At 50.4% G+C, this 71,509-nt stretch overlaps 1 protein-coding gene across 1 annotated transcript; it reads left to right on the forward strand.

The window, feature by feature from the left end:
• Positions 1 to 23,387: 23,387 nt before the first annotated feature.
• On the forward strand, positions 23,388 to 50,077 carry VSTM2B (V-set and transmembrane domain containing 2B). Its single transcript, XM_033844597.2, has 5 exons — positions 23,388 to 24,160; positions 24,713 to 24,897; positions 25,906 to 25,935; positions 27,207 to 27,678; positions 49,376 to 50,077. Exons 1-5 carry the CDS (start codon positions 24,079 to 24,081, stop codon positions 49,462 to 49,464), a joined length of 858 nt encoding a protein of 285 aa, XP_033700488.1. The 5' UTR covers positions 23,388 to 24,078; the 3' UTR covers positions 49,465 to 50,077.
• Positions 50,078 to 71,509: the final 21,432 nt, after the last annotated feature.

Below are 71,509 nucleotides of genomic sequence, written 5' to 3' on the forward strand. Positions count from 1 at the left end.
AATTCTCTTGTCTGCATCATAATTTGCTTTCTTCAGAGGAGCACATTATGGCAAAATGTTGGGGAATTTTTTTAAAGAGAAGCCATTTTTCTCCCTAGTTTTATTTTTAATGAGCTAAGTGGTGCTAGTTTTTAAATTGTAAGAGAGAAAATACACACACACAGAGTAGATGACAATTTTAATTTTCAACAATTGTGATTGTGAATAATGCTACTAATGGCTTCCACAGTGGTTCATATTCATTTGCCTAAAAGCCAAACCCCAAACTTCCATATTGAAGAATAAAAAGATGACTTGGGCCATTTAGTGACGGTCTTGTGCATCTCGCCAGCCCTTCTCTGGAAAATCATTCTGTGATATACCCATTTTTCAGAATCATGAGATGTACTGGGGACCTTTACTGGGAAGTGGAACAGTTTGGGGGAAGAGGTTAAATTTAGACCTTCTGGCTCATGACCTGAATCAAGCATAAAGTGGGGCTCGGCCACTCCCTGCAAATGATACTTCACTGCCAAGAATATGAAATGCTCCAACACAAAATAATCAGATGAAGGGCAAGCGGCAACCAGCATGCTGTGGGCTCCTTTAAAAACAAGCCCCATGTTCCCCAACTATCTATTAATAGCTTTAAAGAATCTGCTCCTAATTTGGTCTTCTCAAATCAAGAAATCTTCCCTTCGGTTCCCTCCAGGGCCCGGAGGAAATCAATCAGTCAAGCAACGAAATTTATCAAGCAACAGGCACACTGTGGCCCAGAGCTCAGAGCTGTCTGCAGTCTGACCCAAGCCATCCAAAAGCCCAGGTCTGCAGGGAGCATGCACCCTTTCTCCAGCCCAACATCCTTCATCCTGCACACTCAAGCAGTGCAGAGACCACTAAGGGAGACCCCAGTGTTGGCAAGTCCCACCCCCTTCAGTACCCAAGAGCCCTCTGCTCCATCTCCAAGGGTCGGCTGGTGCACCAGATCCTGACTCCGAGCATAGCCCCCATTGGACTCTGCCAGTAACAGGCAGCTCATTGCTTCTCGGGGTGATTCTTCTCATCCCTGAATATCTACGACTATTAAACACACCTAAAACCCATCTCCACCAGCAGGTCTAATTCTGCTCTCAGGGGCCACGTATAGCAGATCAATTCTTCCTATGATAGTCCTTCAGCTATTTGAGGAGAGATGTCTGCCTGTCACTACAACTCCTCTCCAGCTTTGATACCTGGGTAGCAGGGGGCTGTTATGGACCCAATGCCAAGACAGGACAACTGAGTCTAGTGACATAAAGAAACAGGGTGGCTTTGCTTCATTTCTGGGCAGCACCCCCGAGTATTCATGTATCCCCCCTCCACACCCCTCCTGCAGTCCCACACCTGCAGCTCACCTTCCCTGCACGCCATGCTCACTCCCACCCAGGGACGTCGCCAGCCCTTCTCTCCACACAGCATGATTTCTCTAGTTTCTACATTGCCATGTAGAAATAGTTTCCCATCTTTCAGGTCCCAGGTCCACAAGCAGCCTTCCCCAAGCTCCCTGCTAAAAGGTACCCCCCATCATGCCCAGGCACATCCCTCTGTTTTTAATTCTCTATAGCAGTGAACACTATCTGCTTTATTTTTCTTCCTTTTTATTCACGTGTTTATTATCTATCTCCCCCTCTAGGATGTAAGACCATGAATAAGCACGGGGTAAGAACTCAATAAATCGTTGTCATTTGAATAAAGAAAACAGCTTTCCAGGCAGAACAAACAGCAGCTGGAGCCAAAGCGCCCAGAGAAGCGGTAGAGCCTTTTGATTCTGAGCACAGGCTTTGAAATGAGAAAGATTCAGGTTAGCCAGCTGTGTGGCCTTGGGCAAGTTACTTGACCATCCTGAGTCTCAGCTTCTGCACCTGCAAAGCGAGGACAATAACAGCACATGCCTCCCATTGCTATGAGTGACGTGGTGTCTGGGGAGCATTTGGCAAAATGACAGTTCAGAACAAACTCTCCACCTATGGGGCTATGGTGAGTAGTGGGGGTGCCCAAGGAGCCCTGCCCTGTGGAGGGAGATGAGGCTGGGCTGGGCAGTGCAGAGGGGACAGCACGGTGGGAGGAGCTACCCAGCCCGTGGAGCTGAGGGTAGAAGAGCCAGAAATAAATGCCACGACTGAAGCCCAGACTAGGAACCCAGCCCCGACCCTGTCAGCTGTTTCCCACACTTCTCCTTTTCACCCCTTGGAAGAGCCTCAAGCCCACTGGTGGCATCAAAGTCAGGGAACGTGGCTAAAGGGGAGCAAATCCACAGCCATCTCATCTGCTGCTCACATCCCCCAGGAGTGCAGAGGCCAGTGAGAAAGGAGCCAGGCCCGGCACTTCAGACACAGCCTTCAGCACCCCTTTCAGGAGGCTCAACGCCCTCCCCCTTGGCCAGTGTTGGCTCCCCATGGGCAGGGCTGTGAGAGAAAGTGGAGGCCCTGGAGAAACAGACTCCCTGAGGGCCCCGCCTCCAACCTCCCAGGCCCAAGGCCCCCCACAGGTCCTAGGCCAGAGCCAACGCACTTCCGTTGATCCCTGCTTCCCCAGGACACAGCCAGGATTGTCTGGCCTGCTGCAGGCGCCAAGCCACAGCTGAGGGGACAAGGCCCAGCTGTTCCTGGAGACAAGCAGGCAGCTTTCTTTCCACAAGAAAAAAGAACCTGTGTCCCCTGGGGGAAGGAGAGGAGCAGAAGGGAAGGGGCCAGGGCAGACCCAGGCGGGGCTGTAAACATCTCCTCGGGGTCCCCACTGTGCCCTGGAGCAGGGCCAGGAAGGGGAAGGCAGCAGGGGTCCTGAGCAAGCTTCCCAGCCTCCTCACAGCCGTGGGCTCAGCCCTGCCAGGGGCCAGACAGCATGCCAACAGGGTTGAAAGATGAAACTGTGAGCACACAAGCAAGGGCTTCTAGAAGGGGGGGCTCATTTATGCTGGGCCTTATTAAAAACAGCAGTAGCTTCTATTTAATGAGTAATTTTTAACTGGGGATAAAGACCTGGACAGATACTGCCGGAACTCTTCCAGTAGGAGCTGACAGAAAACTGCACTCCAACTGGAGTGTACAAAGGAGGGTAATGGCCATGGAATTGAGGAGTCTGGGGGTGCACCTCCTTCCAAGTGTGGCTGCACCAGGGACTCGAGCAACTTCGTAGGATCAGCTGGGTGTCTGCTCTGCCTTCCCCCCAGAGGGAGGTGGCTCTGGCCATCTTCACAGCCCACCATTCTGGAGAACAAGGAGTGCTGCCCTCCCAGTAACTCTGGCCAGACTCCTTGTCATGACATGGACATTACCTCCAGCCAGGGTCCTGGGCATCCCTGGACCTAATCTTGTGGTCAGGAGCCAGAGTGTTCTGATTGGCAAGATCTGAGTCACATTTCTACCTCTGAAGCTGGGGAATGAGGTTAACTCCACTCATCCAATAAGGATAGGCCGTGCAAGAAAAGGCCATGTGGAAAAGCTGCAGGTTTTTTCCTTTAAAAAATCAGCCATTGGCTATAAACGTGAACAGCACGCCAATATCACCCTTCCCCACATGGAGGGAGAGGGGTTGGGGGGTGCAACCTGCAAGAGTAGAGGGAATGAGGCTAACATGCAGAGAAAGAGCCTACAGAAAACAGACAAGAGTCCTGATAAATCCATTTGTGTCCCTCAGTCAAGCTCTGCCTGAAAGCCATTCCAGTTATGTGAGTCAACAGATTTCGTTTCGTTTGCTTGTTTTAAATAGTGTGAATTGTTTTTCTGTCACTTGCAACCAAAATGAAAGTACGTTTAAATGCCTGCCCCTCCCACCTAGATGGTGAGCTCCGAGATGAGACAAGACACCATATCTTCTCCATCTCTGTACACCCACCACCTAGCACAGGGTTTGACATTGAGTAGATGCTTAAAGAGTGCTTGTTGGACTGGCCCCAGCAGGCTGTTGGGCGAGGCCAGGTTGTGTCGCTAAGGAGCTGGAGGCCGGCATCAGCCTCCCTCAGTGGAAGGAGCTCCCAAATATGGCTGCTGCCAGGATAAGCCCCAGTCTCCCCGCCTCAACCGGAGACCTTGCAAGACCAGCAGGTGCAGCACGTGGGATCTTCATTGCTGCCTGCGGGATCTTCAGTTGAGGCATGTGGGCTCTTCGTTGCACTATGTGGGATCTAGCTCCCTGACCAGGGATCAAACCTGGGGACCCCTGTACTGAAAGTGTGCAATCTTAACCACTGGACTGCCAGGGAAGTCCCTGTTTGTTTCATTTTTAAAAATAGCTATTGGCTTCCCGCTTCGCCGCCCCACCTGCTCTCCCGCGGGCTCCACCGGCCTTCGGACTTCTCCGCGCAGCACAGCCTAGTTTGGACACCTCCCTCTAATGGCAGGAAAAGCATTGGGGACCCGACTCCGGATAGTAGCCGTGTGGAGGACAGGCTCGTGGTGCTCCAGCCAGGCATCAGGCCTGTGCCTCTGAGGTGGGAGAGCCAAGTTCAGGACACTGGTCCACAAGAGACCTCCCAGCTCCACGTAATATCAAACGGTGAAAATCTCCCAGAGATCTCCATCTCAATGCCAAGACCCAGCTCCACTCAATGACCAGCAAACTACAGTGCTGGACACCCTGTGCCAAACAACTAGAAAGACAGGAACACAACCCCTCCCATTAGCACAGAGGCTGCCTAAAATCATAACAAGGCCACAGACACCACAAAACACACCACCAGATGTGAACCTGCCCACCAGAAAGACAAGATCCAGCCTCATCTACCAGAACACAGGCAATAGTCCCCTCCACCAGGAAGCCTACACAACCCACTGAACCAACCTTAGCCATTGGGGACAGACACCAAAAACAACAGAAACTACGAACCTGCAGCCTGTGAAAAGGAGATCCCAAACAGTAAGTTAAGCAAAAGGAGAAGACAGAGAAACACACAGCAGATGAAGGAACAAGGAAAAAAAACCCACCAGACTTAACAAATGAAAAGGAAATAGGCAGTCTACCTGAAAAAGAATTCAGAATAATGATAGTAAAGATGATCCAAAATCTTGGAAATAGAATGGAGAAAATACAAGCAACATTTAACAAGGACCTAGAAGAACTAAAGAGGAAACAAGCAATGATGAACAACACAATAAATGAAATTAAAAATACTCTAGAAGGGATCAATAGCAGAATAACTGAGGCAGAAGAACGGATAAGTGACCTGGAAGATAAAATAGTGGAAATAACTACTGCAGAGCAGAATAAAGAAAAGAATGAAGAGAGTTAAGGACAGTCTCAGAGACCTCTGGGGCAACACTAAATGCACCAACATTCGAATTATAGGTGTCCCAGAAGAAGAAGAGAAATAGAAAGGGACTGAGAAAATATTTGAAGACATTATAGCTGAAAACTTCCCTAATATGGGAAAGGAAACAGTCAAACTTCCCTAATATGGGAAAGGAAACAGTCAAACAGGAAGTGCAGAGTCCCATACAGGATAAATCCAAGGAAAAACACACTAAGACACATATTAATCAAACTATCAAAAATTAAATACAAAGAACAAATATTAAAAGCAGCAAGGGAAAAACAACAAATAACACATAAGGGAATCCCCATAAGGTTAACAGCTGATCTTTCAGCAGAAACTCTGCAAGCCAGAAGGGAGTGGCAGGACATATTTAAAGTGATGAAGGAGAAAAACCTACAACCAAGATTACACTACCTAGCAAGGATCTCATTCAGACTTGATGGAAAACTTAAAACCTTTACAGACAAGCAACAGCTAAGAGAATTCAGCACCACCAAACCAGCTTTACAACAAATGCTAAAATAACTTCTCCAGGCAGGAAACACAAGAGAAGGAAAAGACCTACAATAATAAACCCAAAACAATTAAGAAAATGGGAATAGGAACATACATATTGATAATTACCTTAAATGTAAATGGATTAAATGCTCTAACCAAAAGATATAGATTGGCTGAATGGATACAAAAACAAGACCCATATATATGCTGTCTACAAGAGACCCACTTCAGACCTAGGGACACATACAGACTGAAAGTGAGGTGATGGAAAAAGATATTCCATGCAAATGGAAATCAAAAGAAAGCTGGAGTAGCAATTCTCATATCAGACAAAATAGACTTTAAAGCAAAGACTATTAGAAGAGACAAAGAAGGACACTACGTAATGATGAAGGGATCAATCCAAGAAGAACATATAACAATTGTAAATATTTATGCACCCAACATAGGAGCACCTCAGTACATAAGGCAAATACTAACAGCCATAAAAGGGGAAATCGACAGTAACACAAACATAGTAGGGGACTTTAACACCCCACTTTCACCAATGGACAGATCATCCCAAATGAAAATAAATAAAGAAACACAAGCTTTAAATGATACATTAAACAAGATGGACTTAACTGATATTTATAGGACATTACATCCAAAAACAACAGAATACACATTTTTCTCAAGTGCTCATGGAACATTCTCCAGGATAGATCATAGGTCACAAATCAAGCCTTGGTATATTTAAGAAAGTTGAAATCATATCAAGTATCTTTTCCAACCACAACGCTATGAGATTAGATATCAGTTACAGGAAAAAATCTGTAAGAAATACAAACACATGGAGGTTAAACAACACACTACTTAATAACTAAAATATCACTGAAAAAATCAAAGAGGAAATCAAAAAATACATAGAAACAAATGACAATGAAAACACAACGACCCAAAACCTATGGGATGCAGCAAAAGCAGTTCTAAGAGGGTAGTTTATAGCAATACGATCCTACCTTAAGAAAAAAGAAACATCTCAAATAAACAACCTGACCTCACACCTAAAGCAATTAGAGAAAGAAGAACAAAAAAAACCCAAAGTTAGCAAAAAGAAAGAAATCATAAAGATCAGATCAAAAATAAATGAAAAAGAAATGAAGGAAACGATAGCAAAGATCAATAAACCTAAAAGCTGGTTCTTTGAGAAGATAAACAAAATTGATAAACCATTAGCCAGACTCATCAAGAAAAAAACGGAGAAGACTCAAATCAATAGAATTAGAAATGAAAAAGGAGAAGTAACAACTGACACTGCGGAAATACAAAAGATCATGAGAGATTACTACAAGCAACTATACGCCAATAAAATGGACAACCTGGAAGAAATGGACAAACTCTTACAAAAGCACAACTTTCCGAGACTGAAGCAGGAAGAAATAGAAAATATAAACAGACCAATCACAAGCACTGAATTTGAGACAGTGCTTAAAAATCTTCCAACAAACAACAGCCCAGGACCAGATGGCTTCACAGGTGAATTCTATCAAAGCTTTAGAGAAGAGCTAACACCTATCCTTCTCAAACTCTTCCAAAATATAGCAGAAGGAGGAACACTTCCAAATTCATTCTATGAGGCCACCATCACTCTGATACCAAAACCAGACAAAGATATCACAAAGAAAGAAAACTACAGGCCAATATCACTGATGAACATAGATGCAAAAATCCTCAACAAAATACTAGCAAACGGAATCCAACAGCACATTAAAAGAATCACACACTATGATCAAGTGGAGTTTATCCCAGGAATGCAAGGATTCTTCAATATATGCAAATCAATCAACGTGACACATCATATTAACAAATTGAAGGAGAAAAACCATATGATCATCTCAATAGATGCAGAGAAAGCTTTCAAGAAAATTCAACACCCATTTATGATAAAAACCCTCCAGAAAAGAAAGAGGGAACTTTCCTCAACATAATAAAGGCCATATATGACAAACCCACAGCCAACATCATCCTCAATGTGAAAAACTGAAACCATTTCCACTAAGACCAGGAACAAGACAAGGTTGCCCACTCTCACCACTATTATTCAATACAGTTTTGGAAGTTTTAGCCACAGCAATCAGAGAAGAAAAAGAAATAAAGGGAATCCAAATTGGAAAAGAAGAAGTAAAGCTGTCCCTGTTTGCAGATAACATGATACTATACATAGAGGATCCTAAAGATGCTACCAGAAAACTACTAGAGCTAATCAATGAATTTGGTAAAGTAGCAGGATACAAAATTAATGCACAGAAATCTCTTGCATTCCTATACACTAATGATGAAAAATCTGAAAGGGAAATTAAGAAAATACTCTCATTTACCATTGCAACAAAAAGAATAAAATATCTAGGAATAATCCTACCTAAGGAGACAAAAGACCTGTATGCAGAAAATTATAAGACACTGATGAAAGAAATTAAAAATGATACAAATAGATGGAGAGATATACCATGTTTCTGGTTTGGAAGAATCAACATTGTGAAAATGACTCTACCACCCAAAGCAATCTACAGATTCAATGCAATCCCTATCAAACTACCACTGGCATTTTTCACCAAACTAGAACAAAAAATTTCACAATTTGTATGGAAACACAAAAGACCCCGAATAGCCAAAGCAATCTTGAGAAAGAAAAATGGAGCTGGAGGAATCAGGCTCCCTGACTTTAGACAATACTACAAAGCTACAGTAATCAAGACAGTATTGTACTGGCAAAAAAACAGAAATATAGATCAATGGAACAGGATAGAAAGCCCAGAGATAAACCCACGCACATATAGTCACCTTATCTTTGATAAAGGAGGCAAGAATATACAATAGGGAAAAGACAGCCTCTTCAATAAGTCGTGCTGGGAAAACTGGAGAGCTACATGTAAAAGAATGAGATTAGATCACTCCCTAACACCACACACAAAAATAAACTCAAAATGGATTAAAGGCCTAAATGTAAGGCCAGACACTATACAACTCTTAGAGGAAAACATAGGCAGAATACTCTATGACATAAATCACAGCAAGTTCCTTTTTTACCCACCTCCTAGAGAAATGGAAATAAAAACAAAAAATAAACAAATGGGACCTAATAAAACTTAAAAGCTTTTGCACAGCAAAGGAAACCATAAAAAAGACCAAAAGACAACCCTCAGAATGGGAGAAAATATTTGCAAATGAAGCAACTGACAAAGGATTAATCTCCAAAATTTACAAGCAGCTCATGCAGCTCAATAACAAAAAAAACAAACAATCCAATCCAAAAATGGGCAGAAGACCTAAATAGACATTTCTCCAAAGAAGAAATACAGAATGCCAACAGATACATGAAGGAATGCTCAACATCATTAATCAGTAGAGAAATGCAAATCAAAACTACAATGAGATATCATCTCACACCAGTCAGAATGGCCATCATCAAAAAAATCTAGAAACAATAAATGCTGGAGAGGGTGTGGAGAAAGGGGAATCCTCTTGCACTGTTGGTGGGAATGTAAATTGATACAGCCACTATGGAGAACAGTATGGAGGTTCCTTGAAAAATTACAAATAGTACTACCATACGACCCAGCAATCCCACTACTGGGCATATACCATGAAGAATCCATAACTCAGAAAGAGTCATGTACAAAAATGTTCTTTGCAGCTCTCTTTACAATAGTCAGGACATGGAAGCAACCTAAGTGTCCATCAACAGATGAATAGATAAAGAAGATGTGGCACATATATACAATGAAATATTACTCAGCCATAAAAAGGAACAAAACTGAGTGATTTGTAGTGAGGTGGATGGACCCAGAGACTGTCATACAGAGTGAAGTATGTCAGAAAGAGAAAAACAAATCCCGTATGCTAACACATATATATGGAATCTAAATTTAAAAAAATGGTCATGAAGAACCTAGGGGCAAGACGAGAATAAAGATGCAGACCTACTAGAGAATGGACATGAGGACACGGGGAGGGGGAAGGGTAAGCTGGGACAAAGTGAGAGAGTGGCATGGACATATATACACTACCAAATGTAAAATAGATAGCTAATGGGAAGTAGCCGCATAGCACAGGGAGATCAGCTCGGTGCTTTGTGACCACCTAGAGGGCTGAGATAGGGATGGTGGGAGGGAGGGAGATGCAAGAAGGAAGAGATATGGGGACATATGTATATGTATAGCTGATTCAGTTTGTTATAAAGCAGAAACTAACACACCATTGTAAAGCAATTATACTCCAAGGGAGATGTTAAATGAATGAGTAAATATTATTAATGATGATGAAGTTTTTGTCACTGTCCTCTGCAAACTCCTAGAATTTGTAGAACATGTTCATCTATTTCATTGCACCTGAACATACAGCATCTTCCCCAGCCCCCACAATGTCTCTGGGACTCAGGTGGGGCAGCTGGCCTGGCGCCCTTTCTACAAGAATGAGGGCTGAGGAAATTACCCAGCCTTCTTTCCTCAGGGACTGTCATTTTTTGTGTGCTGATTAAGATGTCTTGGAGAGGCCCGTTCACGTTACTAGAGAGCCACCTTTTGGACAGGTGGTGTCCGTGCCTCCTCAGAGGGTATCCCCTCTCCAGGGTCTCCCTGCAGAGCTAGTGAGGCACACAGGCACCCATTGATGTGGGGCTCCTGCAAAGCAAGGCAGGCAAAGCATCGGACATGTTTTAAGAGTGAGACGGAAGTTGTTAGCTCCCATTTTAATTTAACAAGCCCAATTTTATAAATAAGAGTAAAATTTCCCAGGCTATTATTTCTAATTATGCATTTACATCAATTCACATTATGCGGTTGATGAAATGTTAATACCAAAGGCAATTTTCTGCTGACGGGTGGCATGGAGAAGAGCTTTCTTCCCATTACAAGTCAATATTTTTGGAAATAATTACCGAGTTGCCCACCAACGTCTGCACTGACTAACCCACAGCCCCCAACTGGAGATACTAAGAGGGGAAATCCCCCAACGGAGAAAGGAGGAGGAGACCAAGTACAGGAGGAGCTGAGCCAGGGACCCTGGACAGCTCCAATTGCTGGCCTCTGCTGGCAGAACAGGCTTCCCTCAGCTCTACCCAGTACCAGAGCTGTGCACTTGGCTTATGTTACTAAATCGCTCCAGAACTCAGACTTTTCATCTGCATAATGGGAATGATAATAGTAACTCTCCCATACGGTGTTAACGCATTCATGCCTTCATTCATTTATTTGTTCAGGAAGAATTTATTGCAGATCTACTCTCTGTTGGTACTCAATAAATGGTAAGAATGATTATGAGGAAAAGAAGGAAACACACTGGACTTCCTGACAGACCAGGCTGGTGGGTGCCTCTCAGTCCTACGTGACAAGACATCTCAGGACTGACGGAGCCTTGCAGGAAAGAGCCAGAGGCCCACCCTTCAGCACAAAGACCCAGCAACTTCACAGAGCTTCTTTCACAATAGAGGCAAATGCTAGGTGCGGGAGACCTCAGCATGGTCCAGGGATGGCCAGGCCAGTTACTGAGACAGAGATGACCACCACGTTCGCAGCAGACCAGGCTTGTGGAGGGAAGTCATGAGCCTCAGGTGGACATCATGAGGATCCTTTGTGACATCTACATGGAAGCCCACAAAGACAAAGGACCACCTCCATCTGAGCCAGAGAAGAGGGCCTGGGACCAAGTTGGGCGGACTCCAACTCAGCAGCTTGGCAAAGATGAGCAGCCAACAAGGAGACTGAGGGGGTGTGGCCAGAGCAGTGGGACGGAAGCCAAGAGACAGTGTCGCAGAAGCCCAGGGAGCAGGTGCTTCAGGGAGAAGAACATGCCCAGCCATGTTGAATGTGCTAGAAGGTCCAGATTAGGACTAAACAGTGTCCCTCACATTGGAGAATCTTGAGGCACTGAGGTATCTTTTTGGGAGCCATTGTAATGAAGGGGTGAGGCCACGCTGAGAAGGACTGGGCAGCAAGGACACAGACACAGAGCTGCCCCAAGGAAGGGAAGAGAGAGGTGGATGGTGGCCTCTGTGGGCCTCTGCAGGAAGGCCTAGGAACAAGACATACCAGCTGCCCTCCCTAGCCTGAGACCTTCCATCCCAGGAGCGGGGGGACAAAGCGGGCAGCACAGGACCTATAGGCCAAGTTCTTCCTTTCTGTGTGTGAACCCAGCTTCCTCATCTGTAAAAGGGACAGGAATTCTAGACACAGGGTTGCTGGGAGGGTGAAACAAGGGAACAGAGCCTGACTGGCACCAGCTGCACTTCCCACCCCTCCAAGGCCACTGCTTCCCTGCAGCCAGCACCTCCCCAGACAGTCTTTGGGCTCAAACACTCTGGCGCCAGCACAGGTAAGAGACCTAAGCAACTGCAAAAAGATAAAAGCCCGATTCAAGAATAACATTCTCACCTGAACTTGAAATGGAGAGAAAATTCAGGTGAGTCTGAAAAATCCACGAGTGCCGTACCTCATAGATACCTCCGGTCTCACAAGTGTCCCCACAGCTGGCACAAGGGTGTCAGTGTCAGTCCTGCGTCAGTGTCTCCACAGTTCCAGTGGGAGGGTGAGGGCCACATCAAAAGTGTCTTGCCTCTGGGGCCTCGGCTGGGACTGCTAATGAGGCATACTGGACCCCGGGGTCACATTTAGCCTGAAGACCCCGTAGGGTTTATTTTTGTTGTGAAATCAACTTTTAAACATTAGATTTTTCATAAAAACCTGGATTTCTAGCTTCATCTAAAACACTAGAACATCAGGCCTCTCAGGGTCTGCACTGAGCAGTGCCCCCCACCAAGGTGGGGTGTGACAGCGAGGGCTGCCCTGTCCTGGGTACTCCCCAGCACCTCTGGGACCAGCTGCCTCACCCCTTCCTCCTCTGCCTGGCCCCGCAGGCCGGAGAATCCACATGCTGAGCTTCAGGCCTCCAAGAGAGGCCTGGGACTCAGCATGAGGGATGAGGGAGTATCCATGCTCTGCAGGCAGGTGGGCCCTCTTCTGGCCACCCCAAGCCTGTCCAGAGTCCCCATCCACTCCCCCAACCAGAGCCGCCAGGCACAAGATGGAATGGCCCAGAGGAAGGAGGAGGAAGGGAAGCTGGCTCAGACTTGCAGTCCTTGGAGAGAGGAGAACCATTAAAAGGAGAAGAGGAAGGAAGAAAGGAGTGAGCTAGAGTCAAGGGAGGGAGAGAAAGAGGAGGAAGTGAGGGAGGGGGAGGGGAGGCAGGACAAGGAGAGCAGAGTCTCCTGCTTCCTGTTCGCCAGCCCCCTGGCCACAACTTGCCTCCCTGCCTATGTGTGTACCACACACATGCTCCACTTGCACACACACTGTGCACACACTGTCTGGGCATAGGCACACCATTTACACACACCCATGCTGTCTGCTCACACCAGCAGTCACTCATCCAGGCAAACACTGCCCGTGCGCACAGAGGGCAGTCTGTCTGTGCACAAGTGCCCCATCCACACACACAGACACACACACATCCTCCCTGCACATAAACACACCCAGCACGTGCCTACCACCCCTGTCCTGAGGGCGCAACCTGGGACTCCAGTCCGTGGAAGAAGGGTTGGGGTAGGAGGTCGGGCCCATCGGAGACTTGTGGAGACAGAGGCTGCAGGATGTAAGAGGACGCGCACAAGCGATAGGGCCTGGCCATGCTGAAGGCGGAGGTGGGGTGGGCTGCCGCCCCAGTCTGAAGGCCAGGCCCAGGACTGCAGGCAGGTGTGGGGAGAGCCATGTTCCTTCGTCACCCCAGCCCGGGTTACTCCAGGTGCACGCGGCCATTCTTTCTTACCACGGAGCACTGCCAGCTCCTCAACCAGAGCGCCAGACCTTTCACAGCTATACCAGCCCCTCAACCTGGCCACCCTGGTCTCCCTCCACCACCCTCAGCCGGGTGGGCTCTGGAAGCCCTCCTACCTCAGAGAAGGCCCACAGTGGATGCTGCTGCACTCCCGTGGAGCCAGACCTCCCCGTCCCCGCACCAGGGAGCTCCACACGTACTCAGAGCCCCTGCGCCTGCTCCTCTGTGTCTAGGCTTGATTTTCCCCCACTGGGCCATGCACACAGCAGGTGCTCACTAAACACTTGCCAGGCTGAGCTGAGTCTCTGAATACCACCTCTCTAAATGCCACGGCACAAGATCAAAACCTGACAAAAATTCTTGCACCCACACTCCACCCTGGAATGAGTAGGACTGGAGAGGGCAGGGCCAAGCCAGAGAGAGGAGGAGAGGGGCACAGGCTAGTGAGGGTCGGGGCCTGGGGTCTCCCCAACTCAGACCTCTTCCCAAACCAAGAATCTCATTCAACAGTTTTGTTTTGGTTTTTTTGGAAAGAGAAAAATGACATTTTGAAACATGACTGTGAAAAATTAATTTAGGTCTGAAGCATCAAAGACATTTTGTAAACAAAACCAGGGCATTTTGTGGCTGGCCACTGCCTGAGTTTAAACCCCCAGGCGCCTTGGCCCAGCCATGAGTCCCCACAGGGAGAAGCAGCCGCACCCATCCGAAACTGCTCTCCTGGGGAAAGTGTGGCCTGACTCCAGAGCCCAGGGGGACAGAAGAGTAATCACACACGTTCGAAGCCTTGGCAGCCCCTGGCTCCCCAGGCAGGGTGTCCTTTTGTCAACTTCGGACAGGAACACAAATCTACCTACCACCACTCTGGATTGGCCTTGATTGGATCAAAATCCCATTGGAAAACAGGGGTGGGGAGACAATAAAACCTCCAGAATTGATATTAAACCACTGACATTTCACAAACCGAGCAGCACACCGGCAGCTGCCAGTCTAACGGCAGGAGGAACTCTAAAGGGGCAAGTCAGGCATGAAGGTCACCGCTGTGCTGTGGAGCCTCTCCCAGGCCCAGGCGTTAGCACCGAGGGGGCAAAGGGCTTAGATGGCCAGGGTGGGAGCTCCTGCGTGACAGATCTGTCCCTTCTGCACCCTGTCTGTGCGCTTCCCCAGGTGCACCCAGGCAGGGGACGTGAGCTGACCTCCAGAGTCTCCCAGACCAGACGCTCTGAGGCTCTGAAACCAAAGATGATGTTGAACTCAGAACTTGTGCCCATTCCCTACTGTACCTACTGTAGCCCCAAAGCGGGGAGGGGCCACCATCTAGTATGAAACCGGGAAAGGTCCTTCAAAAACAGCCTGGCTCTGAAATTCTCCGCGAGCCGTGTAACTGCCCGAGCTTCCTGCCACATGCCAGGCAAAGTGTCCAGGCAGGTACAGACAAGCGTTCTTTTTCTGCAGATAACTCCACTTGGGCAGGAGCAGGGAGGCAGGCTGAAATATGGTGCCACCAGGACCCTGGCACCGGTCCCTGCCGCTACAGTGAGCCCTCCGGTTCACTCCCAGGCTCTGCCAATCCCAGGCACAGACCTTCGTGTGCTGGCCTTGAGGGGAAGCAAGAAGAGGAAGCTCTGTCCAGAGATCAGGGAGCCCAGGAATTCACTCCAGAGATGGCATATCCCCTGCTCCCTCTCAGCGCCCCCATGCTGTTGGCAGACGTCACCAATCCATGACAGCACGCTTCCCTGCAGAACCCGGCTGTGCACCCCTGCTCTCCTCAACCAGAGCCCCAGCAGGCACCACCACCTCACAGGAGTCAGCCTGTGAGATGAGAGCAGGTCTAGGCCTTCCTGAGAAGAGAGCTTAACCCAGGCACGATGGACAAAACGCAAGGGCAGCCAAGGGGAAGGAAGAGACCATGAAGAAGGCTTACTGGAGGAAGAGGGTCTGGCTGGCTGGAATCAGCCAGAAGAGTGGGGTGGACAGGCAGGTGAGCAAGCCTGAACTGCTTTGGCAGGACCACAGGGGGCTGTGAAACGACTCGAGTCAGCATCCTGAGCTCAGCCTTGGGGCTTCTAGGTGGGGCCAGAAGTGAGCCTTCCCCCAGACCTGCAGGGGCTGCCTCAGCCCAGGATGGTCTCAGTGATGGAGAGCCCTGCTGCTTCCCCTCACCCTTCAGAGCCACTCACGACACCAAGTCCAGCACCACTTCAGCCCACCCTGCAGGGAGGGAGAGGGAGCCGCCAAGCACCCGGGAGCCTCCTGTGGGCCACAGTGCCTCTCACTGGCCTCAAGGCCCCCATAGGGATGCTCTGGGCTGAAACTTCTAGGTGGTGGCTCAGAAGGATGTGGAAGGAAAGATGCCAAAACCTTAGGGACCTGGAAATGAAGCCATCTGTAAGCCCAACTGGCATTTCCTGAGTGGCTCCTGAGACCCAGAAATGCAGAGGATACTGGACCATAGTCATCAGCATAAATCCCCCACCATGACAATTCACAAAGCTGCTTCCCAGACTTCAGCTCATCACTTCCCACAGCAGCCCCGGGAGGTGGGGATCCTGGTGACCTCTGACAGGGGGAGCTGAGGCTCAGCTCAGCATGGCAGAGAAACAGCCAAGATTCCCAGCTTTGACCATCCCATCACTGCCTCCATAGCACTGTGCCCCAGGCCTCTGGGCTCTGTGCCTGTCTTGGTGCCCTGACTACATGATGCCGAGTCTTCAGAAGGCTGACTGGTCAAAGGTACTGGGAGGTCACCAGAGGGGTCACCTCTGGCCCCCAACAGCATCTCCAGTGGAACCATCAAACAACATCTCGCCAAGGGGGAGATTCTCATGGGTCTAGAGAAAGCATTGGAGCCAGACACCTGTTTTCTAATCACCATCCTCACCATTAAGGTGAAGAACACTCATGGGGAAATGAGAGTTTTACCTCAAGCAGATCGATCCACTCAGATCCATCTGCCCCAGCCTCTTAATTCTCCATAATGTCAAAGCAACTTTTGGTTAAGTATACAGTCTGTCCTGTACTAAATTAAACTAATAGATCCAGTGGGAAATAAAACCCCAAGTGTATTGCGAATATTAAAAACACACAACTCTCCGTGGGTCTGTAAGATTTACTCTGGCAAATAATTGTGTACATAACACACACAAAGGCTATAATAAAATCCATCAGAGGACACTCAGCTCTACTTATCACCTCCCCCAATAACACCATCCCTCCCAAGTGCCCAGGCTCAAGGAGAGCCAGTCAAGACCCTGAAAAGCCCCATCCAACATTGTCACAACACCAAAGTCAGATAGGCATGCACTTTAAAATGTGAACTGTTGCTGTTAGTACTACATCCCAGGTGCTGAGTGATCTGCTGTAAACACTTTATCTTAAAATCAATCCTTCTATTCACCCTCTGCAGTCAGCACGGCTGGTATACCCTTTTTACAGATGGGAAAACTGAGGTTCCAAGAGGGCCAAGGCAAGACCAGGATCTGAACCAAAGCCCATCTGACTCCATAGCCCTGGACACCACCTTGCTCTGCTTTGTTTTGTTTTGCATTTGTCTTAACCATTGAGCAATGGATAGCCCAGGCCATGAGGATGATGCTCATCAGAGATGGTATCTAGAGGCCCTGGAGCCTGCCCACATACTACTATTCCTGCCAACCCTGGCCTAGCACCATGGGCATCTCCATGGAAGGTGGGGGAGGGAGAGCAGATAGGGCAGAAATTAGAACCCATATTGCAGTTGGAGAACCTGAGGCTTGAGGGCTTTCCCAACCAAGCCCAGAGGTCCAAAGACCTCAGCAGGTCAAGGACCTAGGAAGGATAGGGTGAGGCACTCTGCTGGGGACTCGGGCACCATGTGGTTCACCTGAAACCCTCACACCTTTTTTGGGCCAGGTGTGCTGCTATTTTGTCAGAGCCAACTCTCAAGTGCAAAGGGAGTGGAGAGAAGAGAACAGTGACAGGTGAGGACTCATCAAAGGCCCCTCCTTGGAGCTGTGTCCAAACAAGGAGCGGTCTGTGGCAACTGCCTTGCACCTGCTCCCAGCTTCCAGACCTTGTCCATCTTTGAGACCTCCAGTTTCCCTGCTCCCACCCCTACCTCATGCTGCCATCAGGGTCAGATTTCCTCCTTGTCACCTCCAAGCCCAAAGCCTTAGCCTGTCCTGTCCCTCAACTCCACCCGATGATGCTGTCACTGGACTCTTCTCTTTGTCCCCAGACCTGCCACCTCCCATCCTTGCACCGGCAGCTACTTTGGGATGCTGATGCACCCAAACCCTGCCCCCACACTCAGTCAAAATCCTGCCCTGCGCTCAGGGCTGAGGAGTTCAGGAAGTCTTCCCAGGTGGGATCCACCTGCCACCTCCCTGAAGGTCCCCTGCCAGGGCTGGGGTCACTCTGGACTGGATTTGTATTCCCACTGGGCTCTGAGCCCCACTCTTCTAGGCCCAGAAATCCTTACTGTGGCTACAAGGCCCCGCATGCCCTCACCTGCCTGCCCTCCTAGCCCCACCTGAGCCCCTCATTCACCACACTCTGCTGCCTCATACCCTCCAACCCCCTTTACCCTACCCTTGGCCTCGGCATTTGCCATGCCTTCTGCCTACAGCACCCTTCCTCTCCCAGGTCTTTGCCTGGCTGACACTTCATATCTTCCCTGACCACCGGGACTCCCACTGTGTGTGTCTGTGTGTGAGAGCATGTTCGTGTGCGGGCTGTGGGCTGCACGTTACACATCACTGGCTGAGAGGATGAGGCTTAGTTTTTGTTTCCTCTTTGCGGGTGTGTCTCTGCCCCCTTCTGGGCTGAAATGCAGGCAGGATGAAATGTAGGCAGGATGCTGTGGGCTCCCCAGCACCAGGCACACAGTTAAATTGGTGCCCACAGATATGCATTGGATAAATGAATGAGGAGGTTCTCAGGACACGTTGGCTAAATAAATGTTTGAGGTGAAACAGGCTCTGCCTGGAGTTTCTCTCCCTTATTCCATCTCTCCAGACAGTCTCCAAGTCCCAGCAATCCTGTCTCTGACGCAAACAAATAGCCCCAGGCTCAGGGAACCCAGCGTGGTGACACTGACACAGCATCCATGGGCCAGACCCTGGGGCCTGATAGCTATGGGTCCCCAACTGCTGCCAACCCAGAACAAGCTGACTGCAAGTCAGGCCCACTTTGCGGTGTGCACACAGGCAGGGGCGGGCTCACCTCCCTGGCGGCCATGAGGCCTGTGAGAGCAGAGGGCCCTCTCTTGCCTCTGTGCCATTCAGGGGCTGACGCCCCACTGTCTTTCTCCTGGAATTCAGGGCAAAAGAGGGCAACAGGAACCCAAACTGTGAGCTTCCCCACTTGCCCTCCCCGCCTCGGAGGCACTCCATCATCAGCTCCCTCTCATCATCCAGGACAGAGACCACCAGGGCACAGAGAGGGCCACGCCACTGCCACCCCCACCACCCCTCAGCTGCTGCAGCTGACCTGAGGCGTGCCCTTGGAGGGGAGTCTCTTGGGGCTAGACTTCAGGCCTTTATCCCCTGACACTAATGGCAAGTGAATGACTAAACTGGCCAAAAATAAAAGTCCCCATAAATCTGATCTTTTCCTTTAAGCTGTAGGGGACACAGAGTGTGGCCGGGATTATTGATGGAAAAGTTTATGGATGGACTGAATCTTAAAATCAAAATACATTACGCAAAATCAATGTTGCTGTACGTGGTATGGGGAGGACAGGAAAGGTCAGCCGAGAGAAGACTATCGAAACCAAAACTCCAAGAGGGCCTGAACATTAAAATAAATTTTGAAAGTGAGTTCCAGGAAAACCATTTACTCAGGGCTGTAATTTAAGGGTGCTTTCATGAGAGGCTGGGCAGTCTTTCTAACTAGCACTTTTGAAGCATCTTTGAGAGTCCGGTGAATTCATCCACAAAATGGTATTGACAAGCACTGCATACCTCAACTCACAGCCCGATCAGAACAGCGTGTGCTGACGGTGGGTGTGAGTTAGAGAGCTGAGGATGGGCACAAGCAAGCCCCCAGGCACTGCCAGACCGTGGGTCAGGTGGGTTGAGTGATTATTGATCACATTACAGGAGGGCTCACCTCCAAGTCCCTATACACAGCGATTCTGAAGGCATTTCAGAGCCTGTGGATGGAGAGAGGGAGGGAAAAACCATGTAGCGCAAAGGATGGTTGTCACTACCTACTGATGAGCACTCAGGACTGGGGATGCAACGGTTCTGAAATGCTCTCTCACAAATCCATCTGTGGGAAACCAGCTTCATTTCACATGGCCAACATTACCTCTAAAGAGGGCATCTTTGTGGAAACGCAAGGGACACTGGCAGTTGGTAGGGTTGAGTAGCTGTGTCCCCAGAGAGTAGTTTTCCTTAGGAGAAGCAACACACATACTCCATCACAGATGCCTGCCTTAGAGCTTCCAACTGAGACCACATCCCACCCTGACTCAGTGAGAAGGAACTGGCTTCCTTGCAGGAGCGGGGGCCAGCCAGGCATCGGCAAGGACTGGTGGGGGCTGCTGCCTGGTTTCAGCTCACTGATCCTCCAAATGGCCAAAGGGCTATAGGTGAAAGAGACAGAAGTCCCTGCCCTGCCCATCAGGAAAGCAGGAGCAAAGCACTGCTTCTTGACACTTCCTAACAGTGCTCCTGGTTCCTACATTCACGGAGCCCTACGTGTGGGTCAGCCCCAGCTGGGAGTTAAAGACACAGGGAAGAAAGATGCAGCCGTGGCCTCACAGTCTACGAGACAGGACAGAAGAGCAAACAGACCCTTTCGATACAGAGCTGCTGTGCACCACTGAAAAGCAGGGAAGAAGATGCACAACTAGCTCAGACCTCACCGGGCTGCCATCAGTCAAGGCAGAGGGGCATTACCTTCTATACCAACTCCAGGTACAAGGACCACAGTCTCACCTGGGGTAGGGGTGTTTGGGTTAAGAATTAGGACCCCAGAGTAAGACAGACTTGGGATGAAGCCTTACTTAGCTGTGTGACTTTGGGCTAATTCCTCAAGCTCTCTGAGCTCAGCCACCACATCTCTAAGATGGGTGAAATCACAGTGTCTACCCACTGTTATAGGGTTTACATGAGCTCATTCATTCACTCCACAACTATGTATTGAGTGCCTACTGTATGCCAGACCCTATTCTAGGTGCTGGACATACATCAGGGAACAAAGCAATCAAAGAGCCCCACCTGAGTAGAATCTACAGACCACAAACAAGAAACACCATAAATAAGGATATTGGATCGTATGTTGGAAGGAAGTCAGCACTAAGGAAAGGAGAAAAAGAAGAGCAAAGAGGGATTGGGAGTGCTGGAGGTGGGGGGTGGAAGAGTGCAAATTGCAATATTAAAATGGTGGTCCCAGCAGGCCTTATTGAGAGGTGACTTCTTAACAAAAATCAGAAGAACGTGACAGAGTTAGTGAACCAGGTAACAGAGGAAGGATCATCCCAGTCAGACGAAACACCTGGTACAAAGGCCCTGGGGGTGGGAATACACTATGTGAGTGGTATTGTAGGAAGGAGGCCAGTGCGGCTAGAGGAGTGTGATCAGGAAAAAGACAGAAAACATGAGATAAGGACAGAGGAGGTGGAGGTGGAAGGCAGATGGTTTGACCTTATCAACCACTGCACGGTCACTGATGTTTGTCCTGAATGAAAAGGGAGCCGCTGCAGGGTTTTGAGCAGAGGAAGAATAATCTGAATTCTGTTTGAGAAGGATTGCTCAGTTGTCATGTTGACAACTAATGCATGGAAAGCGCCTGGTACATGAAGAGTATGTAAAAAAGTATAGCTATTATTCTTATTAATAATAACACCAACTCATGCAGTGGGAAAGAAACACCTTACCCCACAAGGTGGTACAGGTTTACAAGATTCACAAACCTTAAAGTAAGCGAGGTATAACTCCCTCTAGCTGCAGGAATTCTCCCCATGTGCATCCCTGATCACTGGCCATCCAGCTTGACTTGGAGCTGGTATCAGGACAGGAGATCGCTGCATCTCCAGGCAGGCCACTGCACAGCAGGCAGCTCTTGCCATCATAATCCTGCTTGGACTCAGCCCCCAAATGAATCTGCTTTCCTAGAATCCCACTGGTGTCCTGAGTCTGTGTAGTACAGTGCAAGTCTGCCCCCTCCCTTTAGAAGTTGAGGACAGCAATGGGGCCCTGCAGGGTTTTACATTAAGCGATCCAAGGGTAGTTTCTAAAGGAAGGTGGAATTATCAAGGGAAAGTCCCCTCTTGGGGGGTGGGGGGTGGGGGAAGTTGAAAGGGCAGAAGGCAGCTGGCAACTGCTTCCTTGGGGCACCTGGAGAGAAACTGTAGGAAGAAAAGGAAGTCCCTAGACATTCCTCCCTTCGTAGCCAGAGACCTTGGCTAACAAGGGCTCAATAGATGAGCAACAGTGGTCTGAGTGGCCCAGATGAGATGCTGAAACCCAGGCCTAGGAGGGGTAAATGGCCCTGCCCAGGGCACCCCGCTGGTAAAGACATGGCTTAGAAAGGGCCTACGGCTTCTTCCCCCCACCTCCGCTTCCCCCCACCCCCCACCGTGAGCATCCTGGACCAGGTCAGCTGCTGGTATTTGCCCAGTCGTTTTCCTTCTCCTTAGTTCTTGGGGAGCCCTCTGGCAGAGCCTCCAGGAAGGTTAGTGAGCAGGGATAGCAGCCTCGTGAATCTGCAGGAGCTCCTCTCACCCCAACCTTAGGTCAGAGCTAAGAGGTTAGAGACCAGGGATAGCGACAGAGATACTGAACTCCACGGACTGGGGTCTCCCTTGAGGAAGGGAAGCAAGAGAGAGCCAAGCCGAGGTGTGGGAGTCGCCCCTACAGCAAGGTGCCCCTCCAAATCACAAGCCCACCCCACGCTTCCCTTTGGGGACCAGACTGCACCCCCGCAGACGGCTGAGGAGGGAGAAGGCTCCGGGTGAAAGCTGTGAGAGGTGCGGGTTGCGGGGGGATGCGAAGCCAGGGGATGGGCTCCGGAACGCGGCTGTGGACCCGACCTTTGCCTCCTGCCTCTTCGGGATACTCCCGTGCACCTGGTAAAGCGAGGGCCGCGACCCGCGAAGAACAAGTGGGGACGCAGTGGTCAGCGAACAAGGTGCAGGAACCCCACCCCCGCCCGGAAACCTCCGGGGCCTTGAGTCGTGCCGGGCGCTCCCCCACCCCACCCCACCCCCGCCGCCTCTGCCGTCACTCACGGCTGCTGCTCTCTGGCTCGCTCTTGCGCTCTCCGCGCCACTGGCACCTGCTCGCCGGGCGCTCTGCGCTCACTTCTCGTTCGCACACTGCAGACTCCCGGCGCTACCGCCGTCACCCAGCCTCGTCCCCGGCCCAGCACAGCGCTCCGCCCTTCTCCCGGGCCCACGGCGCCCACCCACCCGCCATGGCCTGGGCCTGGGACAAAGAGCGGGGCAGCTTATTGCCCAAACCGGGGTAAGAAGTTGAGGGCGGGGGTCTGCGGAGAGGGCCTCGGAACCCGCGGGGCGCAGGGATAAGCGGCTGTCTCCGGCTCTGGAGGCTGGAAAGAAGCAAGGGAGAGTTTTGGTGGGAGGACCCCCAGCCAAAGCGGGTGCGGGGCGCAGCTGCGCTCCAACCAGAGAGACTGTGGTCCCTCCAAGCGACCGGGGTGGGGGGGGAGCGCTCCGGGGCGGGGGCGGTGCCTGCTGTGGAAGGGGAGAGGAGGGGAGGGGAGGGGAGAGGAGAGGGGAGGAGAGAGGAGGAGAGGGGAGAGGAGGGGAGGGGAGAGGAGGGGAGGGGAGGGGAGGGGAGGAGAGGGGAGGGGAAGGGAGGGGTGATGCAGCGGTGGAGGTGGCACAGTGCCCAGCCACTGACAGCCCCCTCCCTTTCTCTTTCCCCTCCCCCACTCCTGCCTCTCTCCGGCTCTGGGTCGGCCGCGCCGGACCCTCTCTCCCCGGCGCTGCGCTGGGTCGGACGCCAGGTCTGCGCGCCGCGGCTGAGCGCCCACTTGCCTTGCAGAAAGAGCCGAGGAGGGACCGGCGGAGGCGACAGCGGGAGGGCTGGGCGGGAGCCGGAGGAGGTGGCAGTCGGGAGCCAAACCAGAAGGAAACTGAGAGGCAGAAGCTCACGGCTCCGAGGCGCACACTCTCTTGGCCAGGGATGGGTCCCGGGGCGGCCCAGCCCCTGACCGGCCCGCCCGGCAGAGACTGAATTGCGGGTCCCCATCGGTCCAGTGTATAACCAGAGAGAGGGAGGCACGGACCGATCGCCAGTAGCCTCCCGGCGGGACCTCGCGTTCTGCGCACCCGGAGCAGCGCCCCCAGCCGGAGCCGCGCCGGGCAAGCCGGCGAGGGAGCGGGGCTGATTGGCGGCCGCCGGCGGCCGGGGGAGGGAGCGCCGCGCGGGGCCATGGCAGGCTCGGAGGCGTCCTAGCCCGAGCCCGAGCCGGATCCGAGCCCGAGCTGCCGCCACAGCCGCCTCTCCGCGCCCGCGCTCCCATCGCCGCCGCGCCCCCTGCGGGAGATGGAACAGAGGAACCGGCTCGGTGCCCCCGGATACCTGCCGCCGTTGTTGCTGCACGCCCTGCTGCTCTTCGTGGCCGACGGTGAGCGCGGGAACTTTGCTGCCGCTGGGGGCTCGGGGGTCCTTGCCGGGGCCGCCAGAGCCAGCCTGCCCTTGTCGCCGAGGAGGAGGAGAAAGAGAAGGGGAAGGCTTCACAGTCTCCAGCAATCCCGGTGTGCAGCCCAGGCCCGGCGGGGTAGGGGGTGGAGAGAGGCAAAGGGTCGCCGCATCGCTGGCGCCCGCGCCCGGGTCGTTCGGAGCCGGACCGGGGCTCCAACAGCGGACAGGCTGCTTGCGGGGTGCCGGGAGCTGGCGCGCCCCAGCCTGGCTCTGATAGTGCGGCCAGGCGCGGGGAAGAAGCGTAAGCCGCCCCTGCTGCCCCTCGCGATCTGGAGGGAAGCAGCCTGCAGCTGTAGCCGGTCTCCCCTGCGGCCCGGCAGCTGCTCGACCGAACTTTGCCAGCGCCTGGGCCACACTAGTAGCTGGGGGGTGGGAAGCACACGGCCAAGCGAGCCGGGGACCGACCGTCTCTCCTGGGGTTGCCCCAGGCCTCCGCCCCACAGCTGGTCACGCCTCTCTCTTCCCCCGCCACCAGCTACATTTACTGAAGTCCCCAAAGATGTGACAGTACGGGAGGGAGACGACATCGAAATGCCCTGCGCGTTCCGGGCTAGCGGAGCCACCTCGTATTCGCTGGAGATTCAGTGGTGGTACCTCAAGGAGCCGCCCCGGGAGCTGCTGCACGAGCTGGCGCTTAGCGTGCCCGGCGCCCGGAGCAAGGTAACCGGCCGCCCACGCGGCGCCCGTGCTCACCCGGCTCGTGTCGGGCGGCTGGGGTAACCCGGGCGAGGAAGGCAGGGCGCCGCCCTGTGGTGCAACCCATTTCCTACCCTCCCCATGCCCACAGCACCTTCAACAGCAGCATTTGTTACCCCCAGATCCTGTTAATTCACTTCCTTCGCCGGAAACCTCCCCGAACTCCACGCCTAGCCCCTAAGAAGCCGCACCTCATCCAGTTCACCTGCTTTTGCTGGCTGCGGGCCCAGAGGCTGATGGGTGCTGGGTGTTGAAAGAAGACCCCTTGCTGGGGCCGGGCTTTCCCTGCCCTCTGCCACTTTGAGGTCCCCAGGGCACAGGGCCAAGGAGTTAAGCTCCTCTGGGCTGCGTTCCAGAGGCCGGCAGAGCACGGTGTACAGGTTACCTCCAGCCCCCGCAGGATCAGAGGGACTTCCCCCACTGCCCATCTGCCTCTTAAACCACAGTCTCTAGCACTGGCGCTCTCTCATTCTCATTCTCTCTCTCTCTCTCTCTCTCTCTCTCTCTCTCACACACACACACACACACACACACACACACACCACCAACCTACCCTCTACCCAGAGTCCCACCCTTAGCTGCTGCTCACGTCTCCCACTGGGTCCTGTCCAGATACACCAGCCCCTCCATCCAAGGGGTTTAGAGAAACACAGCAGGGAATGAGGATGCTCCTCCGGAGGGAAATTGGCCTTTCTTCCCACCGGGTGGCAATCCAGCCTCCCCTCTTTGGCAGGCAGGTGTGCTAGGGCAGCCCCTCCTTGGCCGGGCGCCATGCTAGCTGCAAGCCCTGCTTCCTTCAGGGTAAAACTCCTGAAAATCCTGATGTCCTTCGTGCCCTCAGCTGTGGCTACCTCCCGAGCGGTTTCGAGTCCCAGCCCGCCTGCGGAGGATCCTCTTGCAGGAGGCTCATCTGAGTTCCCTGAGCCTGAAGGCCGACAGCCTAATATCTCTCTCTCCCTCTTTGCATTTTAGGTAACAAATAAGGACGCAACTAAAATCAGCGTAAGTGTTGAGCCCAGCGCGGGCCGCGGGAGACCCCTTCTGGCCGCTTTGCGCCCCGCAGCTTCCTCCCTTTTAGAAAGGCTCAGCGGACGTGCGGTGTAGGGCCGCGCTCGCAGCCTTGCATTGTCGGCTGCTTGGCGTGTCGGAGCGCCGTCCGTCACCGGTAGCGGATAGGGTTCTCTTTCGTGTAAATCAAGGGTCCCAGGCCTGAATCTCCTTCCTCCTCTGTACAGTCACCTGTAAAATTCCCCTTCAGTCTCCTTGCCCTAGCTGCGACCGGTGCTTAGGCTTGTGGCCCCCACTCGTGCCCTGCACACACCCGGCGCTCCGCTGCAGCCCTCTCCTCCGCCTGGGTTGCGGGTCGCGGTGCCGGGGTGTTGTGGGCTGGCTTGGGGAGTTGTGGTAGGGGGAGGAGTCTTGCCAGTGTTGGGGAGGAGACGTGCCCAAGCTTTCCCAGCTGGAGCGTGGAAGTATCAGGGCCTGGAGACGACCAGGTCTTATGCTCGGTTCAGAGGTGACGGTTCTCTGGGCGCTCGGTGAGGGCTACAAAGCTGTTGCTCCCTGGCGTCTCCACCAGGCGGCAGGGAGATGAGCTTTGTCCGGAGCTTCATGCTGCCGCGGAGAGGCAAGTTCATAAGTAGCAGGGACGGAGCGGGTCCGGCAGCAGCCTCTGCATCACCTGCCTCCTTGGGAGGGCGGAGGGTTAGCTGAGAAGGGCTGGAGCCGGGAGCAGGTATATATGCGCACTCTGAGGGCAAGGCGGCTTTCCTACGGACACCACCCCGGTCCACCGGATTCTAGAATTAAGGAACGTTAGTGCGAGTAGATGTGGAGGACCGGACGTAAGGCCATACCTCACAGTGGATGCGGGGCCGAGCCTGAGGTTTCTCCAAGGTGCCAGAGGGAGGAAGAAGGGGTGGGTTCTGCGGCTCTGAAGGGAAAGCTATGGGAAGACGCGAAGGTAGGTTTGTATGAGCAGTGGGTGCAACCTGAGGCACTCCTTTAAGATATGGGGCAGCTGGAGACTCGATGCAATGGGCAGGGCCACCCAGGGTCCACTCAGAGTTGGGAGCTCCATACCACTGGGGAGCCACGGGGGTGAAGGAAACCTGAATCGTGATGATGGGCAGAGCCGGGTCTGAGAAGTGTTGGGGTGCTGTGGCCTGGGAGCGCCCTGCGGGGCTGGGCACAGCTGCACTACGCTGGCCAGGAGCGCGGATTACGGGCCTGTCCATCCCGGCCTCTGACCCCAGCCCCCCGCTCTCTTGCAGACCGTGCGCGTCCAGGGCAATGACATCTCGCACCGGCTGCGGCTGTCGGCCGTGCGGCGTCAGGACGAGGGCGTCTACGAGTGCCGCGTGTCGGACTACGGCGACGACGACACGCAGGAACACAAGGCCCAGGCGCTGCTGCGCGTGCTCTCACGCTTCGCGCCGCCCAACATGCAGGCCGCCGAAGCCGTGTCCCACATTCAGAGCAGCGGCCCGCGTCGCCACGGTCCCGCCAGCGCCGCCAATGCCAACAACGTCGGCGCCGCGGGCCGGGCCACCTCGGAGCCCGGCCATGGCGACAAAAGCCCGCCTCCCGGGAGCCCTACCGCCGCCCCGGGTCCCGGAGTCCCCGAGGCCGCCGCCAACTCCGCGGCCCACGCAGCCGCCACCACTGTCGCGGCCGCGACCGCTGCTTCCTCAGCGTCACCGCCACCCCGTGAGGCGGTCCTTCTGCGCCAGAGGCACGGCTCAGGTAAGGGCGGCGCCGAGAGGGCGCGCTCGCGCGGGGGTGGCTCTCGCCGGAGGGGCGGTCCAGCTCGGGTAGTTTGCGGATGCAGAGTCTTTGGTGGTTCATCTGGGTGCGCCCGGGAGCGTTTTCCGCAGCCTCGCTTCTGCGCTCTTCCTGCTGTTTTCCTGCCTTCACTGTTGGCCTCTTGGAGCATTCGGGACGTGTGTTTATGAGTGTGCGCGCTGCCCAGCCAGCGACTTCCCGCTACACACGGGCTGGAGGGAGGGGAGCCCTCCTTGCGTTGGGAGAACTGAACCCTGCGGGCTGCCCTCCGACGGCAGTGGGCCTGCTTTTCTCCTGGAACCCTTAGCGCCTAAAGGGTGGGCACTAGCACCCAGTCTAGAGTGAGAGGAGGTGGTTACAACTCAGGTCTGGTAAGTCTGGCTGGTGCCTGACCGGACTGAACAGACATACTTTGTTCAAGCCAACAAGGGTGGCCTGGCTGTGTAGGCTCTGCTCTCCTTGGCTACCTCCAGGCTGGTCCTAGACACAAGCTCTGCTATAACTCACCACTCCAGTCTGCTTTAGGCCCTCGTCGTGGGGGGTTGGGGGTGAGGATGGAGCCCTGCTATTGTTAGAAGGGCACCCAGAGGTTAAGGCCTGCTCTCCTAGGGAGCTGAGAGGGTTGGGGGAAGGGGAAGGGAGTGATGTTGAGAAGGGAGTCAGAGAACAGAGAGTAAGGACAATGGACTGACTGCAGAGCAGGCAGGTCTGGAGAAGGAGGGGCTGCTTAGCAGTGGTGAGGTTTTATGGAGGGTGGAAGGGCCTACTGCCCAATGTGCCCTTCCTCCCAAGGCATCCCCCACTCCCAACTCAAAGATGGGGCCTCAGAAATGAGCTCAGCCCCAGTACTCACTCTCTGTGTCTGACTTTAGGCTCATCACTCCCTCTCAGTTTTGTTTGATGCACAGTCCCATAGAGAGCATCTCTACTGTCCTTGCATCACTGGGAGGCTGGGCTCTGGGACAGTCGTATATAAACCTACTGGGGGGCAGGGAGCACACTGTCATGCCCTACTCTCATGTTTCTTAAAGTACAGACCACCTGCCACCAGCATCAGCACTTTATAAGGATGCAGGCTCCTGGGATCTCCTGCTGAATCCGAGGAGACAGGCATCCTAGCCTCCCTCCCTGGCTGATTCTTAAGCCTTCAGACCCTGCCAGTTGTCTTCCACATCGGTTCAGTTGTTTCTCACGAAGTTATACTCCCTGTGGGAGCTTCTCCATGTGGCTCAGACTGCTGGCTACATCTGGAGGCCTCGTCCCCCTTAGGGTCCACAAGACCTTCCCCCAGACTGTGGGGGAAGGTGGGTCAGCTGGGAACCTGTGGAGGTCCTCTCCCCAAACTCCCCCACCTGTCTTGGAGCTTTCCCCCATATTAGTTTAAGATAATACCAGTTTCTGTGCAAAACCTCAAAATGCCAGAGGCTTAACACAATTCAAATGTATTATTTCTGGTTTACATCACGGGGGGGGGGGGGGGGGGGGGGAGGGTGGGAGGAGTGGCTCTGTTCCATGCAGTCATTCAGGGACTCAGGCTGACAGAAATTCTACCATCTTTAAGAGGTGGCTTCCAAGCTCACTCTGGGCATCAACATACAGCCCACAAACAAGGGAAAAGAGAATGGAAGCAGCTCTTCTCAACCCAGTTCCCTGAGCAAACCAAGCCCTAGGGCTCTAAGGCACACATTGCATGTGATGAATTGACTTCTTTCTTATGCATTTAGAATGGATCTAGTTATCTGTCATTCTTGTAAGATTGAGAAAATGGCCACTCAGATCATTTTGGTAGGGCTTAATTCTCTCAGAGAAAAGCTGATATGGGGAATGACAAAGGAAGTTTTTAAAGGCCAGGCCTGGTAAATGTTAATTCCACCCTCATCCATTGGCCAGAACTCAGTCAGATTGTTCAACAGATGCAAGGCAGGCTAGAAAATGTCCTCAGCTTGGCAACTGTTATCCAGCCTCATCTATTCAGGGTGGAAGAGGAGCCTGAATCATGGGGCACGTAGCCATCTCTGACTAGCACACAGTACGTATACTGGAAAAGCGCTTACTCACTTGCAGGGTGACTGGCTTAGTTGATGAAGAAAACACCCTTCTGCCCCATCCCCTTGGGCACTAGCAAGTAAACATGTGTGTCTTGAGCTGGAATATTCCTCTGGGATATCCCCTAGACCATGAGTAGAGCGGCAAAGCAGAGGATTTGGAAGGCCAGAAGCCCAGATATGCATTGTGCCTCCTTCATTTACTGGCTGTGTGACTTTAGGCAAGTGGCTTACCATCTCTGAAAGTACTTCTTTCAGAAATACTTAGTAATCCCTGACCTCAGAGGGAACTCAGAATGGAAATTGCTGTATAAGGCTCATTGTTATCACCAAGGCCATTATCTGCTTTGGCCAAAGAGGAGAGGTTGAGGGAGATGAAGCTGAGTGGCTGGTGGTTGGCAAGCTGTGGAGGGCCTTGAATGCTGAGTGGAGCAACAGGGATCATTAAAGCCTTTGGTCAAGGAAGCGCTATGTGAAAAGAGATCATTCCTGCTTGAATCTCCCTTGCCCCCTGGCCAGAGCCTGACCCCCTGAGCCTAACCAAGGCTGACCTGACTATGCCTGCCATGGCTGGTCAGATGTCCAGTCTCTGGGCTCGACCACAAGGAGGCTCCACGGTAACTCATCGCTATAGCAGGAACCCAACCATGGAAGGTGGCATGGACAGTGCCCTTCTTTCTGGAAGGTCCTCAGGTTAGCCCAGTTCTGATGGCACCTGCCAGCCACAGGACAGCATATTAATGCCCACGTGGATAAGGGCAGCAGCCCAGGCAGGCGACTCCTCTGCCCTCCCTGGAGAAAGCACAGCCAGCTGGGCTCCCACCAGGGCTGACAGGGCAGCGCAACTAGGGTAGGGGTCTGGTGGCCCCTAAGGTCTCTGTTGCCCCAAAACCATTGCTAGCTCCTGAACAGGCCAGTAACCATGCAGACATATCTCAGAAAGAACCCCAAATTTCTCTCCATCTCCAGTTTGGAAGGCCAGTAAGGTGGGGCCTTCAGCTGGAAGACCAAAAGGCTTGTAACCTCCACTCTCCAGGTGAGCTCTTGGGAGAATCACTGTGCTGTGGGCCCCTCTGTGTCCCACTCTGGGCATGGAGAAGTGGATTAGAGGACTTCTAATCCACAAACATACCTGAATGGCTGGATGCCAAGGAGGGACCCATACCATCTTAAGTGCCCCATCTCGCCTCACCACTCAAGGCTGCCAAGCCTGTGGGCTGTGGACGGAATGAAGACTGCAGACTATGTTATGAGTCACAGCATTAGTAACCTTTCTATAGGGCTGTGTTGTCGAGCAGTGCTTGGGCCTCCCGAGCCTCCCTGGGATGCAGCAGCCCAGCCAATCACTCAGACCCACCACCAGCGTGAGTCAGAAAGGGAGCTCGAGGCGGTGACCTCAGTCTTGCTCCCCCCGCCCGCTGTCCCCACTCTCCTCACTCCACTCTCAGTTCTTAGCAGCTTAGAGGGGAGGGGACGAGGAAGGACTATTGCCCCTTGGTTACCAGGCAAGGGTGTTTGCAGAGTATAGCAGTGAGGATGCTGGCGAAGCAGATGGCACACTCAAGCAGAGTCATGGAGGAGACGCAGTGAGAGTATTTTTTAAAGGTGTGAACAAGGTTAGGACAGCTAAGGATGAGAACTGGTCCCCAGGGCTAGTAGCACTGAGAGCCACTGGCCTAAAAGGGCCTGAAAGGGGCAAGGGGAGGGAGCAATTAGCAGAACCCAGAGAGGTTAGCTGGACGGAGAGGCCTCCCTGAAAGAGCTGAGGCCTTGGGAGAGGGACACAGCCGACCCACAGTAGCCCAGCAAGAACCTCACTCTTCTCCTGCCCTCCAGTTCCCTGTCAGGGCCTCCCATTGGCCAAACCTTCCTGGGCATGGAGGGTAAGGGTACCAGGTGATGCAGGCTATACAAGCCAGCTTCCAGGGGCTCAAAGCAGAGTGGAGAAAGCCGACGGGTGGATCTGGAGGGACAAAGGGAATAACCCAGCTCTCAAGGGAGGAAGATGAATTCTGCCCCACCCCAACTCCAAGACAAACCCAGAACTGAGTTTCTAATTAAAGAGGTCACATAAGGCCTGGGTTGAGTGGATACACTAGCTGTTTCAGATTGGCAACCTCAGAGTTGGTCCCAGCCCACCTCCCCAGACAATTGTTAAGCAATTGCTCCTGGGAGGAAGTCAGAAGCCCCAGGCAACACTGTGTTGCTGTGTTTTTTAAGCAAGCCTCTTTACTAACGCTGGGAAAGGGATGAGGGTCCTTACTCAGAACTTCATACTTTAGCTACCGCACAGCCAGGCCAGAAAAGCCTTCCTATGCTCCATACAGGCCCAATGTAGCCAAATACATATTTGCACTAAAAGTTTATGTGCAAAACTCATTCATTTCACATCTCATTTGTCAAAAGACATTTTGATATTTGTGCTTAAAAATAACGTGGGCTAGATTAACACAGCAGAGCCAGCACAGGGGATTGGGCTCCTTCTTAGCCATGTTCATAAATCTGACTCCTAATTAATCTGAACACTGAAAATATTTCATGAACACTTTGTTGCTGCCTGCCATTTCCAGAAAAAAAAAGAAAGAAAACAAAACGGTATCTTCCAGATAAACACTTCTAGCTGGAAAGTTGCCACAATGAAGCCAAGTGTGGCCTTAATAGAATACAGTTTGCAGCTGAAATGCCTTGTATGTTGGCAAGAGGTTCCCCTCTGCAGGGACCTGGGGATCAGCTCTGTGGCGTGTGAACCTATAATTAGCCTTGGGGCTCCGGCTTCGAGAAGAGCCACCATGGCCCCTACAGAGAACCAGCTGGATGTGGCAAACTGCTGCCTGGTGCCCACACAGAGAACTGGCTCTCAATATCTCAATTAATAATGAGAGAAAGACAACCAAGGCCATAGGTGTGACAGCTTTAGAGAAACTGTTACTGCTGGGAGCCATCAAGAGGAGCATCCTTGGGTGTGGCCATGGCAACCGTAAACCATGACCGAAGGAGACTGTGGATAAGGTGAAGGCACTTACTCTCGACCCATGCCCCTGGTGGATGACAAAGCTGGCGGAAACAATGCCACTGTGACCAGGGAGAATCTCCTTGCAGTGGGAAGGGTCTCCAGCTAGGCCAGCAAGCCAGGCGGCAGTCACCTGGTCTTCCCATCTCCCTAGGCCCACAAGGACCTGAAAACCATCACCTTAAATAAACAATCCACTCTTCCCTCAAGCTCTGATGTGACACAAGGATCATAATTAAAGAGAAAATAAATCTGGCAAAAATCGTCCCAGAGAAGAGAAAGTGAGGCTGTCTGAGCATCCTGAAAGAGAAAATTAAAGGATTTCATAAAGGAAATGGCTGAGCCTCACAGCTGACAGGAGGCACCCACATCAGTGGCAAACGTGTGTGATTATCAACTACATGGTGTCCCCTCCCTCGTCTGCCAGTCCCATGGTTGCCATGAGCAGGAACCAGTGATTGCAGTCACAGACTCAGCTCAGAGCATCAAGGGCACCCATGGAACTCCAGGACAAAGCTGTCTGTGTCAGTGGAAGTCCCGAGGGAGGATAGCCCCAATCCAGCTGAGGCAATCAGAGGAGGCCTCCTGTAGGCAGTGTGTGATTTCAGGCTTGAAAGAGGCTCCTGGGGCTTTGTCCTCCTGCTTAGGTCAGTCTTGGGGAAGTTTCTGGAGGCCTCTCTTTTCCTCCCCACTCTGTGCCCCATGGATTGAGAAAGTCACGCCAAATGGAAGGGCCTTTGTCCATCACCGAGCAGTCAGTCGGCTCACTGTGCGGCTGTTCTCTCAGCATCAGGGAGACCCCAAATTAAGGACGAAACAGCTGCACTAAGGATTGTAATAATGATAAATAATACTTGACTTTCACTGAGTACTTAGTGTATGCCACACACACATCTCACTGATGTCCCCCCTTTCTGCAGTTCCCCATGACTCTTTCTGCCCCACTTCATCAAACAGTCCCCTCCCCAGAGCCCAGACCCTTTCTTCAGCCAGGGTGGCAGCCCCCTGGGAAGGGCGGAGAGCCAGGCTTTCTAAGTGTCACCGGGAGCCGAACCCACCAAGAAGCTTCTCATTAAATATGCCAGGCACACATTTTAAAAGCTCTGAATATTAAGGATTCCCCAAGCATCCATGGGAATAAGTGAGGTCAAGAACTTTTGTAATATGATATTGATTACTTCTGCCCCATGTGGACAGAGGCAAGGGCTCAGCTGTGGGCTAAACCTCTAAGCTTTATGGCAGATGCCAACTTGGTTTTAAGACACCTTTGCGGCACAAGGAAAAAAAAAGTCTCATCTTTTCTATTCCCCCATGCTTTGCTGATGGTTACTAGGCATCTCTTGGAAACTCCAAAGCAGTGAGAAGCTTCATTTTGTCTTATGTAAGGGCTGCAGGAGAGTTTAAGATTACAAGCAAACAGGCCCAGCACCTACAACTGCTGATCCCTACCTCTTCCTTATGAAGGATGACAAACCTCCTCCCCTGGGATGTAGCTTCTGGGGGAAACAGCCTGCTTGGTGGTGGTTTTGGTGCTCTCAGGGAAGGTGTGCTATAAATACAACATGGATTACCCAGTTCGGCCTCCTCTGGGTTAGGGTTTAGCTGCCATTGAACAGAGAGCCGTGCAAGCGGCTGCAAGGGGTGCTGAGCAGCAGCGAGGGTGTGAGGCCGACCGGGACCTCACTCGGGCCCCCTCTCACGCCACCCCCTCCATGAGACAGCCCTTGAGGGGCAGGCCTTGTGAAGCCTTGTCCCTGCATCTGCAATCCTGGGTGAGGCTATTTCTGGAAAGTACTGGTTGTTCCATTCCATCCTTACCACCCCCCAGGCTGAAATATCAAAGCTACTCTGGACTGGCTTCTGCTCTTTGTGGTTCAAGGAGAGTGTTTTGGGGGGCCCCACCATTCACCCACTCAACCACGCCCTCAGGCTCTGCTCCGTCCATCTCAGAAGTGACCACCCTTCCAGAGGGCTACTCATGTGTGAAGGCCAGCTGTGAACAGGGCACCTCCCGAGTGCACCCAGCTGGACACCCAGCACTGTTAAGGGGGGAGACCATGGTCAGTCAGGGCCTAGACAAGATCTCTTAAAGGAGCTGCCCATGATGGTGGAAAAAACAAAACAAACCTGAGAGAGGCTGACAACAGTTCAGGAGAAAGTGTTACCACTTTTCCAACCACTTAATTCTTCCTCTGCATCTCACACATTCAGCTAGCTGTTCAGCTAGCTGGCTAGTAGGCAGGCCAGGGTTTGAATGCCAACCAATCTCCCTATTTCTGGGACTTACAGAGCTCCAGCCACCCAGAAGTCACAGTACATGCCTCATTCTCTCACCCTTCGTAAGTACTGTGCTTCTCATTTTCCACATGAGTCCAGCTGCTTGCATTCGAATCCTTGATCCAACGCTTCCTGCCTCCCACATGCAAGTTCTCACGCCTGTTATCATCTGGATGGCACCAGTGACCGGTGCCAGAAGGCAAGGGGCGGGATCAGAGGAGATAATCCACAGAAAGAGTGGAGCTCAGCACAGGGCCTGGCACCTAGAAAATGCTCAGTAGATGCTGATCTTATTATCAGCGTTATTCGTGGGAATGGCACTGACTGGCCAGGGTCGTTTCATGAGGCCTAGGGGCTCCGATCTTGAGACTTCGCTCTGAGACGTGTCTCCCTCCATGCACTGTGCATGTCATGGGGCTAAAGGAGAGGAGCTGATGGAGCTTCAGAACAGAAAATGCCCTCAGATTGCCAGTGGCTCAGTGAGATGCTATTTTTGTCCTTTCTCCCTCCGTGCCATTTGGAGGGGGGAGGAAAGGAAATGGGGCTGATGCCACGTCCTCATCCTTGTGTGGTGGCGGCTATTTTGCATGAATCAGGAGCTCCTTGGTGAGCAAGGACAGGTTCACTATGGTTCCTCGTGTCCCACCTGCACATTGCACCATCACATCTGTGCACCTGGACCCCTAGTGACGGTCAAGCAGCCAAAGAGCCTCCAGGACCGGCCTAAGTGGAGAGGAGGTGCCCAGTGTCCTCCTCACTGGGACTCTTAGCATACGAGATGGAACCACTTGTGTGGGGAGGCCGGCTGCCCCGCAGGGATGGGCGTGTCAAGTGATGGGGCTCGGGCCACTGTTGCCGGCTCAAGCCTGCACTGTCTTCCACCACGTGCTCTTGCATTTTGTCTTTCATATCCATACCTGCCTGGATCCCTTCGCTGTGGCTCACTGAGCCTGATGACTGCCAGTGAAGGTGCTGCTTGGCACCCAGGGACCAATGGGGAGAGGGTAGGATGAAGAGCGGGCTGCATGCAGAACCAGGAGGCCAGGACCCCTTCAGGCCCCACATGAGGCTCATCAAGAAGGAGGTCTGCCTGCCTTTAACGGATGGATATAGCCAAAGGTCCAGAGCCCCTCCCTCTGCTGCCACACACACCCCCCCCCCCCACCCACCGCTGCCTTCGGCTCTCCTCAGGAAGGTCTTGGTTTTCTTTAAGCCAGGAAAGCCCAGCTGCAAGGTCAGTCCCCTTACAATGACACTTATTACAATTGATTATCACACAAATGCCGCTTAGCCCAGAGCAAAGATCCTTAATAAACCCCCGGGGAGATGGAGCTGACATAGTTCCAGGGCTCATTCTGAGCTGGGGTAGGGGTTCCTAGCTAACTATTTCTGGTCTGGCTAGGGCCAAGGGGTGGGGGCTGCCCAGGGCATCAGATAGACCCCACCTCTGCCTCAGGGAGGAGCTGATGGCCCAGCAGTGGTGGCCAGACTGAGCAGCAGGTACTCTGAGAATGAACTCAGGGCTCAGCTGGGACACAAAAGGGGCTCAGAAAAGGTGCAGCCAGGGTGGGTTGGTAGTGGGGGATCACTCCACAGAGGGAGGAAGTCTTCCTGACCCTGCAGCCCAAGGGGTCTCATCCATCCTGAGCACTCAGAAGGGCCCCACTGCTCTCTTAGGCCCCCAACGTTTCCCTCCTGTCCTGGAGTCAGTGCCTGACTGAGCACCCCATCCAGACTGATGCCCTGGGAAGGCAGGCCCAATTCTTTCTCATGTCTGTATCCCTACCACCCCACATTCACATTCACTGGGCATGGCACTGGTTTGTTCAATCATTCATTTACTCGTTCATTCAGAAAATGTCCATTGAGCATCTTATGTGCAAGAAATATGCTAGGCACTGAGAACACAATGTGAATAGGACCAACAAGGTCCTGGGAGTCAGAAGAGGGAGAGACAGACATTGATCAAACGGTCACATAGCAAGTAAAAATTTGCATCTGTTGCTGGCACTCTAAATGAGGGACCCATGGGCTATGGGAACTAAGAATAGGGGGATGTGACCCAGTCAGGAAAGGGTCCCTGAGGGAATGACACTTAAGCCATAATCTGGGAGATGATTAAGAGTTGGCTTGAGAAAGAGAGAGAGTAGGGCCTTCCAGGAAGCAGGGACAGCATGTGCAAAGGTCCTGTGGCAAGGCCTGACAAAGAGTTACTATGACTAAGGCAGAGAGAGCAAGAAGGGGTGCAGGGGAAAATTAAAGTCAAGAGTAGTTCAGGGGTTAAACCCCACAGAGATGGAGGCTTTGGCTTTTGGCAATGGATGGGGAGCAAGTGGCTGGCAGGGCATGATGCTTTTTGAAATGACACCCTAGCTGCAGTTGTGGAGAATGGAGAGGTAGCAGCAGAGTGGATGTGGGGAGAGCACTTTAGAGCCAGTGATCCAGCCAAGAGATGGCAGGGCTGGGACTAAACGTTTGGATGGATGAGTGACGGGATGGATGGATGGGTAGCAAAATAAGTATCTGATGAGTGAGTGAAGGGAAGGATGTGTGACTGGATGACTGAGGTTGGGGGTGGGTGGGAGGAAGGATGAATGGACATGTGGATGGGTAGATGGATGGAAGGAATGTGTGGGAAAAGGGTGTAACTGGGTGGATGGATGGGTAAGTGGGGGATAGAAAGAAGGATGAGTGGATATGTGCATGAAACACGGATGGGAAGTTGAGTGCATGCGGCATGCAAGATGGGCCTTGCAGGAGGAGTGGGGCTGGGGCTGCAGACGTGCCTAGGGTTCACATTCCCCACACCTGCACTCTGCACACTCAGTCCACGTCCTCCAGGAAGGGGGGGCCACAAGGAGAAAGGTCCCAGGTGGTGGCATGGCACAGACTGGCTAGGCCCAGAATTTCATGCCAGGTCATGCTTCTGCCTGCTGTCCCAGGCCACAGAAAGGACGGGTAGAGCAAGGGGACACAGCCAGTCCCCAGCCTGCCCCAGATCCCCGAATCCCTCAATCTTCAGAAGATACCTCTGTCACGCGCTGTTGAGGGGCAGGAGCAGGGGACCCCTCCTTCTGCTGGACACTGGGCACTCTGGTGGATGTAGCCTGGCCAAGACTTGATGACTATTGCACATGTAAAAGTTAATATAGATATATTTTTTCAAGCATTTAAAAAATCAAATCTCCAGGTGGGCAGATGAATAACTGTAGTCACGTTAAAGACTAATGTAACAAAAAATACACAAGGCAATAATTCATAATGCATTCTATTCTACAGAGTCATATTTTAATGTGTGACATATCCTGGGCAGCTCCTCTGTGCTAATTTTTTTTTTTTTTTTTTTTTTTTTTTGGTGGTACGCAGGCCTCTCACTGCTGTGGCCTCTCCCGCTGCGGAGCACAGGCTCTGGACCCGCAGGCTCAGCAGCCATGGCTCACGGGCCCAGCCGCTCTGCGGCACATGGGATCCTCCTGGACCAGGGCACGAACCCGTGTCCCCTGCATAGGCAGGCGGACTCTCAACCACTGTGCCACCAGGGAAGCCCACATGTTATAGAATTTTCAGAGCACTATCCCTGGGTAATTAAAATGTGTTAACCTTTTCAGTTAAATTGTTTCTGAAGAAAAGTCCTCAGTGTGAAACAGAAAGAAATATCCAGGTGTCACCGAGGTGGAATCTAGAGGAAGGAACTGCTGTTGTGTCCTTGCTGTGCTGGCCTCAGGGACCTGCAGCCCTTCTCCCCTAGCCTTGAGCTTCCAGTCTGTCATTCCTGCTTTTTTTTGGCCAGGCCCAGCTCCACTGAGTGGGACAAGGGAGACTGAGGCCTGGACCCACACAAAGAGAAGCCTGCACTGAGCAGGCATTAACTGAGTGTTCACTGTTTGCCTGACCTGGGGAATTTGGGGCACACTCTGCCTCAAGGGACATAAAGGCTATGGAGGGGACAAGTGGGATTTAAACAGGGCTGCAATGCTCCAAAGAGGGGAAGGGACCACTCACTTGAAGCCCTGACAGGTCTCCCTTTCCCCATCTGTGTAATGGGCACCCCAGCACTCCAGCATCTACAAGTCCATGAGTTTTAGGTCTGGAAGGGGCCCTGGAGAGTCTCTAATGAGTGGTTCCCAAACTTTGTTCCTTGGAACCCTGGGCCGCCAGCCCTACCTCCAGCTTCAACCAGAGCAGTTCTGCCTCTAATTTTTTTTTGGGGGGGGGGGTTGTGTGGGTTTTTTTCCACACTGCCCGGCATGTGGGATCTTAATTCCTCAACCAGGGATCGAGCCCACACCCCCTGCACTGGAAGCACAGAGTCTTAATCACTGGACTGCCAGGGAAGTTCCCCCTCTAATGGTTTTAAATATTGGGGTTCCACGCAGCATTTAGCTTGAAAAAGGAGTTCCACTGCTTTAAAAGATTTTAAAACAACTGATTTAGACCAAATATTTATATATATATATATACATGCAAATATATAAATATATAAATTATACAAAATATACAAATACATTTTTATATTTTTATGTATATAAATTTTTTTCTCCTAAGGGAAAAATTTGAAGTGGTTTATAAAGCTGCACGTGGCATAATAGAACAAAAATTATTTAATGAAGAAATTGGAATAAAGGGAAAATGGTGAAATTCATTTGAGAAAAGGTAGACAAAGAGATGTGTGTACACAGTCTTGGGCAGTTGAAAGGTCAGATAGCGATGGGCCTCCAGCCCCAGAGTGTATTTGGAGATACAGCTTGTGTTTAAGATGACAAACATGAAGCATCTGGCCGATGTCTGGCGCACATCATGCCTGCTTAGACTGCTGGGGGCGTCTAAGAAAGACTCCCATTCATTCGTTCAACAAATACATTGTGAGCACTGCAGGTGTGGGCAGGGTGCTAGGTGATGATGGGTTTACCCACTGGCAGAGGAGACAGGGGAGACAAGTCCCGGCAGGATTGAAGCTGCTTCCCTGAATTTGCAATTCAAAATGATCATTCACCACAGGACTTGGCAAAAAGAGGACTCTACCCCTGTCTTTAGATTTACAGTCTAAAGACAAGTAAACCGCAGTGGCTGCCCAAACACAGCCCAGCGTAAATGTGACTTGCTCCGGAGCCCATGGGACAAAGGGAGCCTCCAGCAGGGCCAATCCAGCAGGGCCAAGGAGGACGTGGTGTCTGAGGGAGCCCCATGGAGGGGAGGGGCAGGTGGTGAATGAGAGGACAGGGGGTAAGCAGTGTGGAAGGATGCTGGACCCGGAAGGGAGAAGTAAGGGTGCAGGGGGGCTGAGGAGGGGCCCAGTGAGGAATTAGGTCTTCAGCCTAGATGAAGCCTCTAGGGGTTTAGCAGGGCGGGGGTATGATGTGTACTTTGCATTTTAAAAGGGCACTCTGGCCTCTGGCTAGGCAGTTGCCTGGCTAGTTGGGTTAGTGGCTGTGGAGAGCCCAGTCAGGAGTACTGCGCGGCCAACCTGAGCGCTGATGTGGTAAGAGGGAGGGTTAAAGGACCAGGGCAGGGGTGGGCCTGGGGCAATGTGGGTCAGGGCTGAGAAGCCGACAGATTAAGAGCTGTCTTGGAGGTCACCTTGTGGGTGTCTCTGGGCTGAGCTGCAGAGGATGGGTGGGTTCTGGGCAGGAGGGAACAGGAAAGGGCTGTCAGCACCAACAAAGACCTGGGGGGGCAGGAAAGTGAGGGCACGTGTGGTCTCTGTGCAGCAGCCCAGTTTGCCTGGGTCTTGGGGCACCTGAGGCAAGTGTGGAGGCAGGTGAGGCAGACCTTTCCCCGAGGGTAAGGTCAGGAAGGTGTCCTGGACTTGATTCGAAAATACCAGGGAGTAAACTAGAGATAACTCCTCTACTGCCTACCAGCTGTGCAACCTTAGGCAAGTCACTTTACCTCTCTGTCTCACCTGTGGAAGGGCATAGTGGTTCCTACCTCCCAAAGCCTCCTGAGAGGGTTAAAGGAAAGAATTCTCTCAGCACCAAGAACAAAGAACCACAGGCCTATTTGCATCCCGCAGCCTCAAAGTTTAAAGAATATGAATGGGCAGGTGGGAGATCCTCCCCTGAAGATGAGGCTCAGAACTGAGAGAGACCCCCCCACCATCCCTGCCTGGGAAGTACCCTGATACTGTGGTCGGGGCTGCCCTGGCCCTGCAGACACCAGCCGCCTAACCGTAGGGAAAGGCCTGTTAACCATTTTCATTAAGTGGCACCATTAAAGGATCATCTGGGGCAAGACTTCATTTCAAAGGAATTAAGAAGCTGGAAAGGAGCTAGCAACAAAGTTGACCACATTAAAAAGCCATTATAAATGTTAAAATCCAAAAAAAAAAAAATCTCATTCCCATGCTCTCTCCCTTAGAAGCAGCCTGGAGCTGTGGTCTAGCCGAGGCACTGTGGGCAGAAGAGTTCTGGCTCTTCACCCCTGAGAGTTGGTGTGTGTGGTGGTTACGTGTGTGGACAGAAGCCAGATTGTCTGGGTTCATGTCCCAGATCTGCCATTGATTTTAGTGTGGCCTTGGTAGGGCTGCTAGATTTAGCAAATAAAAATATCGGACACCCGGTTAAATTTGAATTTCAGATAAACAGTCAATAGTGTTTTAGTATAAATATGTCCCATGCAATATTTGGGATAAATATATACTTAAATTATCAGTTGTTTATCTGAAATTCAAATTTAACTGGGCATCCTGTACTTTATCTATCAACCCTAGGCTTTGGGCAAGTCAGTTTACCTCTCTGGATCTCAGTTTTCCCATCTGTAAAATAGGGATAAAATAGTAATTCCTGCAGTAAAGAGAATGGGATTTCAAGTAACGTGCTTGCCACGGTGCCTGGCCCCAGCAGGAGCTAGCCAGGTTTGCTATCATTATCCTGAAAGTGCTTGGCTTGGTCTACTTGAGCCCCGGATGTGGGTGGGGCTGCTTGCTGGGGGCAGAGGAGGGGAGGAGGCCTGGGGCCAGCCCTCTGGCACCTGTGGTTCCACCATGGCTGGAGAGGTAGGACATGTGAGGAAGCCGTTTATGGGGCTGGGGGAGAAGGGGACACGGGCAAGGGCCATATGAACACAGACATTCATTTGTGCCAAGCCCTCTGTGTCTGGGTGCTCAGAAAGGGCTGCCTGGAGGAGGCGCACTTGTTCCAGGCTTAAGGTACAGGTCAGACCCAGACAGAGAAAAAGGAGGACTCAGTGGTTCTGCAGGGTGAGCCTGGAGTGCACTCGAGGTGCTGGCAGGGAACAGTGGATCAGAGCGCATGACTGGTGGCAGAGGAGCAGTGAGGGTGAGGCTGCTGGGGAGGATTACGAAGCAGCCCCAGCAGTGGCACTGACATGGTAGCACTTTCTCCTGAGGGCAGAGAGAACCCATTGAAGATTTGCCCCTTAGGGATAGTTATCCAGGTGCGTCAGAAGGTGGGAGATAGGCACAGGGTGGCAGTTGAGGCAGGAAAACACTTTAAGAGGTCACTGCTGCACTGGGGCCATGGCAGGGGAGAGGGCACAGTGAGGCGTGGCTAAAATAAGCGCGACCCCTTTGTCTGCCCCCTTTCAGCCCGGGAGCACTCAGGCTCCTCCCACTGCCTAGACAAGGAGGCTGCCCGTGGGCATCACTCCCAGTAGGCATGCTGTCACCCACCAGGAGGACAGCTTGTTCTCAAACCCAGGAGCCAGCTGCCTAAGGCTGGGGTAGGACAGGCCAGCAGAGCAGGGTCCACACAGGACTGAGGGACCCACATCTCATCCCTTCTCTCGCATCTCCACATCCCACACTTCCAATTTCCTTTAAAACCCAAGGCCATTTGTTGCTCCTAGTTTTTGCCCTAGTTACCAGCGCACATTAATCTTATGGCAGAAATTAATTCTGTCCAATTCCATTAGTGCTTGATTATTCCTTGCTGACTCCCTTTGAATAAATATCCATGAAGAGGCTTAAATTAAAACATCAACAACGGAAGTAGCCTCTTCCAAGGTGGCATCTTCCCACCCAGCTGCAGCTGGGCCACCTGGCCTAACCAGCACAGCGTGCAGGGGAGGGCAGAGAGCCAGAGTAGGATGGGTGCAGGTGGCCATCAGGAAGCCAGGAATGTCAGGGCAAGGAGGGCTAGCTCCCCATCATCACACAGTGGTGTAGGTTTGAAGTCGGCTTGAAAGCCAGGCCCCCTGGATCCCACACCAGAGCTGGCTCCGAGGTTGCAAACTCAGTCAGCCACAAAGGGCCAAGTGTGGGGGATGGAGGTGAGTGAGGCGGGTTGGGAAGGGAGGCCTGACTGCACAGGGGGCCAGGGAGGTAACTGGAAGCCTCCCTGTGCCCAGCTGAGGGTCAGGAGAGAGCAGTGAGAAGGAGATTCCTGCAGAGAAGACAGCTGCTGGTCGTGTAGCTTGGTGACTAAGCAGGCCCAGAGCTGCTGTGTCTTGGGCCTTTCCAGTAGACATTCGGATCTGTGCTTTTAGGTAGAAGTCTCCCACATTTTACATGTTGGATTATAATTTACAGTTTTTAGAGCTCTGTGTGCACCAAGTCAGACCCTTCTGCAGTCCGGATTGAATCGTCAAGTGGCGACTTGGTGCCTTTCTGTTGCCCCTGGGCTCTGTGACCTTACGCATCTCCCCTGCAGATAATGGCATGGTGCTAACCGTAGCCAAGATGACTCCTAAGAGCTCTCTCTGTTCTACTCCACAAGCCCCTGCAAAGCACAGAGAGACTCCTTGTACCCTGGCCCCAGGAAGCTCCAAGGGGAGCCTTCCTCTTTGGCTGGGCTTGGCCACCACCACACTCACAGCGTGGGTCCAGGATGGAGCTGGGTCAGGGCTGAGGGTGCAGGGCCAGTGATGGGAACAAGGTGTAAGAGCTGGTCTCTACCCAGCTGCCCCAGGCAGACAAACCGTGGTTTCCATGATAAGCGGATGTCCAAGTCCAGCCCATAAAGGCCAGCCAAGCTCAGACTGTTGCCACTTGGGAGGTGTCCATCTTCTCTCATTCTCAGATGGCAGCAAAGGGGGAAAGGAATAGAATCCAACATCCACGCTGAAAGAACCTCATCCAGGGCACTCCATCCACTTGGTTTTCTAACTTTTTTAGCCAAAAAGCACTTATTCAAAAGACATGTCATGACAGCACAAAATGCTGAATGGACATAAGTGGGCTTGCTCTTCTTGACACAGAGGAGGGGTCTGTCCTCCAGACCCTCATCATAGTCCTGATGTTAGGATATCCATGCTTACCGGTGGAGTGGCTTTGTCCTCTGAGACTGGACTAGTTCTCTTCTGGCTACCTGTACTCAACATGGGAATATTCTAGTGCAGCGCTGGAGGGGGCAAGGGCAAACCCACAGAGTGAACCTCCAAATTTGCTTAGGTCGTAAGAGCAGAATCAGCCTGTTAGCCATTCCTGCATGTGGAACCAGACCTCAGATGTATCTTAGTTTTACTTACTCTTCTCAAACCTGAAATAAATTTTTAGTTTTTAAGCTATAGCCAAAACAAACAAAACAAAAAAATACAGCCTTTGGGCAACACCAGACTCTGAGGGGCACTGTTTGCAAACTCCTGACCCAGATTGGCCCCTTGGCTGCAGCTCCCAGGCCTGCAGTGGGGAAGCAGAGAGGCTGCAGCTCTCTCTATCCACAGCCTGCATGACAGGTGCTGCAGACCACAGCCGGGACAGAAGTTACCCTTGAGACCAAGAGAACCATCCGTGATCCTAGAAGCGTGGGCTGGGCAGGTGGAGGGAGGGCAGTGTCTGTCCTGGCTAGCCATCCTCACTGGTCAGCTGGGGAGCAGCCCACCACGATTCTGATGCCTGCAGAGTGCAAGTGGTCCCCTCCGTGCCTTCAGGCCTGTAGGAGTCCAGCTACCACCTTTGCATCCCCCCAGGAACCAGACTCACAGGCTTGGCCTCCAGACAATGTGGGCAAAGTGCGGATCCCAGAGGGTGTCTGGAGCCAAGCCTCCTCCTTCACTTTCATCACTAGGTGATAAACGGCCCCAGAGGTTCCCTGTTGTTTTCTAACATGGTCTTTGGAGTTTTGCCATTGCTGGGTAAATAGAGAAGCAGGATTTTCCAGTGGAAGCTGCTTGGACTGGCGCCTTTGCTAAGCCCATGGGTCTGGGTGAGCCCACATTTTTGGGAGCTCCTTTTAAATGGCTCTGGCGTGAGTCTTATCCCACTCACCATCCACATGATAAAAGTTTATATTCGCAGAGCAGCTTTGATTTCTTTAAGAATGATTAACCACATAGTGATATTTGTTTCATATAAAGAGTGAATCAGCTACTACTCCATCAGATGCTTCCCTCACCTCTCAAGCAGACTGATTTTCCAGCTTAACCGTGACATAAGCAAGCTTCTGTGTGTTGTAGAGCTGTCCCCGGTACGCCTTAGGAAATGGGGAAATAGATAGATTGTTAGCAACCAGTCATCACAGCAGCCTCCACGTCCTCGGGAACACCAGGAACACAGACCTCTCCGTGCCGCATGATAAAAGAGGCCAAGATAGGAGGTCCTGCCTCAACTGAGGCGCCAAAGGCACCCTCCTGGCCCCTGCCCTGGAGGGTCGAGGTGAGCCCTGACAGCAGTGGGCAGTCCTAGCTTGCTCCAGGAAACAGTGAGAACAGGGACTAGGGCAGCAGACGCTGAGGGGTCGGGGGGGAACAGCCAGGTACTAGACAATTGTCAGTGGCCCTCCAAGTGGATAGTATGTGGGGAGGGGGACAGTGGGCTGCCAGACTCCTGCATTCTAACCCATTCTGATGTGGAGACCCCTCTTCCTCCAGGAGCAGCCTGGAAGCCAGTCTTCCTTGGTCTGCCCTGGCTCATTTGGGTATCCGATGGGTGATGTAGCAAGAGGTTCCAAAACCTGAGTCCTCCTTTGCCCTGAGGTCCAGGCATGTCGGTCCGTCTTGAAAACAAATGCTTGGGGAGATAGTTTCCCCTGCTTATTCTATCTTGGAAAATGTTTCTCTTAAAAGGAGGGCAGGGCTTCCCTGGTGGCGCAGTGGTTGAGAGTCTGCCTGCCGATGCAGGGGACGCGGGTTCGTGCCCCGGTCCGGGAAGATCCCACATGCCGCGGAGCGGCTGGGCCCGTGAGCCATGGCTGCTGAGCCCGCGCGTCCGGAGCCTGTGCTCCACAACAGGAGAAGCCACAACAGTGAGAGGCCCGCGTACCACAAAAAAAAAAAAAAAAAAAGGAGGACAACCCTCAAAACTGGTTCTTCTCCAACACTTTTCAGAAAAGGAACTGTGTTGCCCGTTTCATTGACATTTTATTCACTTCCAGACTGTTTGAGGCCCTTTTGTTTACATGATTGTATCTATCAATGAGCTTTTGTTGTGTAACACGAGACCTAAAACTTGGTGGCTTTGGTGTGACACCACAGTCATCTGTTTAGGTCATGATTCTGCGGGTCAGCTGGATGTTTCTCCTGCAGGTGTCTGTCAGGCTCATTCATGCATCTGTGGTCATCTGCCCTTTCATTTGGGGGCTGGTTGGTCTAGAGGGACCTCTGCTAGGATATCTCCTAGCTCTTACCCTGCAGCAAGCCAGCCCAGTCTTCTTCACATGGCAGTGGGTGCCAAGAGCCACAGAGAAAGGGCAAGCCTCAGTGCACTTTTCAAGCCTTTGCTTGTTTCACATTTGATACTATTCATTGGCCAAAGCAAGTCCTGTGTCCAGCCCCAGCGTGAGTGTGCAAGGGCACTATCATAGAGTGTGGACACTGGGGGCAAGTAGATGAGGGAGGATGGGGCATTTGTAGCCATTTTTGAAGTCTGCCACTACGATCTTGCTAATCTGGACCCCAGCCTGGTGAGACATGCCCTGCACATACTCGTTTCCTGGAGCCATGCATATGCACATCCCCATTTTATGGAGTGTGCCACAGGACCCAGAGAGGTGAAGGGTGTTGCCCAGGTCACACAGCAACCTGGCCTGGAAGCTGTCCTGGTGCCAGCCCACTGCCCCATACCACCTCCCTTAGTCCCCTGTATGGTGATGCTGGGTCAGAGAGAGGATGAAGTACCACCCAGGAGCCAAACCTAGCTCCCCCCACCCCCAGACATCCACCAGCAGAGACACTGAAGACCCTCGTGTCCACCCTCCCCAGATATTGGCCTCTGGGAGCCACCAGTCCCATCCTCCAAGCCCCAGCTGCTCCCCCCTTGGCCCAGCACAGTGGCAGACTGGTTGTTTCAATCCAGGGTCTTTTAAAAGTCTCGTGCAATTTTTAAAAATTTTAAATGTGAGTAGGTGAGACTGTAATAGTGGAAAAGACAAGTCAACAGTATTTGGAGGCAAATTAAAATTTCTCCTCCCTTTTCCTGTGCCCATCGTTCTGCAGTGTTCACCTTGCCTGGCTCACAGCCCATTTGCCATGCCTCCTGCCCCTGAGTGCCTTGAGGATCTGGAGTTCTATTGCACACACACATCTGCTTTTAAATGCCTCACGTGCTTGTTTCTGTCTCGCCTGCATGGGCCTGAGTGTCAGGGTTTGCAGGAGCAAAAAGATCGGCACCAGGAGATGTGGAAGCCGGTGGGCCCGGTCTGGCCACATGAGCCCTGTGTGCCCAGGAGCCAGTGCTCTGCTGGCTACATCCCTGTTTCCATGCATCTGAGCCTCGGTGAATCCACCCAGGCATCTGGCCATCCATCAACTAGTCCGTCACTGCATCCACCCTCGTCCTTCCCAGAGACACGGGCAATGAAGAACAGCAAAAGAAGACCCAAGTCTTTGGAGTGACCACACCGTGGTCCTCCCCAGTGACAGATGGCAACAGGCAGGATGTCAACTCGGGCCAAGCTGCACGGAGGGCCAGGAGTGACGACTGTGTGAAAAATTAATACCCCAAGGGAAGGTTAGCACGTTTGGATTCTCCAGTCCTTGTGCTTCTCAGTGGGGGCTCAGAACTATGTGCAGAAATGATTGACCTTGGATAAGACAGGCACGGTGGATGGTCTATCCCCTCTTTTATTTCAGATCTTCAAACACAACCCTTGTTTTTTGAAAATGAACAGATGGAATCCTGGCATCTCAAGCCAGAATGGTCCTGGATCATTTGTCCAACCCCCTCCTTGTACAGAGGGGAGACTGGGGGCCAGGACACAAGAATGATTTGGGATTGAGGGAAACACCTTGGATAGAAAAGACAAATGGCTCTTCCACCTGGAAAGGGGAGGAAGTTGTGGGTTCAGGCCCAGCCTTGTCAGGGAAGCCACAAATCTGGCCAGCCTGGCAGCAGCTCCTGCAGGTGGCTAAGTGGAAGTGGCGACAACCTCTGTACCATCTGCTTGGCACAGGGAAGGGCCTCCTGTGTCTCTCCTCCCAGGTTCGGAGCTCCAGCCCAGCTGGCTAGGTGGGGTGAAGGGAGGACAGGCCTCCATATGTTGCAGGTGAGCAGGGTGGGGCTGGAAACTGATTCCACGGATGCAGCCCGATTCTATGCAAGTTAGTAGTGATGTCCCCAGAGTTTGGGCAGTACCTGGGGCGTGCACGGTGCTTCTACATTGGCTCCTCTCGGTAACCCTGGAGGGAGCATCCCACTCCCAGGTGAGAAGCCTGGAGTTCATGGGTAGGCTTTCGCCCAGTTACACAGGAGGCCTTCCAACCAGATGAAGACCTTATGACAGACAGATGGGGAGCTGAGCAGGCAGCCCAGGTGAGGAGGATGAAGGCACGGTGTTACCATCCCAGGAGTGGGCCAGAGGCTTGGGTTGGAGGCCACACTGAAGGAGCAGATGGGAGTGACCTCCCAACAGGACAGTGCTTGGGTCACTCCTGGGGGGCCCTGGCCCACCCACCTCCACCAGCCAGTAATTGCTGAGCACCCCACTGTGACCCTAAGGGCTGGACTGACAGTTTGTGGAAAGGACTCATGCACAGACATCAGGATGCCTCAAGCGGGATGTTTGTGAATGCAAAACTGTGCAGTTCAGGCAGGAGTTGGAGGGGCTGGAGTTGTGTGCAACCACGGAGTCTCTCTGGAGGAGTGGGGAGCTGGGCCTTAAACACTGAGGCCACTTTGCGGCGTAGTCTTGCGGGTGGGGGTGGAGAGGGAGCATATTGTCTTCCTATTCAACTAAAATAATGTTTGGATTTTGGATCTACTATCTAGCGCACGCCCTTCAGGCAGGGGCACCCCTGTGTCTGACCACGGTCAGCTCCTGTGCGGTCGGTAAATAGGAAGCGAGCGCAGAGCAGCTGCGTGCCAGCTGAGTACCAGCTGGGTGCTGACATCAAGAGCCCAGCCGGGGGAGGGCTCATCCTCCCTCATCTGTGCATAGGCCACTGGGTTCTGGTGAATCAGGTGTTAACCCTGTCCCTCTCTTGTTCCCTGCAGGCACCGGCCCTAACTACGCCGCAGACCCACTCCTGTCCCTGCTCCTGTTAGCTGTACATAAGTTCCTCCGCCTGCTGGTGGGCCCCTGACAGACTCGCCGTCCTGCGCTCCTGAGTGGGCCCGCGTGGCTGCCCAGTCCCTGGGTGAGGACTGCGTCGCCAGACAGACACAGACAGACTCAGAGAAGCATGACCAAGTTCACGTGGAAAATAAATAAATCATATTTTTGGGGAAGTTACACAAATGTAGACCACCTAAAATAATGCATCTAGTTTCCAAATAAGATGGAGTTTGGACCATGCAGTATGCATGGGATCAATGATTTCTCTATTTTAATGTATTTTTCTTTTCTAAACTTTTCCTCCAAGTCTTCATTTTGCACGAACTGTTGAGCAGTTATCTTTAGGATACTATGTAAAAATGTTGGGTTAAAGCCTTTCTGACAAAGCAAAATATTTTTAGTAGATTATTGTGTTTAGGAAATTTTTAATTTACTTTTTCCTTTGGGGGCTTTTCTCTTTTTTTATTAAAGTAAATTATTTCTTTTGAGACATTTTGATTAAAAAAAGATACATCTTATCATAATTAAAATTCACTGTCAATAATATTTATTTTTAAATAAAGATTGGAAACAAGGTCGGACACTTGTTTATAAACTGTATTGTATAATTCTGAATAACAGTTGAATAAAAAACAACTTTGAAATAACCTTTCTACAGACATGTATGAATGTTAAGCCTTGGTGCCCAAAGCAGCCCGAATGCTGAACGCCATGACCTCATGGTCTCTGATGCCAGCTGCACCCTCGGCTGGCTGTGGCCCAGCCTGGAGGACAGCTCAGGGCACCCGGCCAAGGCCACACTGAGTAGACCGGAGTGCTTGCCCAGCCTCTGCTAGGCACAGGGAACCTCATGGAACCAGGAGTGAAAGGCACCCTGGCCTGGGTCCTGAAGGAAAGGCGTTCCTGTCCTGGGAAGAGGTGTGATATAGATTAAGAACCATTCTTCTCCCTTTTGGCTTAACTCTTTGTGCAAATGCATTTGCCCAGTTAGAGATTATGCACCCAGGTGTGATTACTGTTGTTGGACTCAGTGCTAGTTTGAGGAGAGCATCTGGGGAGAAGGTGGGGCATTCCACACTCTTTCTTCATGCATCCAGAGATTGCTTTGAGCCTCTGAAATGTGTGTGTTTGGGGCAGGTTACACATGTCTTCAAGAAATAGACAGGCTCTAGGCTCAAGATCACATGAAAGCACCAGATCCCATGGATTCGTTTAAAACCTAGCCAGTTTTTAGACAAATGTGCTTGTCACTGACGTTGCTCACCAAACATCTCTATCTCTTCACTGGCTGGCACGTGATTAGGACTGTGCCTCTTGGTATCCTGCGTGGGATACCAAGAAGGTGGGGCCGTGTCACCAGCTCTGGCCAGCGAGTTGTGAACAGAAGGGGCATGCACGATTTCCAGTCCCAGACATTGGTTTGCTAATGCAAGAAGCATTCTTTTACCCTAATAGGATGACTGGCAACTTTCAAGACAGTAAATGCTCTGCCAGCCAAGGTCCCAAGTTTCTATGATGGGCAGAGCCTCCTCTGCTGGCCAGCACTGGAAATGCAGCATGATGAGGTATCAACCTTGGCTGTTTCAAGCCACTGAGCTTTGGAGTTGTTTGTTATTGCAGCATAATCCAGCCTATCCCTACTGATTTAGCAAGGTACTGCCATATTTATTTGAGAGGAAAGAGAAAATAAAAGTGAGTTTGGACGATCCTACATGTGCAGAGAGCCCCAGTGTGGAGCTGACATACTGGGATACCTGTGAGAAGACAACCTCGGGCCAGCTGTTTCTGGTGGCTACGTTAAGCTGATTCACATTTCATTTATATTGATCAGCACCAGTTGAGTTGTAAATTTAATCATTTTGTCTGGTGGGTAGTGATTCTGTCCAGAAGGATCATCTCTGTTTATAGTTAACTCAATACTGCTGCAGGCTGTCATGTTAAATACAGGCCCTCTGTGCTTAACAAGAAAAAGGAACTTCCTGGAGGCCAGGTTGAATGGAAGCAATGTGTCAGTGATGGGCTGATGTTGTGCCAGATCGCTCTAGGGGCCAGGAGCCGGGGAGCCATTTTGCATCACCAAAACCAAATCCCTCTGCATACGTGCAATCAGCCAGGTTCCTACCTGGAAGCAACTGGTCCTGGTGTGATGTGTGTGGGAAAGAGGAGGCAGGGGTGCTTTGGGGAACTGCTCCCACGGGCTGCCCCTTTTCAGCACAGAGAGACAGTGTCTCGCACCCAGAGGAACAAGCCCTTAAGTCTCTCCTTGGCGATCAAGGACTTCTGGGAAGGAAGTCATGACGGGGCTTGGCAAGTTCCCTAAAGTGGGAGCTTAACTGCCCCCCCCGCCATAGATGAAAATGGAAGTCAGACTAAGGAGGAATGAGTGTCCATAGGAGGCAACAGCAAATCCCTCTGACCCTGGGACACCCATGGCCCAGCATCCCTGCTAGTGTGGTGCCTTGGACTCAAAGGAGGGAGAAGTGAAGTGTTCCCCTGCAGATCCACAAAGCAGACAGATGGGGATCTTGGCACATGCTCTCTGGGGTCCTTTATGCCACGCTCCAAGATAAGGACAAAGACTGAATAGCCTGCATTGAATTTTATGGGATGCATACAAACCAGGAGGGCCAAGCACCACTGAAAAGGGAAAAGGTGGGATTGGACTCACCACCCAAACCACCTCTTCCTTTGGATTTTAGTTCCAGCCCAGGGCAGATAGGGGTCCAAGGACAAGACAATTTATTTCAGTTTGGGAAGGACACACTGTGGGTGATTCAGGACCTCTGGTCCCAGCCTGTGAGGACCACCCACTCTGCTTGAAGGGACTGTCAGCATTGCAACCAACACCAAAATGAGGGCGTGGAGGCAGGAGGGAAGAGGAGGGAGGTGATGGCGGGGCAAACTCCAGCCCTGCCAGAGGCGGAGCGAGAGGGTGGAGGAGGGCAGTAGGGGAGGCGAGGGGGGAGCAGCCCCCGCATCTACAGTTGTGACAGCACCTCCTGTTGCTGACCCACATGGGCCCTTCAGACAGCAGGTGGCACTTCAGGGCACAGCCTTGGGGGAGGGACAGGAATTCTCAGTCTGACAGGAGGTGATGTGACCAGAGCCAGGGGCATGCTGTGTTTTGAGTCTATCACCACCCCACAATCTTAGTTACAGCTCTGAGTCAGAACAAAGAGCTCTGTCTGACTGATTCAAGACTGGCCTTGGTTGGAGTATAACCAATCAAGCCGTTTGTGAGCTGATCTTGTAGCTAAGGTGCTTCTTACACAGGCAGGCAGGGGTACCCGTTCTTATCTTTGCATTGCTTCCCCATACAGGCCCACCTCCACATCAGACAACATTGGCATCCATTTTGCCAGGGTTCAGAGGGTGCAACCCCTTCTTTTTCTGGATAACAAGAGGCAAGAAGCTCAGTGCATCTGCTCCCTGTGTCCGTGCATGTGCCTGCTTAGCAGTCTGCTGCTCTAAACCCTTTCCTTCCAGAGGGAGGAAGGGAAGGATGCAGCAGTGGAGTGACCCACCCTGTGCACCAATTCAGCCAACCTGGCTGCACAGTGATGCTGCGGCCCTGCAGAGCTCCCTGCCTTCCTCAGCCCAGAAGAAACTTTATCTCATCCCTGGGACTCCAGGGGCCCTAGAATGCATGGAAAACCCATGTCCTTTAGGAGGGACCCATCCTATTTTGTGGCTGCAGACACAGCACGAGGTAAAGTCTAGAAACAACACTGGCAGTGACCCCTTTTAAATGAGAAAGAGCCATGGAGCACTAAAAATACATTTCAAGTCAGAAAACATGACTTCACAGCAAGTCTAATCTGCCAGCAACTAGCAAAAAAACCAACAAAAATCAGATTTGTTCCCTGGATCTAATTTTTTTTAAGGGGGAAGTGATAAGTGATAGCTCTTATCACTAAGTAATACTCTTGGAAAATATAGATGATATATCTTTTAGATTTTGAAGTCAGGGAGGATTTCTTAAATAAGACATCAAAAGTGGTCACTATAAAAGATAAGATGGATAATTTTGACTGCATTATAATTAAGATCATTTCTCAAAAGCCACTGTAAAGAAAGTGGAAAGAATTCATGAAATACAACCAACAAAGGATTAGTATCAAGCATGTATAAAGAACTCCTAGGAATCAATAAAAAAGCACAAATAATACAATGGGAAATTAGATAGGAGACATGAACCACCATATCATGGAAGAGAAAATACAGCCGGAAAATATATAAAAAGGTGTTCAGCCTCAAAGTGATAAGAGAAATGTGAATGAAAGCCACAATGATTATGCCACTCAATTATCAACAATTTAAAAAGTTTGACAGTACCAAGTGTTAGAGAGGATGTGGATCACAAGATCTCTTACTCATTGATTGTAGGAGGGTAAATTGGTCTAACGTCACTGGAAAACACTTTGGCACTAATTCTTAAAACTGAACATCCACATACCTTGTGGCCCAGGAGTTCCACTCCTAAGTGGCAAAAACTCTTGCTCAGGTTTGTAGGCTCAGGGAAGATGTAAACAAAAGTAGCGGCAGACCCATTCACATAACCTGGAAACAGGCAAGTCCCCACAGGCAGGAGAATGGCTGAATCTGCTGTAGAACACACTGATGGCATATTACACAAGAGCCAAAGTGGATAAACTACATCTCAGCATCTATTAGTTGAAAAAAATAAATTACAAATGATTACATATAGTATAATACCCTTTTTATAAAGTTAAAATCCAGCTAAAACCAAGAGATAAAGAATCTAAAAAGGAAAGTAAGGGAGTGATGAATATGGATACCTTGGTAGAGGAAGGCAGGAAGCGGGTAGGGAGAGAGGAGCCCACAGGTGGACGCAGCTGATTCTCATCATCCTAGTTTTCGAATTGAGTGGTGGGGTAGGGAACTTACTGTATTATTTTGAATGAATGAATGATGCCATACAGGAATCAATGCTGAGAGCCTATCATAAACAAGGACAGACCTTCTGTGCAGGTGAAATTAAAAACAAAAGAAGCCAAAAAGACTGAGACCTACCAGGGATTTATATTAAAACAAAATAACTTTCCCTTTCCAAGCCCCCAAGACAAATGCATATCTTAATCTCCCACCCAGAGGTTGCAAACTGGCAGTTCGTGGGCCACACAAGGATGTTTGGCCTGCACAAGGATCTTTATTATTACTTGACAATATTGGGAACTCTCATGTAAAAATCAAATTTCTGGCTTCTCTTGAAAAAAATCATAATATGGGGCCCACATTCCCACATGGTGAATGTGTCGGTGCCAAGCAGTAGCTGTCCCCTACAAAAGGACAATCTCCCCACTTCCCTACAAGCTCTACCACTCCCCATCACCTTACGCAGCCTGCTCTATGCAGATACACAGTCTGTGAGCACCTGCAGGAAAATGAGTATGCACCCAGATCCTTTGCCATCTCCATCCCGCCTCTGCCCTCAGCAGCCTCTGACAGCTGTGGTCACTTACAGGACCAGAAAGCAGCCATTCAGAATGCTCCTCAAAGAGGCTGAAGCAAGAGAAGGTTTAGGGTTCACCAGAATCCCATTCCCAAAGCAGGTAATGGATGTTTTCAAGTACCATGTATCCAGTTTTTTATTTAAGCACACAGCAAAGTTCAATTGGATTGCAGATAACCTGAGTTTTCTTTTCCTTGCAAATGCTAATTTTTCTGTGCCTTTTGTTTTTAGTAAATTATAGTATACAGAATTCTCCATTTTGCTTTGGAAGGTCTGCGGTATGTCTGCAACACAATCTACCAACATACTTTATGTAACTAATTCGGTTTGCAGCTGAACAGATTCCTGCTCCTTGAACACCAAAAGCCTTGGTCTTGTTATTCCAGCTCCCTCCACTCACCCAGCTCTAAGCGCTTCCACGGTGAAAGTTTGATCCCTCCACCACCTCCTTCCACAGCTTCCCCGAACTGGGCCCTCACAGATCATCGGTGCTTTTAAATAAGGCAGAGCACAGTCACTTTTCAAAACGTTAATTCCCATAAAATGGAATGTCAGTTTTACACGGAAGGCTCTCCTTTATCAGCAAAAACTGATTCCATTTGACTGATTAATTGTCCTTAGTACTGTCAAGGCTTCCAGACCAGAGGTGATGGCTGGGGAGGACGCAGTGTTGTGATGTGGGCACTCCTGGACTGGGGAAGCCAGGAGATTACAAATGCACAAATAATTAATTCAAATCAATACAACGAGGGCTTCAGGCTGAGAGACATTCAATTATATTGTTCAAAGAGAAGATGCTCATCTTTAGCTAGTCTGCTGCATGCTGCAAATGATAGAACGTTTTTAATTTGTATGGCAGGGATGTTAATCTTTTGCTATGTAATCCAGTCCTTGAGGCACACCATGAATATGTGGCACTGGGTGTATGAGGCTCCCTGAGGAGGGCACTCGATCAAGCCAGCGCTGGCTTCCCTGCCTGTCTCTTTATCTCAATCTCTCAACACTCAGTTAGGAAATATACGACAAGCTAATGGATGATGGATGACGATGGATGGATGGATGGATGGACGGATGGATGGATGGATGGATGGATGGACGGATGGATGGATGGATGGGTGGATGGATATGGAGGCAGAGATAGAGACAGAAATTTTCAAAAATGATCAGACACAAAACCCCCAACCATAAACAGTTTATGACTTCCAGATTTTGCCTGATCCAGTAGCACAAATAAATCCCAGAGGAATTATTCACATCCCAAAAGGAATCACTTTAGAATTCCTTTAAGTAGCAAGTTTCTGTAGCATGTTTAAAATAGGATTTGAACCCCAACTTTATTACCCAGAGAAAGTGAAGCACACTGCAAATATTAGGTTTGGAAGGTTATACATCAAGGAGTTAAACGTTTATGTCTTCACGGTGGGCGGGATGATGTATAATTTAATGCCTGACTGTGAGGTTCAACTTTTCTGTGATGAACATTTATTACTTCTGTAATAAGATAAAAGCAATAAAATATTTTTAATTAAAGAAAAGACAATTTCACACACACACACACACACACACACACACACACACACACGAAGATTCAATTATGAAGGTGTAACTTCCCAGTGGTTTTCAGAAGAACGTTTACTCTATGGAGAGGCTCTGCAGGAATGTAATTTTTCTCACACCTGGCTCCGTGGTGGCTGGGAGTGGAGCAGATAGCTGAGGCAGGGAGCCTGAGGCACACCTGGGGTGGGTGATCTACTACACCTGCCACCGGCAAAAATGGATCTGTTTGGCCTAAGCAGGGGAGAGGTGGCAAACAGGACTCAGAGGAAGGGGAGTTTAGGGATGTGGGGTGTCCTGGGGGCCAGGGACCCACAAGGTCTGCAGGGCCTGGACATTAGTTACTTGTATTCGTTCAACAAACACATTGATTATTATTCTGTAAACTGCCCCATATAGCAGAAAGAGATGAATACGGAAGGATTCACCCCCACCCCATAAAGGAGCTGGTGGTCCAGCAGGAGGGATAACACACCCACAGTTAACTGGAATTTTAGGTTGGACCATTATAAGCACAGAAATGGGGTAGAAAGGGGCCCCGAGGGAGGAATAATTAATTGCGAGGAGGTGTCGGGGAGGGATAGCAAGGACTCATCAAATGTTAGTGGAATTGAATTGAAGTGGCATTTGAGCTGAGACTTACGAGGCCTCCCTCCCTCTCCCCAGTGCTTGGAGAGTCCTATCAGACCAGACACAGATGGATTTCCCCTACCACCAGAGCTGCTGTCATTTGGGCAAAACTCAGTGCTTTTTCACAAATGGCTGTCACCAGAAGTAGAGGCCTTATTATATCTCTTTCCAAGATGTGTTGAGATATGGAAACAAGAACCAGTGAGTCTCAGGGTGTCTGAGCAAAAGGCAGCCATGTGGGGGTCTCAGAGCCCACTCACGAGCATGGGTCTGGACAGGGCTGTGACAGGCAGCAGGTGCAGAGCTGAGTCAGGCACAGGGAGTGGGACCCGTTCTGAGCCATTCCAAGCAGGCGGTGCCTGGGAGAGACAGTGCTGCACCGCATGAATCAGAAGGCACCTATAATGAGGGAGACAGATGTGGTGGAAGCCAGGCACACCACAGATCAAAAATAACAAGGAAAACTCCAGTCAAATAAGACTGAAGAAACGTCAGCTCTTCTGCTCTTAGCTTTGCCAGAGCCGGCCAGTCTGTGCACAAAAGCTCACCTGGGAAAACAGAAACATGAGCCACGTGGAAATTTTGCAAATGAATAGGCAGATCCAGGTCCAAAGGATGTATTTGTTGCCTTTGTAGAAAACTAAAATCAGTCAAATAAATGAGACATTTGCCACTTCCCTCCTAAATTTTATAAGATAGGGACTAAGAAAATGATCTATCCGGCAGGAAATATTTCAGCAGTTGGTTTTTATTTATTAAAGAGCTGCACGGTGTTTGGCATGCTACAGTGTGCGTTTTCTACAAAATAGAAATCGTAGAAAGAAGTCCATAAAACTGGGGAGAAAACTCAGAGATTTTTGTCCTTGCTTGTTAATATAAATAAGTTCTCGGGCTTCCCTGGTGGCGCAGTGGTTGAGAGTCCGCCTGCCGATGCAGGGGACACGGGTTCGTGCCCCGGTTCGGGAAGATCCCATATGCCACGGAGCGGCTGGGCCCGTGAGCCATGGCCACTGAGCCTGCGCGTCTGGAGCCTGTGCTCCGCAACGGGAGAGGCCACAACAGTGAGAGGCCCGCGTATCGTCAAAAAAAAAAAAAAAAATGTATATATATATATATATATATATATATATATATTCTCAATTTCCCAATTTATGCCGTTGGTAAAGATTAACAGGGAAGTTTCGCTGGAAGATCATTTGCTCTTGCCACTTGAGGTGATAATTTCAGCCATTCCAATTTGGGGGCATCTACTACGTTCCCACATCTGGGTTACTTAGGCACAGAGGGGATGGAGATGTGACTGTCAGTATGTCCTGACTGTGACGGGTACTTTCTGGGTCACATAGGACTTTGCCTCAGCCCTCTCCGACTTCACACAGCTGTGGTGGATGCTTCCAGACAATGACTGAGGCCCCACCTCAAGGTGCAGCCTGTGCTCTCTGCTTTTCTACCAAGGGCTTCCTCTAAGCTGTGGAACCTGTTTCCATCAAGAGAAGACACAGCAGAAGCACACTGGGGGTGGGCAGTGCCCTGGAGGATCCCATGGATGGATGTCCCTGCCTCACCATCCTCAGGCAGATCACTCTGGAAAGCATTCTGCCTGCTTCTCAGTGTACAGCCAAGCTACGCATTGTCAAACACATCTGCTTGTCTTCTATACCCACTGGCTCCCTTTGCTCAGGGCACTGCAGCTGGTGAAAGTACGCCTATTATACATCCACTTACCCAAGGAGAAGTTGTATCCCTGCCCCCTGTCTCTCTCTCTCTCTCTCTCTCTCTCTCTCTCTCTCTCTCTCACACACACACACACACACACACACACACACACACACACACCAGTCCTATTCCAAATTCCCAGAGAAGGGCTCTGATTGGCAAATCTTAGGTCAGATGACCAGCCTTAATCTAAGTGAATGTGGTAAGGAGCTGGGGTCATGGTATCCAGTATGGCTGCCAGCCCTACCCCATTCTGCTGGTGAGGGAACAGGGTGCCACTGTGATCTGGTAAGATATTACAAGGGATCCATTATTTCTGTGCTTCTCACACTTCTCTGTGCCACAAGCCACTGGAGAATCTTGTTAAAATGCAGGTCTGGGGTAACAGGTGGTACTGATATGAGTGCACAGTCCATACTTTGCGTAGCCAAGGAGGACACACTCAGCCCTCTTCAGTCTCACTAAGTAAGGGCCCGCCCTCCCCACACGTACTGTTGAGATATGATAAGAAGTGAATTGTCGATGACATTTTCATGGGCCTTGTTTTTACACAGGGACATTTAACTCAGCCTACAAACCAAACCATTAAACTTATAGCCAAGTAATTACTTTTACCAAGTAATGATCAAATCAGATAACATCAGACCCTAGGCCTGAGCCTTACCCCATAATCTGCTAGGGACCGTGATGGGAACATCACGGATTAATTAAAAGCAGTGATTTTACATTTCAACACAGCACTTTTGGTGCGGTCACATCAACTGGCCAAGTCAAAGTGATCTGCTTCATCTGTCCCCTTTACCCAGTCCCTGGAGTGTGCTCAGCTGTCCATCCTGGCCCCAGCCTCTGGCAAATCTCATTCCCCTACAGCCCCCCTTGCCTCCATCTGCATCTGTTCTATCCTGCCCTGTCTGTGGCCTCAGTGACAACCAGTACCAGGTGATCCTATTTCACCTGCTCTTCTTGGCTGTGGCCACATGCCCCTCACAGCCCTTCCCTGCTTAATAGCCAGCTAGGAGATGGCTAAGTTCTCTGGCTAAACCACCATGGGGTATAGGGGGTGCCCATTTAGGGCCGCAACACAATCTCGGTGGAGAGGCTACCACCCGAATGCTGCAGAGCCTGTCTGTAAGGCCCCACAGGGGCCGGGGAGGACCACCTGGCACTGTGCTCCATGGGTAAGGCTGCAAGAGCAGTGCGGCCTTGACACCTATTACTCAGCATTTCACATGGCCCCTGTACCCCACCTTTTTGTGAAAACTCTTATATACCTCTCTTCTAGGAAAAGCCACCAAAGGCAAGTTTCCCAGTTCATAGAGTTTAATCTTTTGTAGGCCTGGCACCAGAGCCAGGAGTTTTCTTCTCAGTAACCACACCCAAGAGTAGCCCACACCTCCATTAAGAAAGCCATTTCTGAGAAGGGAGCCCTGTACTCCCCCAGGGAAACCCTCTTCCCAGTTCAGCAGCTTGGTCAGGACTGGTCCAACTGCAAGTAACAGAAAAACAACTCATGTGATGAAAAGTACAGGCATGACCTAGGGTGAAACACCATTACCAGGCTCTATTCTCCCTCCATCTCCCAGCTCTGTCTTCCTTGAGGCTCACATGGGTCCTGGGCAGGCCCCTCTCCATGTGGTAACTCCTGTGGCTCCCAGCCTGCATCCCACTGCTTTAGCAACCTGTGGAAAGAGACCACCTCTTTCCTTAAAACTCCAGCAAAAATCCTGGGGTTGCCTCTCATTGGTCTGGGTTGGGTTATATGCCAAACCTAGAGCCAACCACAGTGGCCAGGAAGATGTGGCACTCTCACTGGCCAACATGAGTTATAAGCCTCTCACTAGAGCTGAGGACAGAGGGTGGGAGAAGAATGTTCCTGAAGGGGAAGTTGAGGGACTGCTCCAGAAGAAGGCAAGCACATTGTAATTTGGCTAAAGCAACTAGACCTCTGGGGACAATGCATAAGTTCTTATAATTGTAATTATTTTACATAATGTTATATAAGCCATTATCCAACATGCCCAAGAAGTAGCAGGTCATGGATAATCCTATATTTCTGCTTAATATGTTGGGACCACACACACAACATCCCCAGATTACTGAATGTCTTAGTTTGAGTCACCCCAGATTCAGCTACTGGGATAAAGATGTGAGCAAAAGTAGTTTGTTTGGGAGATCATGAAATATCTATAGGGGAGAGGGAAAGTGAAACAGGGAAGGAAAGCTGTCGATAAAGGGTATGTTACCAGGCTAGTTACCGTGATGGGAGATTGAAATTAATCTCACTGGGGAACTCTGGAAGACAGCAAGTCACACCTCAGAGTTATCCCACCCAAGGAATGAGGGAGCTGCGGGTTTTAGACACCAACTCCTGTTATTGTTGAGAACTGCTCCCGGAGCTCTTCTGGCTTACAGTGCCCAGTGACAAAGGAGTCCTCCGGGAAAGAGATGCAGGTGCTGGCTATTGGAAACGAGGCTCACATGCACTAAAGTGAGAAGGGTAACAGGACATGGGCAGGGAACCAACAGCATCCGCGATTTCCAAAGGCTGACTAGACTGAACTACATTGTTTTGGAGGTACTAAAGTCACTTGAGAATGTTTCAATTCCTCCAGGTCTGTAATAGTAATACCATGTACCATTGTATCAGGCCCTTTACAAAAACATAGTAGAGATTTTTCATAGGTAGAATATTGAGTAAAGTCACTTTATGAGCTTTAAAAGTTAGAAACGTGTTCTTGGGCTTCCCTGGTGGCGCAGTGGTTGAGAGTCCGCCTGCCGATGCAGGGGACACGGGTTCGTGCCCCGGGTCCGGGAGGATCCCACGTGCCGCGGAGTGGCTGGGCCCGTGAGCCACGGCCGCTGCGCCTGCGCGTCCGGAGCCTGTGCTCCGCAACAGGAGAGGCCACAACAGTGAGAGGTCCTCGTGCCGCCAAGAAAAAACAAAAAAGGTTGGAAATGTCTTCCTGAATAATGATACTTTTTTCCTCTTTGATATTATTCTAAGAATTTCAAAACATTTTATAAATAACATGGTCTCTAAGCCACCCCAAGAAGGGAAAACTGAATTTCAAGGTTTTTTCTAAAGTCAATTTCTTTTTTGAAAAGATCCAAACTGGTTGCATAATCTTCTGGAGACAATGTAACTGACAGATTGATTTTTGCACTTTTTTTTTTTTTTTTTTTTTTTGCGGTGCGCGGGCCTCTCACTGTTGTGGCCTCTCCCGTTGCGGAGCACAGGCTCTGGATGTACAGGCTCCGGACACGCAGGCTCAGCAGCCATGGCTCATGGGCCCAGCCGCTCCGCGGCATGTGGGCTCTTCCCGGACCGGGGCACGAACCCGTGTCCCCTGCATCGGCAGGCGGACTCTCAACCACTGCGCCACCAGGGAAGCCCGGATTTTTGCACTTTTAACCCAGTTGTTCTGACTTTTGATGAGATGCCACCATAACAGATACAGAATTTAGCCTCTCGCAGACTACCCTGGCCAGTCCCCAGAGCTGGGCGCCAACTGTCTTCATCCCAAAGAGGTAAAAACTGGAGTTTAAAGAAGGGACACTTTGCCCCCAAAAAGTCCAAGCCGAGGGTTTGATCATGACACCGAAGAATCTTCCCAGCTGTAGGCCATTAACCCACATGCACAGGGCACTTTACCATTTAAAAGGCATGTGACTTGTGAGATGGGAAGGACATGGATTGTGAGTTCCACTCCACAGACTCATCCAGGCAAGGGAGTTACCAGGGTTGATGGAAGAAGTAGAAACCAAACTCAACTCTAAACCCACCCAGTCCTGGCATATAGTTCTTTCCAACTACACCATGGGGCCCCAGATGTTTGGTTTCCCAAGCGTTAGTAAAATTATTAGATTGAATCATCCAAACTTGCCATTCTTATTGGTCAAATGATGAAATAAAAGCAAATTTGCCATTTTTATAGGTCAAAACAGTCAAATATTAGCAATTTCACATGATTCGACTGAATACAAAACAATCTGGCAACTGACTTTAGTAAGCAAGAACATTGGGGAAAAAACTCCATTTCAAACAGGTAAGACTATTTTAACCAAAAATATAGGAAGGTTCCTGTCTCACAATGTCAGACATGAAGCACTTGCTGTGTTGTCTGCACTGTGCTCATCAGACCAGCCAGGGACCCACGTCACTCTGGGGTCTCCAGGCCTGACTTTCTCCATCTTGACAAAGAATGCCAGGGAAGCCCATCCTGGGGCCACTACCATGGAAACTGTGCTCCAGGCATAAAGCTCTGCTTTAATGGCCCCTCCTCCATTGCACTGACTCAGCACCACCCTCCCCCACCTCCCCAGGAGAGGGAAGAGGGTAGAAAGTACAAGGTAACTGTCATTGGGTCCCCAGGCACTGCATGGCAAAGCATCAGAGGGGCTGCCCAAGTGGCAAGAGACATGATCTGCCTGTGGAACCACCCCCACTGTACGGTGGGGACAAGCAATGTGGACACCACGAGGGCGAGACCCCGATGCATCTCAGAGGATTATGTCTGTTTATTCTTTCTCAGCACTGAGCTCAATATTTAAATGAAGCATTTTTATGAACGAGTCTCACAGATCATCATCTCTGCTGCATTAGTTCTAATTGCAGTATTGCTTAATTGCAAAGCAATAGAGTGTGTAATTTGGGAGCTGTAATGCCTGGGGAGCCAAGAATGATTTAACTGTTCTTGCAAAGTCCAGAGTTGGGAACACTGTCCTGAGGACAGCACCAAGAGTCCAGCATCTCTCTCCAGCTGCCTCATTGGACAGTTCAGCTCTCTCCACATCAGGGAGGTGGCAGAGAACAAAGATCCCTTGGATCGTACCTCATGCTACCCTTGCAGCAGAACCTCATGAAGAGATGCAAAGTTTAGGAACAGTGTGTCCACTGTATGCCTGCTGCTGGGCTGCATGAGCACCTGGGATGCCAGATGAATGTGGCTTAGTTCCTGTCTGCAGGAGAGCCAGTCCAGTGAGGGAAAACAGACATGTCAACAGAGCCACTCAGTGATGGAGATGAGCTGAAGAGGTTTCTTCACACAGAGAAGCCTAGACCTGAGTCTCCAAAAGAAAAATTTAGGTAAATAATGAGCTGTGAGACTGAGTAGGTGCTCACCAGTTCTTGCTTCTCTTGGGTGCAGTTGATTTGTTGAAAATATGCTGCTGAAGCTGCTAGCAAGGAGGTAGGGGGGAAGCAGGGTAGGGAAGGGGAGAAGGCAAACAAGAATGATTGATGTGACTGCACATGAAAGTCCCAGACTCAGCCTGACCCATGGGAAGCTCTGGAGCATAAATTACATCTTGGAGTTTGACCTGCCTCAAGGCAAAAACGCTGGTCTTTTCTTCTGCCACAGCAGTCAATCATGTCTCATGTCACACAATATTCTCTACATATATGGGAGGAGGCTCTGGTAAACAAGAGCAGCCCACAGAAGGTTGCAGGGGCCATCTGTAAGCAGAAAACAGACAGATGCTCAGGGATAGGTGCATGGAGTTGATGAAAGTGACCCAAGAGCATCAAGGTGGGCCAACACCCAGTCTGTAACATGAAGTGACTCGACTATGGCAACGAGATGTGGATGGAAGGGAGATTTGCCAAATCCAGCCTGGCCATAAAACTCCAGGCACAATTAGCCATTTATCTGCTTCCTTTCCAGTTTGTGCAAGTACTCCAACTTTGTTCATCCTTTTAAGAATATTTTAGCTATTTTAGGACCTTTGCAATTCCATTCAAATTTTAAAATTAGCATGTTGGCTTCTTAAAAAAAAACTTCTGGAATCTTGATTGAATTTTTGACCATGTTGAATCTATAGGATCAAGTTGGAGAGAATTAACATCTTAACAATACTGAGTCTTCTGATCCATGAACATGGTATATCTCTCCCCATTTATGTAGGTCTCTTAATTTCTCTCAGCAGTGTTTTGTAGGTTTCAGTTTACAGCCTTTGCACTTTTTTTGCCAATCTCTAGGTGTTTCAAAATTTTAATGCTAATGTAAATTATATTATTTTAAATTTATGATTATTGCTAGTATATAGGAATACAATGTACTTGCTAGAAGTGAATAGAAATGAAGAGAAGTGCATAGAAATAATAAGAATGGACGTCCCTTTCTTGTTACTGATCTTACAGGGAAAGCACTTTGTCTTTCACCATTAAGTATGATGTTAGCAGAAGGTTTTTCATAGAAACCCATTATCAGGTTGAGAAAATATCTTCTATTCAGTTTACTGAGGATTTTTATCATGTTTGTGGATTTTATCAAATTATTTTCTACATCTATTGAGATGATTATATGATTTTCCTTTTTAGTCTGTTTAAGGTCAATTACACTGATTTATATTCAAATGTTAAACTGCTTGCATTCCTTAGATAAGCTCCACTTGGTCATGATGTATTCTTTATGTTTTGTTGGCTCCAATATGCTAAAATTTTGTTAAGAATTTTTGCATCTATGTTCATGAGAAATCTTAATTTGCAGTCCCCTTTTCTTGTATTGTCTTTTTCTGGGTTTGAAATTAAAGGTAATGCTGGCCTTACAGAATGAATTGGGAAGTGTTCCCTCGTCTTCATTTTCTAGAAGAGTTTGGATAGAATTGATATTACTTCTTCCCTAAACGATTGGTACAATACCCCACTAAAGCCACCAGGGCCTGGCGTTTATTTTGTGGGGAGGTTTTTAACTACAAACTTAATTTCTTTAATAGATATAAGGCTCTTTGGGTTATCTACTTTTTTTCTTGAGTAAGCTTTGGTAATTTGTGTCTTTCAAGAAATTTGTCCATTTTATCTATACTGTGGAATACTGAGTATTTTTCCACTCTGGTCACTGGGAACATGACCTATTTGGGGCCTGTATCAGTTCCAGAGATTGTTCTACCTGCTTCTTCCTGGTGGTTCTTCCAGTGGCCTCAAGTACTTTCCTCACATTCACACACTGACAAATACTCAACTAAAGACTTGAGCAAATTTTCAGGACCCTCTATCATGCTCTCTCCATCTCTTCTCTGGTATTCTTCCTGCAAATTCTAGCTACTTTGCCTCCCTGAATCCTCCACTCAGCCTTTCAACTTAGGGAAACCACTGGTCTCTGTGTGGACTCCGTCTCCCTAGAAACCCACTCCAGGCAGGAAGCTCAGGCAATCTGGCCTCACCTCATTTGTCTCCCTTCTCTCATAGATCACTGCCCTGTGCTGCCTTTTATTCAATGGCTGAGAGCAGTTGTTAATCCATTTTGTCTGTTTTTTCTTTTTTTTTCTTTTTTTTTCTTTTAGTTGTTTGTGATAAGTTCAGTCCTTTTGTTCTGTCATGGTCAGAGGCAGAAGTCCATTTTGGACATTTTGAAATTGAGGTTCCTGCAGAATACCCAACTGCAGATATCTAACCAACAGTTGTAAGTAATGGGAGAGGTTGGGACCAGAGATAAATATTCGGGAGCAAGTGCATAGAGCTAGTAACTAAAACCATGAGTGCCACTGGAGAGAGTCTGTAGCAGAGGAAGGACAGTATCTTAAAGGCAAAACCCACAGAGGCAGGAACACAAAGGAGACCATGAAGTAGAGAAGTGGAAGAAAGAGAGAACTAGAAGAAAACTCATCAGAGAATGAGGTTGTGGAACCCAGGGCTTAGAGAGTTTCAAGTAACTGAAGGGCTCCAAATATCCAATGCCCCAGAGACCTACACACAGGCACATACACAGAAGGGCATACACAGGCACAAAGCCACCCATGCCTTGAGTACATTCTGTGCTGTAGTTTTGTGTATGCTGCTTCCACTGATTTTGCCAATATGACAAACTGGTCCCCTTTACCAGAGAAGATTGCAGTGGGGGTGAATGAATGAGATGGGAGGAAGTGGTATAGACCATATTTTCAAGAAGCTTGGCTGACAAGGGAAAGAGATTAGTAGCTAGAGGATGACAGGACCAAGGCCAGGGTAGAGGACACTTTCTGCTCAGTATCCAAGTCTTCAATCTGTGCTTGGGAGGAAAAGGCAATTAACAGGTAGAGCCTGAGAGGTGGAAGAAAGGATAATTGATGGAGCAAGATCCCAGACGATGGGAAGGAGAAAGGAGGGAAGAATGGGTACCAAAGCAATGAAGGTTGAAGACTAGAGAGAGAACAAGTCTGCAATCCAAGTACCACTCTCCCTGTTTGCCAAAAGAGGTTGACAAGACCCAGACAGGTCACATGCTAGACTATGACAGCCTGACCACAAACCCCAGATTTGTTTCTACCAGCCCAAGCCTACAATTCTGAGACCTGTCCTCAAGGCTGCTGGCAGATGTCCCATAAATGCATGGATGCAGTGGACATCCATGCATGGTACTCAAGACCACAGTTTAGGACTACGTTGGGGCACTCAAATGGTGTGACATACAGACACTAAAGAAATCCATTCTCCACAGCACCTGTACCTGAAGCATCAGGTTCCACGTAGGAGAGGTGGGCCCACCTGATCTCTAAGAAGTAAAAGTGTATCATATTGACCGAATATGGCAATCCAAACTGGTTCAAGCCAAAACAGAATATATGGGCTGGATTTGGCTGCAGCTGGGTCCAGGGCACAGAAGCATTAAGGCCTGTCCTCTTCTTGCTGTCTCTCAGGTCTGCCTGATGCACAGGTGGCTACACATGGTGGTGAGCCCATGGCAGCAGGTCCACCAGCTCAACCAAAGTACCGGAGTTGGCCTGGCCTGGATCATATGCTCATTGGAACAAATCGCCAGGGCCAGAGGGACTAAATGTGCTGGTTGGGTGAGCCCAGGATGGACTCACCTTCATTGGATGCACGTGGGCTAAGAGCAAAGAACAAGTAAGCTATTCCTAGGAGGGAGGCGCATGCTGGGAGGCATAAATAACTAGTGTCCTCTACAACTAGAAATCTGAAGGGGCCTACTCCAAGGTGTCAGCTCTGGAGGGACTGCTCCAGGAATGGAAAACACAGACACAAGGAGCCATGTCCTACGTGTGCATCTGTGATGGAATGTAGTCCTCATAGGATATGTGTGAGAAGGAGAAAGAGTAAGCCACAAGCTTGGAAAACAACGTCATTCTAGAAACACTGCATTTTTCAGACTGTGCATATGTATGCTTAGAAAACAGTGGTCATTAGCTTCTCCTCAACCTTTGAGCCTGCTGCCCCTTTCATTTCACTTCAAATGAACCCATAATCCCATCTCAAGAATTCAACTGGAACTAATTCCTTTATTAAATAAACTTCATTTGGGGCCTCACTGCCATGGATCTTGGGAGAAAATCCATCTTGCTTTTGCAGAGACCAATCTAGGTCAGCAATGCAAAAGCTTCTTTTTTAGAGAGGTGAACCTCAGCTTAGATGAAGGGCCGAGGAAGCTTCCACACTGATGGTGCAAAGTGAAGAAGAGGGAGTAATCACATGGAAGCCAGCTCAGGGGGCAAACAGAGTGCACAGCCACCTGCTGCTTCCCCTGTGCCCTGCCAGGAGAGCCCTCTGAAGCAGGGGCATCTGTGTTCCCGAGCAGGCACCAGCAACACCTCCAGGGCAGACTCAGAGCTCTCCCCACTGGCGGGGACCTGAGGCAGAAGTTCCAAAAGTAGTCCCTGCAGAGGCTGTCAGTTTGATCAGGAGTAAGAGTAGAAGGGATGAACCAAACACTTAAAAATGGTTAAAATGGTAAATTGTATGGTATGCATATTTTATCATTCAAGTAAATAAATAAAAGAGAAAAAAATAGACAGGGGAATTGAGGGCTCGGTTCTCCAGTCCCGGTGCCTCTTCAGGCAGGAGACAGCCCTGTGACAGCCAGCCCCCCAGATAGTCCCTAATGACCCCTGTCTCCTGGTATTGAGTAGTACTGGCTTATGCAATTAGTTCATTGCAGAAATGATGATGTCCTTGGAGGGTAGGTCATAAAAGATACTTCAGCCTCTGCCTTGCTCTCTCTTGCATCGTTCACTCTGGGAGAAGCCAGCTGCCATTTTGTGAAGAGACTCAAACAGTGAGTGGAAAGGCACACACAGCGAGGAAGCAGGGACCCCCCACCCATATCCATGAGAGCCCTCCTGGGAGCAGGTCCTCCAACCCGAGTCAGGCCTTCAGATTACTGAAGCCCTGGCTGGCATCTGGACTGCAAGATGAGAAACCATGAGCTAGAACTCCTCAGTTAAGCCACTCTCAAATTCCTGACCCACAGAAACTGAGATCATAGATGTGCTTTTAAGCCACTCAGTTTGGGGTACTCTGTTATGCAGTATTAAGTAATATAACTCCACTTCCAGTTGCAGGCTAACAAGTCTTGTCTCCTTGCTATCTGTCTCATGTTTGCAGGACTTGCTCTCCCTCAGTGCCACGACCCCTCCCTGCTGGATGGACACTTCTGGAGGGCAGGGACCAGGGTGTCATTAATGCCCTCTGCCTCTCTACATCCCCAAGTCCCCTGTGCACTGTAAATGCTCAATAAACATGTACTAGACTAACTTAAATTTCTATCTTTCTGTAGGGGAGAAACCTTGTGAGCATAGTGTTTCCTTCTCCCAGCAATCCCTTTCCGTAACTCAAAATGAGAAATGCAGCTGTTTAATTAATAGAAAACATCTCAACCCAACAAGTCAGATCACAACAAATTTGATGTGATTCAGGGGCTGCATCTTGCAGAGACAACAGCTGCTTGCAAAAGAATCCACAAGTCAATGCAATCAATTTCAGGAAATTGTGTCCAACCAGCAACCTCAGTACCCCAAGAAGGACCTCACTGCGGCACAGATCAGCAGCACACGTCTGCTTAACCATCCCTGCCAAGTCACAGGCTTCAAACAGCCCATCAATAAGGACTTAACACGTTCCCACCACCACCTGCCACACCACCAAGGTGTCAACGCAAAGCCCTTGGGAGAGATGTTGGGAGACAATTCCTCATGAGCCTCTCACATTTCTGCACATCTGGTGACAAGGGACCCTTGAACTCCAGGTTTTACCCTGCTGGTTCTTGAGCAGGAAAATTACATATGTCTTCAGCCATTGAAGAGTGTCACTGAGAGCACAGGAAAGTGTTTTGATAAAGGGTCATTGATTGATTGGGTTGGGTTTGTTGGGTTTTTTTTTTCCCAAGATATACAGAAATCTCTTAAGAAAAAAGTTAAGTTCCTTGGATCGTTTTTCTTAGCAGGAGTTAAGTAAGAGTCTACAGGGCAGAGAGGGGAGGAAACCTGGTGTGCCCAAGCAGAACTAGGGAAAATTGCCCGTGACTGTGAGCCCACTGAAGTCTCCAGGACACCTGCCTGGAGGGGTTAATCAAATTTGCCCAACCTCCAAAACAAAGAGACTACTGACCAAATCACCATGTTCCTCTGCAGACACGGTAGTCTGAACCTCTTTGAGCAGTATCTTAGTCTGCTTGGGCTGCCACACAAAATACCATAGACTTGGTGGCTTGAACAACAGAAATCTTCTCACAGTTCTGGAGGCTGCAAGTCTATAATCAAGGTGTCTCCATGGTTGGGTTCTGGTGAGGACCCTCTTCCTTGGCTTCTAACTGTGTCCTCACATGGCAGCAAGAGAGGGAGCAAGCTCTCCAGTGTGTCTGCTCATAAGGGTACTAACCCCATCATGAGAGCCTCATCTAAACCCAACTGCCTCCCGAAGTCCCCATCTCCAAATACCCTCACACTGGGGATCAGGGCTTTGACATATGAATGGGGCGGCAGGGTGTGTGTGTGGGGGTGGAATTCAGTCCATCAAGGCAGCCTGAGGTCCTGATCCCCAAGAGCTCCCAGGACACCCTCACAACTACTGATTCATCCTAGAGCACTCCTGGACCCCTCAAGCCCAGGGAACCTTGAAAACCACCTGTCACCGAGTGGGGAATAGCAACATTATCTACAGTAGGTGGCTGGTTATTCCATTTTTTAAATCTCAAGGGAGCAGGAACCCTCCTCACCTTCTCTCAACCACTCAGTGTACCCTGATGGTCAGATTGGTCAGATCATCTGAAGACATTCCTTTTTGTTTTCATCTAAACCCAATTTCCTGACTTTTTGGTCTCACTAAAAAAAAAAAACAAAACAAACAAAAAAAAAACCACTTGGTTATTCTAACAATAATTTCTGCTTAAAACCCCTCTAAATTGTTTTAAAGTCAAATAGGCAGTTGGAAGAAGGAAATGTGAAGGCACCCCCATGACCAAGAGTTGTAAGACAGTCTGCCATTATAATTCAACATCAGGCAAAAGCAGTAAAGAGGTGAGATGTCACAGGAAAGGAACCTCCTCAACTTAGTGTCTGAGAATCCAGAAACTTCAGCAAAAACCAGGGACTAGAAAAGCTACCATAGCAAAGTCCAGGCTGGACTAGAGTCTTCGAGTCAACTGGGCCCGTCGTCTATGGCAGTTCCCCCTCCGTCACAGGGTAGCGTAGTCACTCCATAGCAGGGGCTTTGACACTTGAGATTCCCAGAACCCCGGGGAGACAATGCCTCCTGATCCACTTCCTGGCCAGCTGTCTAGAAACGTTGCACCTTCACTCACACGATAACAAGCATTTCTCACGAAGGTGAAAATAACTCGGGCCCATATTCAAGACCAAAACACAAAAAAAATGACATTAAAAAAAGCGATAGGTCAACACTCAAACTAAAACCCTAGAAGCTTTGACACAGCTGTCATCTTTCACAGTAAAGTTTTCTCACAACGGTTACAAGAAATGGGGCTTAGAAAAT

The sequence above is a fragment of the Tursiops truncatus genome, chromosome 19, assembly GCF_011762595.2.
Source record: "Tursiops truncatus isolate mTurTru1 chromosome 19, mTurTru1.mat.Y, whole genome shotgun sequence".
NCBI lineage: Eukaryota > Metazoa > Chordata > Mammalia > Artiodactyla > Delphinidae > Tursiops > Tursiops truncatus.

Bases quoted from the DNA above. Each gene is read 5' to 3' on its own strand.
- VSTM2B (XM_033844597.2), top strand. From the start codon at position 24,079: ATGGAACAGAGGAACCGGCTCGGTGCCCCCGGATACCTGCCGCCGTTG. The intron at 25,936-27,206 runs GTAAGTGTTGAG...GCTCTCTTGCAG, and splicing joins AGGACGCAACTAAAATCAGC to ACCGTGCGCGTCCAGGGCAA. The intron at 27,679-49,375 runs GTAAGGGCGGCG...TGTTCCCTGCAG, and splicing joins GCGCCAGAGGCACGGCTCAG to GCACCGGCCCTAACTACGCC.